We start from the raw sequence: 72089 nt of genomic DNA, 5'->3' as shown, positions 1-72089 counted from the left end.
GGCAGTTCTCCTCCTAATATAGCACCATACCATGTGAGCCGTCCTCAACAAGAAGAAATCAGAAAGCAAGTCGAAGACCTACTCAACCGTGGGCTAATTAGGCCAAGTAGCTCACCATTTTGTTCACCGGTTCTTCTTGTTCAAAAGAAAGATGGCACATTCAGGATGTGCATTGATTATCGAGCCCTCAACAAAATCACTGTGAAGAATCGGTTTCCTATTCCCAGAATTGATGACATTTTGGATCGTCTAGGAGGCTCAAAGGTTTTCAGCCGCATTGATCTAAAGAGTGGTTATCATCAGATTAGGGTAATACCACAAGATGTACACAAAACTGCTTTCCACACTTCATACGGTCTTTATGAATTCTTGGTGGTTCCTTTCGGATTAACCAATGCACCAGCCACCTTTAATCGAATGATGGAGTGCATCTTTAGAGAGCATCGACAATATGTCGGTACTTTCTTTGATGATATTCTTGTCTTTAGTAAGAATGACGAGGAGCATCATCAACACTTGGAAATTGTTCTACAATTACTACAACAAAATCAACTCTTGGTAAATGGTAAAAAGAGTGAATTTTTCATGCATAAAATAAATTACCTTGGGCATGTCATCTCTTCTGAAGGGATTCAGATGGATCCTGAAAAGATCAGGATAATCCAAGAATGGCCTCATCTTCGTGATGTACATGAGGTGCGATCGTTTCTTGGCTTATGTTCTTATTACCGCCGCTTCATCAAGCATTTTGCACATATGGCTTCTCCACTTCATGACTTTACAAAGAAGAAGATCTCTTTCCAATGGAAGGAAAAAGAGAAGGCAGCCTTCACAAGGCTGAAAACAGCTCTTACTTCTGGATCTGTTCTTATCATTCCAGATATGGTAAAACCATTTGTGGTGGAAGCAGATGCTTGCGGTGATTGTATTGGTGCAGTGCTAAATCAAGAAGGCCATGCCATAGCTTTTGAAAGCTGCCGTCTAAATGATGTGGAGAAAAGGTATGACATTTATGAAAAGGAGCTCTTAGCAGTGGTTCATGCTTTAAAGATATGGAAACATTATCTTTTAGGCAATGAATTCCTTATTAAAACCGATCATCAAAGCTTGAAGTATTTCAAGACTCAAAAGCATTTGCAGGAGAAACATGCAAGATGGGAAAATTTCTTGTCTATGTTTCATTTTCAAATTATGTACACTCCAGGGAAACAAAATGTAGTTGCTGATGCACTTTCTAGAGTGCCTCGCATTGCAACTATTACAGTGGCTCATCATGAAGATTTTCAAACGATGAAGAATACTTATGATGAAGATACTGATTTTGCAGCAATTTGGTCAAATTTACAGCAAGGAGGTTCTCATCCACATTATTCCATCAAAGACGGTTACCTTCTCATGAACAATCGCCTTTGTGTCACTCTTCCTGTTTGACAAAAGGTGCTTAAAGAAAGTCATGAACCCCCTTATGCAGGGCATAGAGGGAGGGCAGCCACTCTAAGTGCAATTGAGCGGTACTTTTATTGGCCAACATTACGAAAAGATACACATAACTTCATTGAGGCTTGTCTGGTATGCCAAAAATCCAAATATGATAGGCAGAAGATTCCAGGATTGTTGCAACCTCTTCCAGTGCCCAAAGATCTATGGGAATCTATCACAATGGATTTCATCTTAGGTATTCCAAGAACACCTCAAGGTCATGATATGATTTGGGTTATAATTGATAGATTCAGCAAACAATCACATTTTATTCCATGTCATAAAACATTGAAATCCGCACAAGCTGCAAGACTTTTCATTCAACATATCTTCAGATTACATGGTATGCCTTCTGAGATCATTTCAGATAGAGACTCCAAATTCACAAGTAACTTTTGGCGTGCTTTATTTGAGAATTTGGGAACCACTTTAAAGTTCTCCTCAGCTTTTCATCCTCAAACTGACGGCCAAACAGAGGTGATGAATCTCACTCTTTTGGATATGTTGAAAGCTTATGTTAGTGAACATAAGTCACAATGGGAGAAATATCTTCCATTATTGGAGTTTGCTTACAACAATACAGTGCACTCATCCACAGGGAAAGCTCCAAATGAAATAGTACAGGGTAAAGTGATTCCTCCTCCAATTATTCGCACTAAAGATAAGATTTTTGCTGCTGATGAGTTTGCTTCAGATTTAAAAACCACAATGGATCAAGTTCGAGCCACTATCAAAGTTTCCCAAGAGCGACAAAAGAAGCAAGCAGATAAACGAAGAAGACCTTTGGCTTTTGAAAAAGGTCAATATGTCTTGCTAAAGTTTGATAAAAGCAGGCTCAAACAAGGTTCTGGTCAAAATTCATCTTTTCCAAAGCTCTCCAGTAGATACTTTGGACCCTTCAAAGTGATTGAGAAAATAAATGAAGTTTCTTATCGACTTGAGCTTCCTGCTCATTGGAAAATACACAATGCTTTTCATGTAAGTTTGCTAAAACCTTACATAGGACCAGAACCAAAGGAACCCATTACTGAAGATCCCCTAGAAGTTGAAGAAACAAAGCAACTCTTGGAACCTGAAAAGATTTTATTTCTCAAGGATCGAACCACGAGAAGTGGCCTTGTGACACGAAAATTCTTACTAAAATTCAAAAATCTACCCACAACAGATGCACAGTGGGTAGATGAAAAATTCATGAAGGATTACCCAAATATTTTACAGCAATATCAAGAAGCTTTTCAGCTGAGGACAGCTGAATAAAAGCCAGAGGGCTGTCACAACTCTATAGAAACAGAATTTGTATCATTTTTCATTAATTTGTCTATATAATGATTTATTAAATTTATTTCCTTTGCACTAATTAGATATAAAGAAAAGTGCATTGGAGCTGACCACTGATGAGTGGTCACATGCTATGGTGGACCCACGCGGTGGGTTAGAGAAAAGATAGTTCACACTTCCACCTATATGACCCGATTGGGCGCCTGTGACTAGAACTCATGCATATCAGGGTTAGACTCGCACACAGAAAGGATTGATGCCTTGAAGTGTGGGCTAGATCCACCAGAACAGACAGTTACAATCAACAAGATGGCATGATCATGAAATGCTTGTATAATGTGCATGTGTGCGCTGAAAGCTTGAAATGCACATTTCTTTGCATAGGAAAGTCACATGAAGATTCGGATACCATTTTTGCGATATATACGAAAAAAGCTTTCATATGATACCCATATTGGGGGGTCCCTAAATTTTAGGAGATCCCTAAATTTTAGGAGCCTCGAATTAGCCTAAAAATGCTAGTCCTAAAAAATAGGGATGTCATTCTAAAAATAGTAAGTTCTGTACTCTGACTGTGCTTACTAAATTTGGTTGTTTCTATTCTTGACAGTATTCAACCCAAAAAGGAAGGCCATAGAGAAGAGACAAGTGTCAAGACACTTGTCACACAAGTTTCCAAGTGTCCCACCACTTGTCACATCTCATGACATGTGGCTGGACACTTGTCTTGTGCTACTCCACTTTTCCCTTTTGTACTAGCTCTCCCCTCTCCTATAAATAAGAGCTCGTTTTTCTTCATTGATCATCATTTTTCTTTGCTGTAAACTCATGTACAGCACCCACAGATAGCCAGAAACTGGCCCCATCCATCCCCATCATCATCCTCCACTTCTCCATTATCAAATTCCTCCATATTCCCTCTTCTATCACTGCTGTTTTACAAGATAGCAAGCCTATAAATTCATTACAGCATCTCCTTCTCGAGCTCTTTCTTCCATTTTAGCTACAAGAAAAAGCCCTATCCATGTACTGCTGATCAACGATGGAGAAAGGCTGATTTCCCCTTTTTTTTCTCTCATATTGTAAAGAAATCAATTCTTATCATTGCATAATAGATAATGCATGTGTGTTTGTACATCTTTGCATGATCTTGTGAGAGTGAGAATTACCTTTTTCTCACTCTCAGGTTGATTGTAACTGAGCTCTTCCCTAAGGGACTTGGGTTGAGTAGAAATACATTCCTTCGGGGAGGGGTTGCCCATCTTCAACCCTCAATCTTGTCTCCATTACTTTTACATTTTCATGGCTATAATTTTGTGAGTAATTTTTATTTTTAGCTTTAAGTATTCATTCTCTTTTATATTAAATCTTGAAAACAAGTGAATATCATAATTGTTAAGCATACTACGTTGTTCGGGGCGTTTACAAAAATTATTAAAAATCAACAAGTGTCGCTCGGGTGCCTTTAAAGCACTTTGGCGCTTAAATTCGTCCTAGATCGAGCTGCCGCCTTTGACAGTGAATATTTTTCCCTTGATATTCATAATTTTTTGCTATTTTTAAGCACTTCCCGTCACCTAAATTCCGCTCTCAACAAGGCAATCTCAGAACACAGTCAGTAGATTCTGCCTGAGCAAAAGTAGTTGTAAATTTTGCTATCCAATGCATAAGGTTTAAAAATGGCAACTAAGCCAATCTTGAAGATATACAAGGTTGCAGCTCACTCAGGGTGAGTTACAACTAGAAAAGCAGTCCATCTGATTGCTAGTCATTTCCTCTCATGGTGGGTTGAATAGGATTGCTAGCTTACATACAATTCTAAATGAAATAAATAGCAATGTCCATACATTGCAATATCACTTTATAGACAGGTTTTTGTTCTGACGGTGCACTCCAAGTGCACAGAAATAGTTCGGAGTCAAGTTGTCAGCCTTTGAATGATGTTGTCATGAAAGTCGTCAATTCCCAATTAGCGATCAGCACTCCTACTAATAAGATCATAGCCTCCTTCGAAAGGCATAGATAGTGTTCCACTCGAAAGCAATCACAGCTTTGATAGCAGCCGCCTTGACAATTGTAGGAATTCCGCTTTCAATACATGCTTTAGTCTTCTAGTAATTGTATATCTAGAATACATGTCTTGCAGTCATAGGGGCGTCCCGATCCAAGCACATTGATATGTACACGAGAGACCTGGTTCTTCACAGCTTCTTCGATAAGGCACTCCATGTCAATGAAGACCACATACAAAGGGGTAGTGCGGTTGCCTTGGTTGTTGGCGATCATCTCCACCCGAACATGCTGACAGATGCCGACGCAGGAGTAGGTAGTCTCGAGGTCAATCTCGATGGCACTGATCCCTCTAGGACAACTTCTGTGTCCTATGTGCGAACTCCTCATTCACCAGTTTTCTGTCAGCTTCTAGTCCATCCTAGCAGACCACTACATATGGAACACTCGAATTTAGTCACGTCTGTTCGTCATTGCAGTCCTCTTCTCCTTGTGTTGACTCAAGATGCAGCGCCTTCTTCTCGTTGTGCTCACTCAATCGCAGAATGAGTCGTGATTCAGTATCGCTTCTACTGCCTTCAGAGCGGCTTCCTCAGTTTGTTGTTGCTGCAAAGCATAGCATATGTAATCCTTGCAACTTCTCTATCTCTTTTTCAACATTGGTGGTGGCCTATAACAAAGCCATCCCATGCAAATACTGCCATCTATGCTGATCGCCCCCTACTTCCTCCAAAGCTTGTTCTCCTCTTTCCCGTTGCTTTTTCTTCTCCCCAGCCCGATAAAGCTCTTCTCTCTAACCAGAAAAGCCGCTTCTCCCACGCTAATGTTTCAGTAATATTTTTTAATGCATATTCACGAGCTATCGTTTTTGTGAGCCCAATGACACCGACTTTTTCAGCACTATAGTTCGCTTGACCTACATTGCCAATCAAACCAACAACTGATGATATATTTATGATTCTTCCCTTTCTCTTCTTCATCATTATCTTCGCAGCTGCATGAGAGCACATAAAAACACCAGTCAAATTCAAGTCAATAACTTCCTGCCATTGGGATTTCTTCATTCTCATCATTAAAGTATCCCTTGTGATGCCTGCATTGTTTACCAGAACATCAATAGTGCTCCATTTCTCAACTGTAGTTTTCATGATGGTATCAACATTCTCCTCCTTTGAAACATCTCCACCACAAATGAGGGCTGAGCCACCCATCTCTTCAATTCGACTAGCGACATCCTCAGCTTCTTTTGATGACCGCGCATAATTGACAAGAACCTTGCAGCCCCCACAGTTCCCAAAGCAAGAGCAATTGCTTTCCCAATGCCTCTAGAAGCACGTGCTACAATTGCAACAAGAGCCTCAACTAACTTTGCAACTACCACAGTGGCCTCTTCTGTCGTAGTAACCATAGATCTGGCAGTTGTTATAGCGGCTGGCCGTATGGTGAGGGGAAACAAGTCCTTTGATACACAAAGATTGGGCACAAATGCTCGCATACATGTAAACCAGAGCATTACAGATAAGTTCCTCTTGCTCCAAACCCCTCTCCACTATACTGCCCATGCAGAACAAGTGGCATCCTCCTTGGGATAATCTTCCCACTGGACGAGGCATTCTCTCAAGGTTCTGGATCTCAGTTGTCTCTCCCCAACATCTAAGATCCTGTTAGGCCGTAGCTCAAGGACTCCTTGGCTAGGCATTACAACTTGTTGGTCATCAAGTACATGGCTAGGATTAGGTACATACTTGTTCAATAGGCTGATATGGAATACATTATGACCCTTTAGGTTCTCAGGGAGTTTCAGTCTATAAGCATTGGGTCCTAGGTATTTGAGGATCTTGTATGGTCCACAATACCTTGGATTTAGCTTCTTGCAATCCCCTAAGGATAGGGAACTCTTCTTTGGGCATACGTGAATGAAGACCATGTCTCCTTCCTCAAATATTCTATCTTGACACTTCAAATCCGTGTATGCCTTCTGTCTATCCTTCGCAGCTCTGATGTCCCGAGAAAGTGAAATCATGAGCTTCGCACAATCTCTTCTGTTTAAGTAACTGGCTTGCCGGTATACATGCTCTCATTCTATAGTAGACATGTCCATTATTGACAGAGAATTCATGACCTTTGGCCTATAGCTTTTGTTCCTGGTCCTTGATAGAGACTTCCCTTAGCACCTTTTGATAGGCTAGATCATGGCATGCTTCCTCTCTAGCTAGTTCGAAAATAGGGTTGCTTGGCATAGATACCTTTGTAGCTAGAGATCTAGCTATTGATGGATTCTGCAAGATTAGGGAATTTAGGAATGCCTTGCGACTGAGTGCATCAGCAACTACATACTGCTTTCCAGTTCAGTACTTGATCTTAAGGTCACACCCCTCCAGTACTTCAATCAACTGGCATTGCCTCATGTTGAGCTTGTTCTAGGTAAAGTTCCACTTGAGACTTTTTTTATGATCAGTCACTAGTGTAAACTTGTTACCCCGCAGGTAGTGTCTCCAAAGCTTGACAACTAAAGGTTCAAGATCATGGGTAGCATAATTCTTTTCATGGGTCTTCAGTTTCTTGAAGATTAGGCTATAGGATGACTTTTCTACATAAGCATGCTAGTATCAGTTACTACCTCTACTCCTTACTGTGGTCTAGAAGTTTTAGGATCGGTACTAATACCAAACTTTGCTTCAACCTATCAAAGCTAGTTTGTTCGGCAGTTGACCATGCAATGGACGTTTGCTTCTTCAATAATTTTGTCAACGGTGCTGCAATCAAAGCATAGTTTTTGATGAAGACCCCATACCATCTTGTCAATCCAGGAAAGTTGAGTATTTCTTTGACAGTTGTTGGTATTTGGCCATCCTAGAACATTTCTAACTTAGGCTGGCTCCACTGAGATTCCTTCTACCGATATGATGAATCCCGGATAACCAATTTGATGTTTGGGGAATGCACATTTCGTCATCTTAGCATACAGCTTGTATGACCTCCTTGTCTCAAGGAAAATCCGAAGTTGGGGTTCATGATCTCCTTCCTGTTTGGAATAGTCTAGAGTGTCATCAAAGAAGACGAGCACAAAGTTTATCAAGATATGGTCTAAAGATATCCTTCATTAACCTATTGAATGTGGCAGGCACATTCGTAAGCCCTAATGACATAGCTAGAACTCAAAGTGTCCATATCTAGTGTTGAAGGTCGTCTTTGGGATATCTTCTTCCTTGATTCCTATCTAATAGTAACCAGACCTAAAATAATCTTGGAGAAGATCTTGGCATCCTGAAGACTATCAAGAAGCTCATCTATTCTAAGAATATGATATTTGTTCTTGACTATTGATTGATTCAACCCACGGTAATCAATACATAGTCGAAGTGTCCCATCTTTCTTTTTCTGGAATAGTATTGGAGCTCCCCATGGTGAGTTGCTAGGCCGGATGTAACCCTGATCTAACAGTTGCTTGAGTTGTTCCTTCAACTCAATAGCTTCTGGTATGGACATTCTATAAGGTCTCTTTGCAATTGGCGCAGCTCCAGGCATTAGCCTTATTTCATGATCAACTTCTCTTGGAGGTGGAAGTTCAGTTAATTCCTCAGGGAATACGTCAGCATATTCCTTTAGCCAAGAGGGTCCCTCATGAAACTCTTGCCCTTGATCTAATTTGTTGAGTTTGATCAGGTAAACAGGTAATCCTTTTCTAACCCCTTTTATGATCCGCGATACTTTGGCTAACTGGATTCTTGGCACTCCTGCCTCACCTTGAGTTGTAACAAACTCTCTTTCAGAGTTTCGAAAGGAAACTTGACCCTTTCCACAGTGGATGTGAGCGTCATTAGGCTTAAGCCAATCCATCCCGAGTAGACACTCATGGATACCTAAATTCATGACTCTGAATTTGACTGAGGTTTTCTTTCCTCCCAGATAGAACTCCTCCTTAGCAGTTTGCCTGGTACAAGTTACCTCACGACCGTTTGCCAATTCCACAAGTAGGGTAGGAGCTTCTACTGTGGCTATTCCTAATCTTTTAGCACACACTGGTGAGATAAAGGAATGTGTACTGCCACAATCAATCAAGGTTTTGAAACCTTTACCTTGATAGTCCGACGGTGTTTGAATCACCGAGAACTGGCGATTCGGCCCCTTCTTGTGTAAAGCGGCATGGACTGTCGCTCTTTCGAATTCCGCTTCCATAGTCGGATCTTCCTCTTCTTCTGCCTCACATCTTTGCCTATTGGTAATGCAGGCAGTTCTCCCTCTTCCACGGGTGGCGGCTCCTTGACCGCGGCCCGCATCTTGACGGTGACCCTCGCTGAGCTTGGGACATTGCCTTTTGAAGTGACCGAGTTCGTTGTAGTGGAAACATCGGAGGTTTCGGCCATTACAGTGAGTAGGAACAAAGTTGTTGACGTTATTTGTCCTTGCTTTCTTCCTTTGTCCCTGATTGTGGCCTTGAACTCTCTTAACTTGGGGTCTGAATGCTCCTCTGTTCGGGTCGCTATAAGACCAATTCTTGATACCCCTTGATCTAGCTTGCACTTCCTGAATTATAGGTGCTGCTCGAATGAGTGCATCCTGAAGATCTGATGGTCGCATAGATTCGAGACGGGTATTTACAGGTGGATTTAAGCCTGCACAAAATTTGGACACCTGCTTCGTCGTGTCCATTTGTGGCGCATACTTTAAGAGTGAGACAAATTTAGAGTAGTATGTGTCAAGGGTGAGTCCTAACTGTTTTAGCTCATAGAACTCATTCATTTTCTGTGTACGATATGCAGGTGGCAAATATCTCCCCTGCACGGCTTGCTTTAACTTCTCCCAGGTAACGGACCCCTCTGAAGTCCCTTGATCCCTGCACCATTGTTTCCACCATAATCTAGCTTCACCGGTGAGTTTTAATTTGGCGAGCATGGCCTGATTGGTGGGAGCAGTACCAGCTGCTTCGAAGTAATCCTCCATAGATTCAATCCAAATTTCAGCATCAGACTGGACGAATCTGCCTTTCCCGTCAAACTCGGGTGGCTTTATCTGCTTGAGGAGGAACTTCTTCTCCTGGATCACAGCAGTACTTGATGTAGGGGGCGAATTTGGAACCTGTACCTGGGGTTGTGCCTGAGTAAAAGTTTTCTTAACATTATTGTATGATAATTGACATTAGCTTATCTTTAGTTCAGCTATCTCGTAAATCATGAAGCTACTTAACTTTTCGTAACAACCCTGATGCACAATCGGATATTGATAAAGGAAGTCCTTATTTATATTTACATGGGCGTAGCCTTATACAACATCTCATGTGATGATAATCCAATCATTACATTTAGTTTGGGGAGAACAACATTGTATTGGATTTGTCTACAGAAACTGTGTAATAGTAGGGTTTTGGGTCATGGATCTTTAGGAATCGATAATTCATCGGAAGTTCAGGATATCCTTTCCGCTAGAATCCATACTTCCCATGGCGGCCCAACACCTTAATCCTGTCAGCTGAGATTACACGGGTTACTTCCTCATATACATATGAGTTCAATTCAACCCTCCGACCTTGAATATGCAAAGTCGAATTTACGTGAGCTTCCACAAAAATGAACAGCTTCACGACTTTCAAATCTTCCAACCACTTGATCCTCTTTAGGTTGGTTTGTAGATAAGCGAACCGGTGGGCAGCTATGTAGTAGATTCCTGAAGACCCAGTCCATCTTCGTTCTATATATAAAGGTGATGGATTATAGAGCTGCTCCAGGATGTTCATCATTTCAACTCTCTGCCTATAATGCGGAGAATGCATTGCAGTCATAAACATGATCCGGAACACCAAAAACTTGTTCCACGCTTCATAGTTCTGCAAGACAGTATTGAAGATGAGGAAATGTTTGGACAGCAACAATTTCTTTACTTCATTTTATTGAGATCTCATGAAAACAATTCCGTTGTTGGTCAGCTCTGATACCAACTGTAACGTGTCCACTAGGATCATCCAGGACACGTCTTAGCAGTCCATCGGAAAGGATGTCTAGAAAACTCCGCCCGGCACTCCCATGGAATGTTACGGGTTTTGCAATCTAGGTCTTCCCGTGTCTGCCCCGTAGCGGAAGTATCCTGGCCATTCCCACTTAGGATCGACCTGAATTTGGGTTTTCTTATTTGGTCATTAGCTAGCAGCAACTAGCGTCAAACCCGATCGAACTACTTTACGCAGAAACGCCCGGTCTGAAGCGGATTCATGCCGCACTTGGTTCAAGGAGAATGGGAAACGAGAGGGATGCAAGGCTTGACCTCTCTGCCATAAGGCATAGTCCCATTCCATTCCCCTAAAACAGCGTGAATCGGGTAATAGGTAATTCTAAGTCATCGTTCTCGTTATTTGTTTTGGTGATGCTGATCATCCCTCTGTTCGTCGAGGACTTTGAGAAAAGTTCCCGGCTAACCGGGACCACCCATCCGTAGGACGGACCCATGGTCCATCCTCCGCACTTTCCTCGGTTTGTTTTAGTTATGTAATTACCTAACACATTAGTTTGACATATAACAAACAGCTCCCTTGATTAATCCCGTTAAGCACTGGTTCCTTCACGTAATCTTATCACGTGACATAGAAAAACAGTATCAAACAACTTCTTTATTATCATATCATCATTTATCTTTGAAATACAAGGAGTTCCGCCCGTAGGCTTGTTCATAATCCGCCCGAAGGCTATCCAGTAATCCACCAGGGATTACTATTCCAAGTTTCCGCCCGTAGACTAGTATGCGGGCCTCGAGATCTAATCTCGAGTCACGTTAGCCTCTTGTGCAGGACCCGGAAGGCGAGGGATTTACGGCCAGAGCCCCCCTGGCACCCAAGCGTCCTCTTGCTCCAAGTAGAGCTCAACGGAAAGACCTCTCGCGGCGGGTTCGGTCCACGTTCCCGGCGCGGTCAACAACCCCCTTGGTTAGGGTCAGGCAGGCAGTCGGGGGTAACTGAAGCTGCCTCTCCCTTCAGGCCTTCAACCTGAAGCATTTAGATATCTTTTCATCCTTTAGTTCCTTGAGCAAACAATGCAAACAGTGCTTTCTAAACTATTACAAGCACAATCAATTCCAGTGGTCGTTTTATTTGGCCAACTGTTAAAAAGTGAATCATTCTCTCCGAATGCATCCAGCATTCGATCTGGGATCAAATTGCGACTTGGCAAGATCCCGAAGGGTTTGTTTGTTCACCCTTTTGTCCTTGGGTTAGGGCCATACCCTGATAACCCAACTTAATCAATACCTTAGGTTTTATTAATAGTAAATCCTGGCGACCATGTCGCTTCAATTTATTGATTGGTCATTTGCTTCCAGGCAAATACCTAACTCTCCTTTTTCTTGGCAATTATTCCCCAAGAAAGGTGATGTGACAGGATGATTACTCATCCTCTTGTAAGTTAAATTTGCGCAAGAACCTGCCAACCTCATTCCAAGGATTGGCAAAACTTTCTTGTGATCAAACCACAAGGCTATGCGACGTTGCAACTTGTTGCACAAGTGTCGCCTCCATTCCAAGAGGTGTTTTCTGGCCAAGAATTATGATTAGACTCGAAGTAGGGTTTAGGGTGTCTTCTTACCCAGCCCATTCCTAATTGCACTAGACCGACAACGTTCGGTCCTAGGGATTCCAACTCAAACCAAGTTCTAGCACTAGGTCGAATGATCCTTAGGGTAGCAACCTTAGATCGTTTTATGCATGAACATCCAATTTACTCAACATTTCGTGAATGTGGGTATGATCTTTGGGTTTGAGGGTTTTGACTTGGCAACAAGTGTAAAACTAGGTCGACTCCTTATCGTGCTACCCTAGTTAGCACTTGGGTTATTTGCCATATCGACTGAACCATGCCCATATGAATCCCTTGTGGGTTAGGTGATTTAGGCAACTCAATATACTTGTCTTGCGAAAAGGATGAACCTTTTCTAGAGATAATAAACTAGATCTAAAGGAGGAAAAATAGTTACAACTACACCAATACATGTAAACATGCGATTCATTGCTTCTACGCATCACATGGTTCACAATAACCCTATCTTTCCTTGGTAAAGTAAAAATGCCTGATAATCCGGACACTAACTTTCCTAGGTCCTACTAGGGCTTACATCAAATAATCATGCCTACAACCTTGTTGTCTACACTTTAGAATCTTATGCTTTGATAAACCATGCAACCTTTCCTAAATGCGGCTCCTGATGAATGACATTTTTGCATGACGACTATGCAATACGCAACTTTCTCCTAGCCCAATGTAGTCAATGAAGCTCGTACAAAACTAAAACTAGTGTTAACTTATTCCATTTTACATGCCACTTGCAAGTCCATAGATCATTTTCGTGCTCTTCTATTTCTTTTCGAATAACATCTTATGGGTGTTAACTTTTCCTCATGAATCATTACAAGGAAGATTTATCTAAAAATGTGACATGCCATTAATCTTTCCATGCCTAGTAAAAAGGTGTACCTCAATAATTTCAACCTTGCAATGAGGTAATAGTTGTCCTAGGCTCGTCACTTTTGAATGCACAAAAGGAAAACTTACTAATAAGGTCCTACAAATGCATAGACACCTTATGCTCTTTTCATTCATTCCATTGAACGTACCAATGACCAATTTTCATATCTTAAGCTATTTCTAATAAATGTTCAAATAGCCAATTCATTTTCCAATTGCATTTAACTTGACTAGTTGAATTTGAACATGCATGAGTGCTTCCTAATCCATGAAGTTATTGTGATTAATTCAATACTTTTGTGTGGAATCCAAATAGATAAAACCTGGACTTGTGGACTCCGGGAAATATCCACGTAAATACTAGGAGAAGATCCTTCCGCAGGAGCGTCTTGTGACTTTTTAGGGCCCATTGTAGGCGTGATTTTGGCTTCCGGATTGCCTTCGCGGCCTATAAATTTACTCACCTTGGTATGCAGCCTCAAGATCTTGCCCTTCTCCCTCATACGTACAAGATCCCCTTTTGAAGTACGGATCCTTGAAAAAGAAATACCGGTTTGTGGGATTTGGCTTATGGAAGGCCTTAGGGATTGGAACTTGGGCCTTTTGCAGAAGAGCTGTGGAAAATGAAACTTAATAAGTGCTTGCGGGAATTGGGGCTTTCTCGAGCAAGCTTGTGGGAATTGAAGCTTGTTATGGGAAGGAGCTCTTGCGAATGGGCCTTGCAAGAATGGGGCTTTAGAGTTCTTCTTCTCCTTCCCCAAAAATCCTAGGGCTAGCCTTGTGGGTGATAGGTGGGAAGGCTCGTAGGCTTCCCCTTCTTCTCTTTAAAGTCCGGGCTAGGGGCTTGTGGGTGTTGCAAAGGGAAAGGGGTTTAAAAGGAACCCATGGGGGTAATATGGACTTGTGTGGGGAAATCCATGGGAAAAAGCCTTAAAAATCGGGGCTAATATGGATTTGCGGTGGTTCCAATAGGAAGGGGGCTTAGAGAAGCCCCCTTAGAAGCTTCCTAGAGAAGCTTCTAAGAAGCTTCAGGAAACTACGTGGCGTGGAGATAAGGATTTGGGAGGCGTTCTGGTCCTACACCACGGCAGGGCCCTCCTCCACGGACGGCATTGGGGCTCTCCCCTCCTTCACAGCCACCTTTCTTCATGGCGCCCCCCCCTCCTTCACGGTCGCCCTCTCCTTCACGGCCCCTTCCTTCATGGCGGCCCCCCTCCTTCACGGTCACCCTCTTCACGGCAGCCTCCGTTACGACAGCCTCTTCACGGGCCCCCCCCCTTCACGGCAGCCTGGCGACCATCCCCCCTTCACGGCAGCCTGTCGCAGCCTCTTTTTTTTTCCCCCCCTCCACAAAGGGGGTTCTTATAGTCCAAGGGGGGGGAGAGGGGACCTCCCCACGTGGCCCGTTGCATGGCTCTCTCCCCCCACCTCCTCATGCAGCCCTTACTAGCCCATCCCTTGCCCCCAGCCACACATCGGCTGGGGAGGATAAATTCAAATTTTTTTTTGCAATAATTCCACCTTTATCCCCTTAACCTCCTCCCAAGAGGGAGTTTTCCCGCGGCTATGCAGGTTTGAATCCCCGGCCTTATTTTCCTAAGGTGGAGTGTCTCCATTTCTTGCGTGTGGTTATAGATTAGCTGCTGGCACTGGTGATAATCTTTGCACGAGTTTACGATGAGAGCGGGAGGTCGGTTTAGTAATATTCTCAAATGGGAATATTACAAGCACGAGGTAGTTGCAAGCGGCCATCAGCATTAGACTGTGGCGAAAGTGCCTCCATCTTGCCTACCTTCTTCAAATCGATTTGTGCCCCTGCTGTGTTTCTCTTTACTGTGATGTGGTCCCATAGTAAGCTACCCACATTCTTGAAAATATGCATGGGATCCAACAAGTGTTTGATTTGTAAGTGGATCCAATACACAAACTTGTAGAAAATTGAGAACCGTCGCACTCCATTTGGATGCGACTCTGTCTGGACCATTTTCAACTCATATTAGCTTTGGGCATTCATTTGTGTTGGAGGTCATCCAAGAAAACCTCCCCTTACTTAGTTCATGACCCTCCTGCAAGAAAGTAGCATTCCCTTGATATACCATCTTCTTGATGGTTTGTGACCTTTGGGAGTCTATTTGTGACCCACACAATGGACATGAATGATAACCCAAGGTAACCCAACATGTCCCAACACTGCTTTCCTATGAATACAAAATTGAACGAGCTATGATAGATATGACCAACAAGAATGGAAGCCTACATACTTGAGCACTCCCTAAATCCCAGAAAGTCATGCATGGTCCATACGAGAATGGCTCGTATATTGGTAGACCGGTGACCATCGCGCTTACTCATATCTTCCATGGAAACCCCCTCCTCCCACAAAATCTTAAGCTCATCGACTAATGGACGGAGATAGATGTCCGTATTCTTGACTTTGTAGCGGCCTAGAATGAGTGAGATAAGGATCATGTGTTCTTTCTTCATAGAAAGCTATGGTGGGATGTTGTAGTTAACAAGGACTATAGGCTACACATTATAAGAAGTTAAGTGGAGACCAAGTGGGTTCATGCCATCCATAGCAAGACTAAGCCAAAAAGTTCCTTGTCTCTCATGCAAAGCCTGAAAATGTATAGTCAATGTAGCTTTATGCACATGAATCTACTGATATTCATCAGACTCCAGCTCTAGATCTAGTCTATACATGCCATGTTGTCAAGTTGGCCATACCTAACGTACGAAACATGTGATGTATACGGGGGATAAGTGAAAAGTGTTAAAGAACTTTTTGAGGGATGGTTTTCCCTTGCAAGTCATGTCGATACCTATGAGCACCACACTTTGGACATGTCTCCATAGTCTAGTAATCTCCTTGAAATAGCACGTAATCGTTGACACATGCATGGATGTTGTTGTAGTCCATGCCAGTATTTCATTAAACATGTCACGCATCATCACACAACTCAAGCATGTATTTCCAAGTGGTAATATATAATATTTTAGCAACTTGAAAACAAATCATAAAATACCTTGAAAAAGCACAATTATTTTTTATAATGGTACCAAAGAGAAATCAGTGAAGCGTACGTAGAAGATACCTAAACAAATTGGTCACACTCGCATCAGTCCACCCGTATTTTGATTGCACACTTAGGAGTGCAAGTAGTGCCTTTAGGCAAGATACTCAGCATCCATCATATAATGGTATGGATGCTTCCTTTCTAAGTGGATCAGATGCCTTGGCATCTATGGGTATCAATGCATCGATCATTGCCTCCATATGAGGCTCTAAGATTGTAGGAAATTTTGAAAGGCTACCTGTCTCCTCTGGTATTGATGGTATCGACTAGGTAGTGCCTTCCAAGTGGTGGATTAGCTTAGGCACTCCATCCATGGCACACCCATGGAATCTTCTGACTAGCCACAATAGGTGCACTCCTTAGGACGAGACATCACCTATGTATATAAATTTTACGGCCACATCTAATGTTTTTGTATATGATATTCAATTAGTTTGCTAAACTAATGCATGATTGATATACATTTTCTTACCGTTTTCTCAAAGTATGAGATCATCTCATCAATGATTTCCAATTGAAACTTGCTGAAGCAACGTACATGTTCTATAGACAAGCAACGCTCTCGTCTAATTTCCAACTTGCATTGAGAGTAAGGACACAGGACATGCTAATTCAGATTCGCCTCATGATCTTGAACATCACGACCTTCATCATTTTCCATTTTGTCTACGTTACAATAAACAATTTATTTTTGTTCTCATTCTCTTTTTCTTTCTTTCTTTATTTGAGAAGGTATTTCTTCTCTTGTAACTCAATAAAATTGATATTAACTAAAGTCTTGTTTTTCTCCCCCTTTCAATGTTTCTTCCCATTTCTTTGCACCTTTCTTTGCGCTCTTCATTTTATGTTCTCTCCCCTTTCTCTCTCTCTCTTTCCTTGTCCTTGTTTCCCCTCTCTTTGTTTCTCTCCACCCCCTTATGTTTTCTCAGTCATTCTCCTCTCTCCCTCCCTCTCTCTCTCCCTCTTTCCCAATTTCTTTGTTGTCTTTCATATTTATTCTCTCTCTCTCGTTCTCTCTTCCTTTTCCTTTTTTCTTCTCCCTCTCTCATTTCCTATTTTTAAAGTCACACGTAGCTTTTAAGCTATGTGTGAAGGAGATCAATAGAGTACGAGAGTATGAGAGGGTTTCTTGAAGTTCTACACCTAATGTGAGCTTATGGGGTGAATTTTATATTCATACATAGATTTTAAGCTCTGTATGAAGGAAATCGAGAGAGTACAAGAGTATGAGACGGCTTCTTGAAGCTCAAAAATTGAGAGAGTACGAGAGGATGGTTGAAGAAAATCAAGAGTATAGGAGAGCATGAGAGGGTTTCTTGAAGTTCTCGCCTAGAGTGATCTCACACATGGCTTCTTAGTGAGTTTATGGAGTAATTTTAATATTCACACATAGCTCTTAAGCATACTCTCAATCTTTTATGGAAAAGAAAATCCTTTCCTGCATGCTAATGAAATTTAGGAGCACATGGAGTTAGAGGCCTTATTTGTCAAATTTTGGCTCCATACCAAGGGGTAGGGAAAGCAACCAATCTCTCCCCTTCACTTTCTCACATGGTAGGGAATATATCAAAGCATCTTGTTTACCTAGCCTCTCCTTTAATTATTGTGGGGAGGAGGCTATGTCAAATCCAACAACTATGGTAACATGTTTCACACTATACATGTGTGACAATTACATCAATCTAGTTATGGAAAAGTAGTCCAAGTAATTTACTACTCGTATTTTTAGTGATACTTTTGATTAAGACTATGCTAGTGATGTGGTTGGTCTTGTGCCTCTACTTCCCATTTTCATTTATTATGGTAGTTATGCTGACTAGTCAGTGTAGTTACTCATGTGTGTAACCCATCATCTTCTCCCCATACAAGCACCATACTTTGGCATTTTTCTAGCCAAAATTATAATATTAACAAACATCTTATTTCATCAATAAGTACAATAAAGTGTGGATTCACTAAGGTCCTTTTACAATTTAGTTTTTAACACCAATGTCCATACTAGTGCCAACTCTCTTAAGCAAAAAATATGGCAGCCACAATATTGCAGCAAATGAAAACAACAACAAATGGCTGTGTGAGGCATAGAAAGGCATCAAACGTAAGAAATTTTACTAGAGAGAGTTGTTGCTTTTGGACCAGATGTTCATTCCAAATGTGGAGTGCCATAATAATATCAATACCATGAAAATCTTTGACACCTAGAGATTATTGAAAATCAACCACATTGTAGCAAAGGAAGGCAATAGTAGATGGTTGCAATTGAAGTGACGCCTCACTAGCAAACCAATAGAGATGCATGCATGGCAAGAAGGTGATGAATTCATCATTCCAATAACAACCCATACCTCTACTTTAAGGTTATGGAATGCTCAATATGAAAAAATGTCTCGGCTCCGATCCTCAACCCCTAAAGTAAACAAAATAGATTTCACCAGTTGATGAAAAAGTATTCAATATTCAATCCCCATATATTTTCACTAGTTAATGTAGAATCTATTCTATTAAACTTGACTCAACAAATATTTTGTGATTTTCTTATTCTCACCTTCACTTGATCCTATATTCTACTTCTCACCCAACCATTTGTCTGTTGATCCCTTGTGCACCCTTCCTTGAGCTCTCCCCCAAAAGGAGTGTCTATGTAACCCCTTTGAAACTAGGAGTCTACTTCAAAAGAAGAAATTCTACAACCACAATGCCCATCCCATCATGACTTTTTTTCTAGTACTGTTATGTTTTGTTTCTAGAAAATCCTTAACCAATGCATTTAGCTTGAGATCTTTCCCTTGGTGATGGTTCCTTCATGGTAGCCCATTGCCATGGAGCACCAACCTTTATCGCTTGTTTTTGATGACCCATCTCTATCCATAGGATCTTTTAGAGTCACCACAAAGCAGTTCATGGCAATCCATTGCCATGGAGTAGCCTCTTTCACTTTGTGGAGACCCTCATGGCACCAATGGGATATTTAAGTGTTATGATTTAAAGATATCCTTCTTGCTTGTCTCCAATATTCTTATCTTCTATGGTCAGTACCAAATAGTTTGTGGCAATCCATTTCCATAGGGTAGTCTCTATCCCTTGGTGGTGACCCTTGTTTAGTATTCTTGTCTTTGAGGGTGAGTATCAATCCATTGCCATGGGGTAGTCTCTATCACTTGTTGGTGGTTACCTTTGTCTAATATTCTTGTCTTTCACGGTCACCATCAAGAAGTTCATGGCAACCATTGCCATGACAAGAGGCTATCTCTTAGATGTAACCCTCTTCTAGTGTTCTTGTATTTGAGGGCCACCACCAAGTAGTTAATGCCAATTCATTGCCACATGCAACCTCCATCACTTTGTGGTGACCCTCCTCTAGTGTTTTTTTCCTTCAAGGGTCATCACTAGATAGTTTGTGGTAACCCATTACTACTTGACAGCCTTTATCACTTGACAATGACCCTTTGCAATGTCCTTATCTTCTAGGATCACTAGCAAGTGTTTCATGGCAACCCATTGTCATGGGATAACCTCTATCACTTGATGGTGACCCTTCTCTAGTTTTTTTGTTTGGAGGCTAACCACAAAGTGGTTTGTGGCAACCCATTACCATGGGGGAGAACCTATCACTTGGTGGTTACCCATGTCTAGTGTTATTTCTTATCCTTAAGGGTCACCACAAAAAGAGTTGTAGTTCGTAAGTGTAGCCCAATAACTTCTATCACTAATTATTGACTCTCTTTAGTCCATTTCTCAAGGGCCATGGCAAGGGGTCTCGTTTATAGAAAATATAGAAGATATGAGGTGCATCATCTAGTGCTTATGAGCTATGTAGGATATAAATTCATATGCAACCCACAATACCCTACACATCCTTCCAAATATAGGTTTGTCAAATCTATGAGAACTCAACCATAAAATTGCAATGGCCCATCTCAACAATTCTCACAATTTAGGAGATTTCCAAAGACTTGTTGAAATTTTTGAAGATACATATTTCCTTGCAGCCCATGCCCATAGGGTAGCAGTCATGCCTAGAGGTTCCCATAGCTTCCACCAATTGCAATACCAATATGATAAGCTTCTAAATCTTATGGAGATCTTATAATATCACACCTTAGAAATTATTGTCATCCCCCCTATTTTCCAATCACAAGCTAGATCAAGATCCCTTGTCACCAATTAATGGCCTAGCACATGAGCCCCAAACTGAGCCACATCCACACAAGTCTTAGATTGAGCCTTAGACCAAACCAAAATTGAGCCCTAAACCAAGCCCCTAGCTAGATACACTCTGAACCCCATCAATGCCCTAGACTAAGTATGGGTTGGAGACTATATCCGAGCCCCACCAGCCCCAACAAATTGATTCTAAGCCCCACTTGGCTCCACCAGCAATCCCCTGTATGGTTGTAGACTAACCCCACCAAACTAATTCGTCCCATTGGCCCCAAACTGAGCTCCACCAACCACAAAGCAAGCCCCAATGTGCATTATTGCTTGTCTCTTCCTCACTTTCTTTCTCCACTTGAGCATCCCATCTTCTTTATCTCATCCAAAACATCAATAACCATCAATTTTTGATGAAGAAGGAGTGTGTTCTTGATAGCAATCTCACCAATATCCTCAACTAGTGGTAGCCAAGCTACAATAGGTAGTGCCCTTCACAGAGTCTATTTTAGCCTTGAGAGGGAAATGGAAAGTTCGTAAACTTTAACAATATTAACATTGGGGTGCTTTCTCACCTTGACCAAAAGGGATTGACCGACTACATTGTTCTTGCCCTCCAATCATAAGTTTTTACTATTTGTTGTGTGGACATCTTAATCCTTATTCTTATTAGGTATGTTGCCAAAATGATCCTTATTTATCCCCCTTGTTTTTTGTAGCTATGGAATATCATTCTTGCCATCGTAGCTTTAGAGAACCATATAATCTCTTGATGTGCTATATAGTCAGCTCATCTATAAGATGATCAAATTGTAATTTTGCCTACTTTGGAGTTGAATCCTTATATGTGTCTTGATAATTTGCAATTTTTTTTCATGGCCTACCATCAAGGAGTAAGTCATTGATCAAGAGTATTACTTATTTATTTATAGTATCTTCTTCTATCCTTGTTTTGGTTCTATTTCTTTGAAGTTTTAATCTAGCTTGATGATTGAATAGGGATCATTGGAGTTTCATAATGTACAATAGGATTGTAAAGACATGCTATTTTACAATGTTTCTAGCATGGGCTACTATGTAAGAACTTGACACTAAGTATCTACATCTCTCATTTGAGGTTACTTTGTACTATTTGAAGGTATCATAAAGAGAGTTAACTTGACATGTGTCTCTACAGGTGCACACAAATTTTAATGCTACATGGAGCATCTTCTATTTGAGGGCAACCTTGTAGATAAATTGTGTGAGTTCCACAATAGCTTAATAAATATGTCAATTGTGGGTGGAGAACATGCCTTAACACATTTCTTCTCCTAAATTCTATATTTGAACATCCAAATGTGAGTAGCCTTTAATAATTCAAGCAAATTGTTTTGTCAATTAAACACTATAAGGGAATGGGGCAATAGCGACGGCCATTTGTGACGCAAAAAAGTGGTGTCACTAAAAGCGTCGCTATTTGCATCGCTAATAGAATTAGTGACTCTAATAGCGATAGTGACGCTAATAGCGACACATATAGTGACACATATAGCGACATATATAGCGACGCTAATAGCGATGCCGGTTTGAGAAAAAAGTTTCAAAAACTCGAGCATGACCTTTTTTGAGAAAAAAATTGCGAGAAAGAATGAAAAAGAGAGCGAGAGAGCTTAAAGCTTTGAGAGGGAGAGAGAGAGAGAGGAAGAGGGAGAGAGAGAGAGAGAGGGAGCTCATCACCATTGCCACCGTTGTCACTGCTATACACAAAGAAGAAAGAGAAGTGTGCAAGAGAGAAGGGAGGGAAGGTGCGAAGAGAAGGTACAAAGGGTTTCATCTTCAGGCCTTTGAGGTAGGTACATTGCCTTTTCTTGCTTTATTTTTGTGTTCACTTGTTTTCTTTGTTTGTTTTTCTTTGCAAAGAGATACATGGAAAGAGAGGGAGGGAGGAAGGGAGGGAGAAGAATGAAGGGAGAGGAAGAGAGAAATGAGAGATGAAGGGAGGGAGAGAGGAGGATGAGTGAGAGAAACAACGAGAGAGAGGGGGGCAGAAACAAAGAGAGAGGAAACAAAGAAAGGGAAATAGAGAGAGAAAAAGAGGGGGAGAGAAATAGAGAGAGAGAGAGAGAGGGAAGGAAGAGAGGAGAAGGAGGTAGAAAAGAAGGGTGAGGGAAAGAGAGGAAGGAGAGTGAAAAGAAGAGAGAGAGAGAGGGGGAGAAAGAGAGATAGAGAGAAAAAATAGAGAGCGAGAGAGAGGGAGAGAGAAATAGGAAAACAATGAGAGAATGAGAGAGAAGGTTAAGAAAGAAAAGTAAAGGGAGAGGGGGACAGAGAGATAAAGAGAGGTGGGATGACATTTCTTTCAATATCTTTGTTTTTTAAGGTTTTTATTTTCTATCTTTCATTGTCTTTGCAATGAGATGAGTTAAGTGAGAGTGGGGAGGGAAGGAGGGAGAGAAATAGAGAGAAGAAGGGAGGGGAAGGAAGAGAGAGACCAAGAGAAATAGAAAAACGGGAGAGAGAGGGGCTTCATAAAAAAGTGTCAAAACCCGAGCATGGTATTTTACAGGTTTGTAAACAAGTGAGAGAGAGAGAGAGAGAGAGAGAGAGAGAGAGAGGCTGCCGCCACTGCCGCCATCCACGAAGAGAGAGGAGACAAGTGTAAAGGAGAAGGAAGGAACTCGCGAAGGAGACAAAAAAGGAGAGAAATATGAAGGGATTCTTCTTCAAGCTTTGATGTAAGTGCATTATCTCTTCTCTCTTTGTTTTTCTCTTTTCTTTACTTCTCTCTTTCTTTTTGTTGATGAAGAGTGTATAGAGAGAAGAAGTGAGACAGATCAACATGCTCAAGGGAAATTGAGAGAGAGAGAGAGAGAGAGAGAGAGGCTTTTGCCACTGCCAATCCACCACAAAAAGAGAAGGGACAACTGCAAAGAAGGAGGGAACCCGTGAAGGATAAGAAGAAGAAGGAGAGAAGTACGAAAGGATTCTTCTTCAAGCTTTGAGGTAAGTGCCATGCAAGCTTTGAGGAGGGCCACTATCATTGCCATCGCATCCACCAAAAGAGAGGAGACAACTACAAATTAGAAGGAGGGAACCCGTGAAAGAGAAGGAGGAGAGAAGCATGAAAGGATTCTTTAGATGCCAAAATTTGAACCAAGGGTCTATACGCCCTTTTTTTCCCCAAAAATAAAATTGGGCTCTTGGCCACCTAATGAGTGTGCGTGTGAAGTTTCGTTGCATTATGATAAAAGGTTATGGATTTACGATCACACGAAGGACAGTGCGTATGAAGCTGCATTAACCTAGTTTTGGAGTTTAAAGTTCATTCTTCTTTTCGATTTCACATCTTACTTTCTTTACTTCCTTCATTCTCACATCCCCAACCTATGTCTCTTCTCCATCTTGCCCTCCTCGAGCTTGCATGGCAGGCACCAAACAAGCATGTCCCCATTTCTCGGCCATGGGAAGGCCTCATGCCAAAGCCCGCCACCTGGAGCACAAGGTGGAGCCCCCTCTAGTGTAGCAATAGGTGCTCCCCATGGAGCACAACGACCACCAGAGAAGAAGAGGAGATGGAAACCGGGCACTATTGCCCTTTAGGAGATAAGGAGAATCCAGCGTGGATACGAGCTTCTCATCCCGAAAAGATCTTTTCATAAGGTTGTTCAGGAAGTCATGCAAGACTTGGAGCTGAAAGGGATGAAAGATTTTGGGCACGAGTGCGGGATGGCCCACTAGTAGGAAGGTGGACTGCTACAACTATGATGGTAGAAAGAAGAGCCTACATGATGTACTACATGTACCTTCTATTACCAAGAATCTATTATCGGTTTGGACAGATGGTAGAACAAAATTTGCAAGAATCTATTGTCGCTTGGATAAATGATTTCAACTGATACACATGGCTGTAAATTTGAAAGTACAAGGATGAGATACTCGATGTCTTTAAGAAAATGGGTTTATAAAGAGAAATGCAAGTCAGATGGTTCGTTGGAAAAGTATAAATCCTGGCTTGTTGCAAAGGTATATGCATAGCAATACGGCCTAGATTATGAGGAGACTTTCAACTCGATTGCCAAGATGGAAATGGTCAGAATAGTCATTGCATTAGTGGCTTCTAAGGGTTGAAAATTATGGCAGATGGATGTCAAAAATGCATTCCTGAATGGTGACTTGCTTGAAGAGTTATATATGGAGCAACGTGAGGGTTATGTACACAACTTAAGGTATATATGGATGTTGGCTAGCAACCCCGTCTATCATGCTAGATACAAACACATAGAGGTTCATTACAATTTCATGAGAGAAATGGTACTTGTAGGATAGATTGATCTACTTCATGTGAAGACAAAAGATCGAGTAGCAGATATCTTTACCAAATCACTTGGTAAAGAGAAATTTGTTCGTTTCAGGGATCTACTTGGAGTACAGCAACTAGTCTAAGCTCAAGAAATGGAGTTTGAGAAGGGGGAGGATGAGCTTGATTCTTTTGATCTTAAAACACCCCCATCAATTGAGATTGAGGGTGAAGACAAGAAAGAAGAGATAGAAGATGACTTAGACGTAGGTATAAACAAGAAGGTAGAAGTAGAGCTTAGAGACACTACTACTCCCTATATAAGTGTTTTTGGCTCCAACACCATGGTATAACTCTTAAAAATGTCCAAATGCTCTCCCAAAAAGGCTTGAACAAATTTGGAATAAGCTGGAGTGAGCAGAAAATTAATGGGACTTATTCATACCTCAAGGTCTTGACTATAATGAAAGCTTCAAGTGAAGCTCTTAAAAAATCTCATTGAGTAATACTTTTTTGAATTGATTATATCTAGCTTTTGCAATCACAAGCTCTTTTTCTTATTGGGCCTAAGCAAGTGATGAAAAAGCTCCTTGCAAAATACATTTTCGAATTGATTATATCTAGGTGCTTTTGCAATCAAAGGATTCAGAATTTTTTTGAAAATTTGATACACAATTTTTAGACATTAGGTATAGGTGACATTGGAAAATGAATGATGCAAGAATATTTAGTGCATATAGCTAGAAGGATGGCAGGGCTGCATGCCTTGCCACCTAATTTTTTTCCCCTCTGTAATCATCGCTATTTGCATCGGAAATTTACTCTGCAACCATCGCTATTTGTGTTGCTAACCTAATTAGTGACGAAAATAATGACGCTAATAGAGATGCAAACAGTGACGCTAATAGTGACAAAACGATCGCGTCGCTAATAGCGATGTGAATAGAAATGATGGGGGTAATTTTTTCCATGAATAATTCTGTCGCTTTAAACATCGCTATTGGGTCTATATGTTGTAGTGAAAGCTCACGTTTTGTAACTTTTTTTTTTCACAAGTTCTTAATATATAAATATACTTTTATTTTTATGTTGAAAATTCAGAGTCATTTCCCTTCTACATTCTGTATCTATGATTGCCAAACACCGCAAGGAGGAGATGATGTACAGAGATGAACGAGAGAGAGAGAGAGAGAGAGAGAGAGAGAGAGAGAGAGAGAGAGAGAGAGAGAGAGAGAGAGAGAGAGAGAGAGAGAGAGAGAGAGAGAGAGCAGATAGCAAAGGAGGCATGAGCCTAAAGAAGTCCATGTAAGGGCTATGTAAGCACATGAAGAGGCAATAAACCAATTTGACATTGATATGGTAGACATAGAGGAATGATGGAAATTGAGGATAGCTTTTCAAACAAGGTCAAAAGAAAATGAGAGGGGGTTACAGAGTAGTGGAAAGTGGGTCACAAGGGGTGGAGAGGGGATCGTAGAGATTGGAATGACTATGGCATGATATGGATGAGGGGGTATATCACTCCTCCCAATCCTAAACACAACCTCGCTACCCATGCAACCACCCTACCCCCAAGGAAAAATCCTATTTAACAAGAATCATAAATTATTTAAAGCCATGTGAGAAACCACATGATAAATCATTTAATTTGTCGAAAGAAAAACTATTTCAAATCACACATATGCTTGTGTTTACAAGAGAATAATTTTTAAATTCCATCTTGCAGAGTTTAATGAGATTTCCACGTAAATTTTGATGTGATAATACATTCGATCACGCTACCAAATATTTTCTTTAATTCTATTATGGTGGAAGGTGAGACTTCACAAATTTTCAATAGAGGGATACATATGGCCCATTATACAAAATGATAATAATTAATGTTGGTCTTGCCATGAGTGTCAACAAATAAGTAAGAGGGTATCAAAACTAGAGTTGAGACAAAAAAGTATTGCTTATGATATTGTTGAAAAATAGGAAGCACATACTATCAAGCTATTACCATACACTTTGAGAGGAAATATTCATGTCTCGACCACACTTAATTACCTTTCTTATTGACCAAATCCAAAGCTTTTAAAAATATCAAAGCAATTGATATGGAGAAATTCATCTATGAAAAAACAATTGTAAATTTAGACAACACATTAGATTTTATCCAATAAGGACCCAAGTTTTCAAGGTGAGTCGATTGACTATTTTTGTGGAAAATTTAAAATGAAAAATATTTTTTTTCTTGATATTACCAACAATAAATGGACTTGGGTAGCTTGCTGCAAAGACTTGTACCACAATTCAAGGGGCTATACCTGTATATCCATCCAAGGGAAAAATTATAGGTAAAGGTTTAATGAAGAACTCATAAGAATGCTTTCAGAAAATACAAAAAATCATCCATAAATATGGGACTTGGAGCTTCAAAGTGTGTTATGGGCCTATCATATATCTAAAAGAGAAAGCATATGATCTTCACCTTTTCATTTGTTCTATGGAAAGAAATCCTTTTACCAATAAAAGTCGAGATACCAATCTTTCAAATGCCAAGGAAGTTGAGTGATGAAGTTGAGATACCAGCCTTAGATATGGTAGATGAGGATACACACTATTGGGAGAAGAGACTACTAGAATGACAAGAAGCCCAATTGGATATGCAATAAGCATTTAGGTTTTATGAAAGAACCGAAGAGAGGGACCTTTGGAAATGTAACCAAAAAAATCAAAGACAAAAACATAAGTAAAGGGGACTTGATTCCAAGATACAAGAGCAAATTGAACAACACATTTCAAAAGAAATTTCAAATAATAGGGAAAGGGCTATTTAAAGTAAAGGAACCATTCCAAAATGGAGAATGTGCATTCAAAAACTTCAATGGACAAGTCAGACAAGTACTTAAAAAAAGGGTCAATGGTGGATACCACTTAAAGAAATATATTTCAAGACTAATCATGACTCTTGGGTTAGAAAGGGAAGAAGGATTTTATGTAGGGGAATTCAAAGAATGACAAGGAATGATTGAAAGATGTAGCCACACTTTACAAAGGTTGCAACACATGAATTCTTGCATGCTTGGGGAATGGCTAAATTTGGCACATGTGAATGAGAAACATAAGAAAGAACCTCTAACTACATAAGGAGTAGGTAAGCTTTTCTTTATTCTTTGCATGTACTATAGGATGCAATGATTTTTGCAAGTTTAGATTTTTTTTTCAATATGCTAGATTAAGTTTTCTTTACATATCTTGAATAAGTTTTTTCTTGGCTAAGAATGCAATGATTTGACACATCTTACTTGGAAGTCCATGATTGAAAGAGCAAGAGTTGGTAATTAAGTATGTATCTCCCAAGCACAATTCATGGGATATGAAGCACACACATCCTTATGAGTAATCTTTTCTCTTCACTACACTTGGAAATCATATATTTTATTTCTACAAATAATTTGACATCCATGCCAAAGGGAGGGTAGGGTCTACATACTTTTGCACCATCATTGATTATTGCACGACATGAGGCCTACTACAATTATATGAAACACAATTATTTGAATCACAAAAGTGGAGAGAACTTTCAAAGTGAACTTGCATTCTTAGACATGCACGTGGGAATATTTGAGAGTTAAAGAGGAAATTAGGGTAGAATGGATAAAGAGCAAGGTGAAAAAGAGGGACATGGAGGTCTCTAGTGATTGCAGGCAACGGTTCTTTTCATGGACTACATCCTAAGACCAATTTTTCTTGAGAGAAGTGTGAGCTAGGGATGGATCCAGAGAAGCAACAAACTTATTTTTAATTGAGGGGTAAGGATGAGCACAAATGGATCATTTTTAATTAAAATTCGGATTGCATATTGCTTAGAAGACATGCACTTACATAGCTTGTCATCACAACCTTTAAATGCATTCATGAGTCCATACATGAATTGATTGTCTCACATACATAGCATCATTTTCAAATTTTCATTTTCCCACAAAATCATATGATTTATGATATTAAATTATCTTCAAACGAAGAAACTTCAATGGCAAATTGAACACTTTCTACTTCCTCACATGAGAGTGTATGCTTCCATGGAAAATCAAAAGGGAATGGATTTATTCAAGCATCCAATATTTGTATCACTTCTTTAAAAACTACATTAAAAAGTCAATATAGGAGTAAGAGGCTCCAAAATGTATAGGGAGGGAAGAGGAAAGCCAATATGGCTAATAATGAGTGGAAGAAGATGAAGAAATAACCCAAGAGGGATTTGATGAATGGAAGTGATAGAATGATGCATACCATGAGTCTAGTTGCAAAGTGGGATCATTGCCACAACTTAGTACTATCGTGGGTGGCCGATATAATTGTAGTTTCTTAAATTAGTTTTTAATTATGTTATCACTATATCATTGTCTAGTTTCAATGCACATGCAATAATTGAAACCCAAAATTTTTGTGCCCTTGTAAGAGATTGACATCTAGTACTAGTAGATCAGCTATGATCTAACGATAGCACTATATGAGGAACTTGTGTACATAATATGTTCTCTAAAATCATACACAACAACATTCGGATTGTAAGGATAGAGCTCTATATAACTTTCACTCTACCATATTTAAATAACTAGTCATATATGTGGTTATCCACTACCTCATTTCTCCTTGTGGCTTATTTCTTTTCTGCCAAGCATAAACTTTCAACTTGGGAAAAAGCAATGGATTCGACAAAAAATGATTCATGCACTACAAGAGGAAGGCCCTATAGACGCACACTTTACATGCAAAATAGCGGGCGTGTATCAGTGCGTCTATTCATGCTAGTATACAGAATGCGTCTATATACCCGCATTTATCAATGCGCCTATAGATGCGAAAATAAACGCACATATTTTTCATTTCTCATAAAGTCCCTATATATGACCAAACAACTTAACAACTAGTATTTTTTTGAATACATTACCAACTTTACTTCTTTCTGAGTATTACAAATATACATCCAATCATTCAAAGCTAATTATATATGCTACAATGAATGATCAATCTCATCTTCAATGAGATCGGCCCTTGCTAGACTATCTACCTCTAGGTCTATGTTACCAATAGGCAATGAAAAAAATCTATCCCACTATCAGATGTATTGCTATGCTCAATTTCTTCATCATCATCTACAACCATATTTTTATCCTCTTTTGCGCTTCCTTGAACATCCTCGCAAGGATCATCTTGCATTACATCATGTATATCATCCATCATGGCATCATCATGTGCATCATCATTGATTGTATCATCATTGATTGTTGGATTGTCATCAACTATCTCTATGTTGGTAGCATTGCCATATATTGGTTTTGAATGATTAGATATGGGGATGACGTGCTACCATCGATTATTTTTTACCATTGGGTGATACACAAACGTGCATTTAAAAAATAAAAAGTAAGAAACTTAGATATTTATTGTATTTTGAGAATGTATCAAGAAGTAATATATATAAAAATAAATAGCTTCTAATATACCTGCTCGCATTGTTGAGGTAATACGAATGTGTCATTCTTGCCTTGGTGAAATTTTGTAGAGTCAATCACTACAAAAGCACTTGAATGACGTCTAATTGTGCAATGCTCACCCGTGGTTACTACTTCTTTAAACCACTTCACATCTAGTACATATATAAAAAATCGTCTAAAGTCAAGCTTCAAAATATCTTGGATCAAGCCACAATAACCTTCCATGGTGCCATTGGTATCCTGGAAGTTTGCAAGGATACCACAATCCTAGGTATTTCTCTTATTATCTATACGTTGAATTCGAAAATGTTTGCCTTCACACCAAATAGCATTGAACAATGTGCACTAGTAGTAGATTGTTGAGATCATATTAAAGATTTAGTTAAAGATAAAACATGTGAAATTATTATATCATATATAACTAAAGATAATTTAATTATAAGTATGTCTCACCTTTGATAAGCAACCTCGTGCGTATTCCCACTCCTCTTGCGATATATCCATCGCCTCCTCTTTTTCATATTCTCCATTTCTTCATGTAGCCAATCTATATCAATATAACGTGGAAGCGTACTTAAATGTTCTGGATATGGGACATTACATACATATCTAGCACGAAATGCTTGCCTTTCGCTTACTCTTCTTGCCCTTGCTTCTTTATATAGTGTCACCCATTTGCTCATTACTTCGCTATTAAGCACACAAAATGCATTTAACTTACGAAGTTCCTCTTTCATTAGCATTTTTCTCCTTCCTTTTCCTTGAGGTATTATAGAGGTCATCCTCAAATCTTCATCATCACAGATACATTTGATTTTATGTCGTAGCCAAGCGTCTCGATTGTGAAGACGCAATGTCTCATCCTCACTAGAGGATGTACTATTTGTTGACTTAGCATGTCCCATACTAGTAGAAGATGACGACATAATTACACTTGAATCATAAGGACATATATGATTTCATTTGGTATATATATCATATTCCCTAAATGCATTGATACTTACAACATGGAGGCAAACATTTTGATATTGGAAGACTAGGAAAGTCATGTCATGTTGATCCAAAAACAACCAAAAGCTAGCATCTAATTAGTTTAATTGTAACTGCGCGTCTATCAGCGCGTGTAATATGTCTTATCCGTGCATATACATGTGCAATTACACATGCTTACAAACGCGCCACAGAAACATGAAAAAAAATTTAAAAATGTTGTGGCTTTCTTTTCAAACCAATGCTTTTCTGCGTTTTTTGCGCGTTTTTTGCAGTTCGAGCTCGACATCACTAATCATATCTATCTATCACTTCATGAAGACAATGAGGGAAGGAAATAAGAGTAAAAAGATGACAGGAGGAAGGAAGAGCCAAAGAGTAAAGAACAAGAGCCAAACAGCAAGGAAGATAAGAAGATTCAAGCAACTTACCAAGGGAAGGGAGAAGGAGGACAAGGAGCTTGCAATCTAGCCGCCACCCGTCAAAACAAGCAAAGAAGGTGAGTTCTTCTTCTCTCTCTCAATCTTGTTTGCTTTCTCTGTCTGTTTGTCTCTCTCTCTCTCTTTTTATATGCTATAGACTGTCATCTATGGAGGTTTTTTTGCACATCTTTTAACCAAGTTTGAAAAAAATGATCCGACTGTGCACGTCGGTCAGTGCGTTTAGATGACAGTGTAGACGCAAGTGTAGACACGTAAATAGATGCACTGACAGATGCATACAGAGACGCAGATATAGACGCAACATGTAATATGTTTTATTTGTACAGGGTATTATGATTTTTCTTGTTTAGATGTGGAATCCTGGATCTTACAGTACTGATCCTGAGTTGGAACGCATAAACAATACCTTAGCGGAGTTTTCTAGAGGTGTTAGTAGCTTCTTTGAAGATTTTTCAAACAAGGAGCAATTCATGGGGGAGATGACCCATTATCTTGGTCGCCCTCCCACTGCAAAGGAGGTTTTCAGTGTCATGTCTGGGCCACCTATCACATCTTTTCCTAGCACTGCCGCAGAAATACCAAACCTTGGCACACCTCTACTAAGAGATACTTCATGCACTATACATACACACAGATTAGCTAATGCACAGGGATCAACTGAAGTACATGGATCGGCCGAAGCACGTACATCTGTAGAAGCATGTGCATCGAGTGAGGTAGAGGGTAGTGCCCGTCGAGGGAGGAGGGAGAATCGTGCGGGAGGATGAGGAGGTCGAGGGCTTTGTGGGGGTTGCCTAGGAGGTGGCTCTCGATCACCCTCACTGGGAAATGAGAGAGGTGAGCCTCCACAAATGTACTACTCTGTCACTGATGTTGGTGGTATCTTGCATGACTCTTAGGGGACGGAAGTGATAGCCTACTTGAGGAATGTCATGCATGCCACATACAAAGATTGCATGATTCCTTTTAAGCACCAAAAAAATGGTTTGTGGCAAGAGGTGCTGCGGGCAGTACATAGACGGTACCTTAATCCTGAGAATTCACAATTCTCAGATGATTAGGGATGGTCAAAGATGAGAGACATGCTTCATAACAAGAGGTCTCACCTTATGTCGCGCACCAAGGAGTCACTGTGGAGATAAGAGCAGGGGCGTCGTGGATATGGCCAACCCCCCAATTGCCACCACAGGGAGTGGAAAGAGGCCAAGAAGAGAGCAGTAGAGAAAATGACAAGTCGCCAGCATGCAGAGGCGCGATGTATCCAGATGGCAACCATGGGATCGTCGCATTATGGATCAGGTGGCAGGGAGTCATATGAGGAGTTTTTAAGTATTATTTTATTTCTTTTTTTAAATTAAAATTTGTAATTTGTTTCACTTCATTATGTAGTGTGTTCTAATACGTTGTATGTTCAAATTGTTTTATAGTATCATATCGTTGGTAGGATGCCTACTCCTAGAGAGGTAGGCTACCATCCAGGTCATAATCGAGTGTCCACTTGGCAGCATTTCTACAAGGAGGGACTCATCATGGAGGAGAAATATAATTGTGCCATGAGGATTCCACAACCAGAAGAGGTATGTTTTATTTTTTACATGAAAAGTATAGGTAACTCTAATTTATTGTTTGTAATGGTATTTATATACCTTAATCCTTTGTGTAGGCGAACCCTGATGCAGTTGAGGATAGAGAAGGGGGGACTAACAGTAGCGGTGGTGGCCGCGGCAGCGGCACAGGCAGTGGTAGTGGTAGCGATGATGATACCTCTTCTGAGGAGATGTAGAGGAGCCCCATGAATGCATGCCTCCCCTTGGCTTGTAGTTTTCATTTTTGATATGTATTACTTTCTAGTGCTTGCGACCATGACCATGCTTGAGGTCACAAGCACTAGAACTCATCATGTAAAAATGTTTCATCTATATATATGAAATTTTGTATTCTACATACATTATTTTGTTTTCAGTACAAAAATCTTCGAAATAATCTTTCTCTTTTTTCCCTAAGCATACAATTTGATGTTGATGGAGGGAAAAAAACCAGGGAGCATGTGGCTTGCAAAGCCACATGCTCTCTGGTTTTTTTTCACACCTCTGTTTTGCGCGTCTAAATTGCAGGATAAATGCGCGTCTATTCTCGTCAAAAACTTGCAGAGTAAACATTTTTTTAGACGCGTAGATACACGCGTGTATAGATGCACAATATGAATATATCCACTTTTTTATAAATATGATTATATATTTACATAGCGCGTTAATACACGCGTCTACATGCGCATCTATATGGATGTGTAACTTTGACTATAAGCACGCTTTTAGACGTGAAATTTTAGACGCAGTAGTAGACGTGGTAATAAACAGGTCCGACATTTTTTAACACAGTTCAAATATTGCGTCTACAAGCGCGTCTATGGAGCCTTTTTGTTGTAGTGATGTAGGTCATGTTTGAGCTACGTCCATGTTTTGCTTGCATGCATAATGCTAGTATTGTAACTCCATATTTTTTTTTGTATTTTAGTAACATTGTCCAAATCTGCAAGTAGTTGTCGAAGCCAAACTAGCTCGCGAGCTGCTAATGATGCAGCAACATATTCGGCCTCAGTTGTAGAAACCGCAACACATCGTTGTTTCTTGCTGGACCAAGAAACCAAACATCCATTTACAAAGAAACAATTCCCACTTGTAGATCGCATGGATAAGTGTGAACTTGCCCAATCAGCATCTGTATATCCAATAAGGTCAAGAGAAGTCGAAGAAGATAAAGAAGAATCCTCTTGACGGCGATAAATAAGACCAAATTCCTTAGTACCCTTGAGGTACTTAAGAATACGTTTTGCAGCACTCCAATGAATAGTGGAAGGGGAAGAAAGATACTGTCCCAAAAAATTAGCTGCAAATAAAATATTTGGTCTTGTGTTTAAACCAATAAATTGAAGACAACCAACAAGATTAGCAAAAGGTTGATGAATGGCTGATTCTTCATTGCGTGTTGTAGATGTACCCTTGGTAGAGCTTGAAAGAATGGGAGTGTTGGCAGAGTGCGCATTTGTCAACCCAAACTTCTTAACAATATCATTAATAAACTTTGTCTGGTGAAGAAGAAGAATGCCTTGTTGTCGGTGTCGTTGAACTTGAATACCCAAACAAGAATGTATCTCACCAAGATCCACCATTTCAAATGCAGTCAATAAAAGCTTCTTCATAGCATCCAAGAAAGCAATATTATTTGACACAAGAATAGTATCATCAATATATAGAGCAAGAATAATAAAATATTTATCATCCCTTTTGATGTAAAGATTTGGGTCAGCAAAACATGCAACAAAACCTTTAGATGTGAGGAACTGATCAATCTTAATATACCAAGCACGAGAGGCTTGCTTCAATCCATATAATGCACGATGAAGCTGGCATACAAGATGCTCCTTTCCTGCAATCATAAAACCTTTAGGTTGCTCCATATAGATTTCTTCTTCAAGATCTCCATTGAGAAAATCCATTTTTACATCCATTTGGTGAATTTCTAGATCAAATAGTGTTGCAAAAGCCAAAATCATACAAATAGTTGTGGAGTGCACAACGGGAGAAAATGTTTCTTGATAATCTACTCCTGCAATCTGTGACTAACCTTTTGCAACAAGTTGTGCTTTGAACTTATCAAACAAGCCATCAGCTTTGGTCTTGGTTTTATAAACCCATTTACATTTGATAGGAACACGATTTGGGGGGAGTTCAGTAAGAATCCATGTACCTTTGGAGATTAAAGAATCGTACTCAGCTTGCATAGCTTCTTGCCATTGATCCCTTTGAGACGAATTGATAGCTTCCATATACGATATTGGATCCTCTTGGACAGACATAGCATCATCAAAGACATCATATTCAATAGAATAGAATCCATGCTCTATCTCAATAGGAAGATCGACATAGATCTCCAAATTTTCATCAATCTTCTTTGGAGGTGAAGGAGGTTTATGATCATGAGAATTAGTAGAATCACAAAGCAAGTAAGGAAATGCACTAAGCAAAGACTGTGTATCATCTGAAACATCTGACGACCATGTGCCACCCATAGTCTTCTCATCAAATATAGCATCACGACTAATGATAACCTTTTGAGTAGAAGGATCATAAAATTTGTAACCTTTGGAATTATCTGAATAACCAAGAAAAATAACCTTCAAACCTAGAGGATCCAACTTATGTCGAGTGTCCTTGGGCACATGAATATAAGCAATGCACCCAAATGTGCGAAAGTGAGATACTGAAGGTGTCTTCCTTGTCCAGATTGTTATAGGAATTTTACCAACAGGTGCAGTAGTTGGAAGATGATTTTGAATAAAAACAGCTATTAGAAGTGCTTCAGTCCAAAACTTTCAAGACAACCAGAGTGTATAAGCATGCAACATATAGCATTAAGAATAGTGCGATTTTTGTGCTCAACAACACCATTTTGCTTAGGAGAATAAGGAACTGTAAACTCATGATGAATACCTTGATCCTTACAAAAGTCATCAAATAGATTGGATACATATTCACCGCCATTGTCACTACGAAGCATCTTTATAGAAAATCCAGTTTGAAGCTCCACACTTATCTTGTATTGTTTAAATATAGATAAAGCCCTGACTTATGTCGAAGAAGATAAACATGTGTGTACTGTGAGAAATCATCAATGAAAGTTATAAAATATCGATATTGAGACTTTGAGATAGGAAAAGGACCGCAAATATCGGTATGAACCAAATCCAAGAGAGCACAGGAATGTGATGAAATAGAAGTGTGGAAAGGCGAACGATGGTGTTTTCCAAGTGCACAGTACTCACATATTCCCATACGTGGATGAGATTTAAGATCCATACCTTGCACAAGACCATGACGATGAAGATCAAGAATTTCGGCAAAATCGGAGTGTGCAAATCGTTGATGCCATAATTTGCAATCTGCATCTCCAAGGGTAGTAACAACATTTGCAACTGTATCGTTCAATGATAGCTCAAATAGATTACCATGTTGAGAAGCCACTGCTATAGTATGCCCGTCTTTCTCTATACGACATTGATTATGATCAAAGCCAACAAACAAACCAAGATCAACTAGACGAGCAACAAAAAGAAGATTTCTTTGCAAATCTGGAACATGAAGAACTCCTCTCAATATTCTGGTGGATGAAACAGTCCCCAGATATAAATCACCCACTCCTTTGACTTAACAAGTCGTATCATCCGCAAGATAAACAAACTTCTTGATAGGAAGAGAATGCTGGAAGGATAAGAGGAAGATAAGCCCATACTACCTTCAACACATGTTTATGGCCTCTCCACATGTTTGTCTTGACTTCAGGAAATTAGTCTCTCCCTTTATAGTGTAATTTGGCCCATCACAACATCTCTGAGGCTTATATCAATGGAAAGTCTTGAAAACTTGATAATTTGAAAACTATATAAACACTAAAATTTTGTTTTTGTGCAATAGTATTTCATGCAATCAAAGTTAGGGGGTTTCGTAAATCTAAACCTTACTATTAGACATATTCAAGGCCTCACTTAAAAACCCCTTATTTGTCAATTTATCATAGATGAAACACACTCTTTTGCTATTCATGTGAATATCCCTATCAAATGTTGTCGTTCTATATATAAGAGATATCTAAAAAATGGATCTCAAAAGCTTTCTTAGTTGAACTCACATGCTTCACTTATATGTTTATGAGTGCCTTTGCCCCAAGCAACCAAAGATGACAATTAACAATGTGATATGGGTCTCCGTGGATGCTTTTTTGGTACCACATTACTACTATAAGTCAATCAAACAAATATGAATAGCAATGGGATGACTATCTTTAATGGATGTATGGACCTTACAGATTAGGGTTTGTTAGGACCTTGACCGATGTGTATGCATATGAATGCATTATAAATTATCATGGACTTAGGCTTCATTAACCTCCGTCCAGAGAATTTTGCGCTAAAGGGTCATGGTGCTGAGGGTCTCTAATGGATCATTACAAACCTTAGAAGATAGGGCTTGTTAGGGTATTAGCTCACGTGTACACGAAAGAATGCATTACAAATTACCGTGGAGTTAGACCGGATTCACATTCATCCGAACCGTTTTGCACTACATGGCCATGGTGCTGATGTACTGTCGTGCAGTGAAGGGAGGAAAGAATGTCCATGTGAAGGTGTTATCTTCCATGAACCCTGTGCACATGATGGAGAAGCTCCTACTTTCGCATGGAGCATATAACTCCACATGGTGCACTGAAGGGAGGAAAGAATGTCCGTGTGAAGGTGTTGTCTTCCAAGCTAGCGTTCAAGGCTTTGGTTTGCCAAGGTCACTGCCCTTATCTATACTGGTGGGGAACTTTGAGGGCATTGGCTCATAGGGCCCAGGGGAGTGTAAAAGAAACCTAACGTTGACGTGCAGTGGTGGAAGAATTTCTATTATGAAAGGTGGCGCCGTGTAATAATGATACGATGATTATCGGCAGTGGGCTGTGGCATTTTGTGCGGATGACGGCGATGTAAAGCAAAAGACGAGAGGAATCCGGTTCTTCACGCCTTGAACTATTAAGGCCAGGCGCAGTACTCCTATAAAGGCTGACGCTAGCAACCACATTTGCTCCAGCGCAAGGGAATATCGATACGCATACATTTCTCATCCCCTCTCAGACATACAGATATCAGCCAGCCAGCGCAGGCATGTCTTACCCACACCACCACGAGGGCGAGTATTATAATGGGCAGGCACCATCCGCCGCCTTCAGCTATGAACGAGAAGAAGGCTATGGATATGGCCGCCCTTCTAACGACTACAACTATGAGCGTGTGAGGGAAGAGAAGGAATACCAGCGCAATGAGCGCCTCGGCGAGGTTGGCGCAGTTGCTGCGGGTGCCTTCGCCTTGGTAAGATATATACACAAAGTCGCCGCTCTTTTCACAAAGACACATGTAGCATGTATGGGTAATGTCCAAAGTTCACTCACATACCGTAGGTATGCGTGATTGTATACGTGCAAGTAAGTATATGCGTAATGTGTAATGCGTACACATGTACGCATATGTACTTCCATACTTACATATCCTATATACGTCCATGTGTATGTGCCTTATATACATATGTGCTCTATGATGAGTGTATCTGTGTATGTATATGTGTTGTGTACCTCATGTGTGTGTTATGCATATGTATGTACGTAATGTTTAGAGACATCACATTCCACCTTAATACTCCTCTATCTTGTTCCTTTGTAGTATGAAGGTAATAAGGCAACAACAGATCTCCAACATGCCTCGAAATATAAGCATGAGGCTGAACTAGCTGGCGTTGCATCCCTCGGATCTGCAGGCTATGCAGGATATGAGCATTATGAGAAGGAAAAGTACAAGGGGGGCTGGTAAAAACAAGCCTTTGACTAGTGGAGGCTACAATGGGCCATGATATTTTCATGAGAATATATTAACTACAATCACAATGTAACTATCCATTGTAGCATTTTATTATATAGTATCCTCTATTTTCTTGGTACTCTCATAACATAACAAATTACATGCAACAAGATCACCATCACATGTTGCTTTGGATAGGGTGGAACAATCACTTATGTTCACTCTTCTATGAAGACAAAGGTTAATATTCTACTTAAAAAATGATGATCCATTGACAATACTCTATATTTGGTCCCACATCTCTAACTCATTGGTGGATGCTTGTGCATTGGCTGGGTTCTTGATTTCATATTTATTAATAAATTTGAATCATTAGTGTTATGAATCTTCTAATTTTTAACAAATGTTGGCTTGTTGCAAATACACAAAGAGCTGTTAAAACAATTAGTGAAGATTCACTGAATGAATGTTTTGAAGGAACCTATAAAATTTAAAATAAATTTGTCCTTGCATGGTAGGAGATGCTTTCCCCTTACATGGTAGATGATTCACTGAATGAATGTTTTGAAGGAACCTATGAAATTTTAAATAATTTTGTCCTTGGATGGTAGGAGATGCTTCCCTTGTCAATACAAGTTTTTGTTCAACCTAAAAAGTTTGAAAAACATGCACATTGTTATCCTTACATTGATTTTCCTTTTACATGAGAGAGAGAATCTTGTGCCATAAACAAATTGCATCTTTGTATCTCTTAAATCTTTCTCTATTCTCTCTTTTCGTAATCCATGATAAACTTGAAAGGTTAATATGATTTTTAGGAAAAATGAAAAAAAGATCATCGAATATCAAAAGAAAAATAGTAAAAATAGTGTCCTACAATTATTATTGTTCACTATACACCTCTATTTAAAAACCACACTAGTAGAAGTCTCTAGTTACAACCTTTTACGATATGAACTCCCATACCTAGGAGCTGCAACTCTAAAAATACAAATGTATCACGTATGATGAATAGAATGATATTTTATTTCACAAAATACATATAAATATATAGCACATTACATTTTCAAAAGGAGCTTTCTAATTGCATAGTGAAGTCAAACCCATAAGCTTCTTAAGGAAGAGCAGTCATTTAATTCCACTGTGATGTGTAAGTAAATGTATTTTTTCAGAATTAAAGAATTAAAATCCCCCTACCCCATTGAACTTTTCAGATCATACTTTAAGGGTAGAAGCTTCTAAGGAAATGCTCGAGGAAATCAATGTGCAAATTAAGGCCAATCAGACAAGACATTAGAGCCGCCAAGGATAGGCAGAAAGCCTATGCAGATCTAAATAGACAAGAGCAACTCTTCAATGAGGGAGACGGTTTTAATCATGTATGATCCAAGAAGATTTCATTATCATTGGGAGAATTTAAAAAATTGAGTCCAAGGTATTGCGAACCCTCCTACAAGATCCTCAAGTGACTAGGGTCCAATGCCTACAAACTCCAACTCCCTGAGAACGCAAAGGTTCACAATGTATTTCATGTTAGCCTATTAAAGAAATATGTATCCCGTCCTAGCCATGTACTCAATGATCAACAAGTTATAATGCCAAGCCAAGGAGTCCTTAGGCTTTGGTTAGATAGAATCCTAGACATTCGAGATAAGAGATTGAGAAGTAGAATCCTCAAGGAGTACCTCATCAAGTGGAAGGACTTTCCAGAAGAAGATACCACATGGATTGATGAGAGTACTCTCAACCAACAATACCCCCAATTCCTTTTGAGATGAGGACATCTCAATTCCTTAAGGGGGGAAGGATGTAATATTTACCTCCCTCTTGTCATATGACCCTCCCCTTAATTAAGGATTTTTAAAAAAAAGGAGGAATTAATGCCCCCCTTACGTTACTAGTTGACGGACGGAGGGGGGCTGCTATGGTTGATAGGGACAACATGGTAGAAGCAAGGGGAGCTGCAAGGAGGGCTGACGGTGGTACGGAGGATTGGTTATCATGGAGATAATAACCACTCCCTCTTCCCCTCCACCATACGTAGCATGGCTGCTATCAACCTGGCTGCCCAGATGAGGATAAGGAGGGGGCAGCCTCCATACCATGCTATTTTCCGCCCCCAACACACTATAAAACCCCTTATGCATAAGGAGGGGATTATGATCGTTACTCTTCCTTGTTGTTAGACTAGAGAGAGAGAGGGAGAGAGTAAGAGAGAGAGAGAGAGAGAGAGAGAGAGAGAGAGAGAGAGAGAGAGAGTAAGAGAAAAGAGAATGAGAGAGTAAGAGAAAAGAGAGAGAGAGAGAGAGAGAGAGAGAGGAGAGAGAGAGAGGAAATTTTCCCCCTTGGAGACTTTCGAGATTTCCCTTTCTTTTTCCCCCTCTTTGAGAGGGTTCTCATGGTTGATTTCCTTCCACAAGGAATCAACTCTCCTGTAGCCTAGGTGTGTAGTTGCAAAGAAAAAGCCAAATTATACATGCCTCCCAAGCAAAGAAAGGTCCAATCAAGCGTGAATCCCACTTCAACCAATAGAACTACAGGTCAAGGAATCGCGACACTTGGTAATCAAGTGCGCCCCATAAATCCTACTTTGATGGAAACTCTTAAAAACATAGATCGACTTCATTGGGAAGGGAGAAGTATTCTGGTAAAAATCTATGATAACTAACCACCAATTAGGTTGCATTATTCAATCATGTTGGAAATTGTGTTTTATTTTACTTTGGCACGTTTAGAATGAATAACTTGCACAAAATATTTCGCATTTGTGCACATTGAAATCAAGGACTTTATTGATTGCATTCGTAGCGCATTAGATTTATGCACTAGCATTGGCATGCTTGAGAGGTAAACGAAACTGAAAAATGGGTTATCGGGATGATAAAGCATATTCATCATTAAGTTGAAATCATACTTTTTGCATCGCAAAACTTGTGAAATTGGAAAGGTAGGAGTAAAGGATTGAATCAAGCCCATGAGAACCATGGGTTGCTATGATAATGGCTAAGTATGTTTAGGTCATTTTGTAATGCTAAGCCGGGTATTAGGCCCTTATAAACCTTTAGAGAGAAGTAGCTCGCACTTGCATTAGGCCTAATGACTTCCTGTTCCTTACACAAAAGAAAAATACAAGCCTGTATTTATGATTTGCATAAGAGCATTGAATACGAATTCCCGACAGCAGAACTCCGCATTGCATCATGGTCTTAAGAAGGACTCGCATCTAGATTGTGTGATATCATGGACAGTTTTAGTTGCACTGCTAGGGATTCATCTTAAAGACTGTTATAAGACACACATATGAAGTGCTAAACTTAATTGCTCAGGGCAGCTCAATAAGATGAATCCTATATACACAAGGATAGGGCTTAACTCCACTTATATGGGGTTTAAACGTAAATGAGCCAAATTATTGTTACATTTGTAAGAGGACCTGGAGACATGTAAAACACTCATTGGTCTCTATGCTACATCTGGCCTCGATAAAGCTGAAACAACCTTGAAGATATCACCTTTAACCATGACACAACTCGATGAACTCGAATGTCATTTTTCCAAGACAAAAAACCTAGACCAAAGGCTAGCAAGCTAGGAAAGCTACCATTCGGGAACTATCGTATATAGATCTGATTGCATAATTGCTCGCTCCTATCACATAGGAGTGGGGTTGAAAAGAAGGTATTCCCTATCCCTCAGTGCATATTGGAAATTACCGCAAATGCAAGAAGGAAAAACACTAAGCGTCAAAGATAGGGACTCCACCTTAGAAGATGTCCCAAGCACTCGCTTGCACCATTGTTTGTGCGTAAAAAGATTGTATGATTCATAACTCATAAAGGAAATGGGAATAATTAATTAGATTGAACTTTTGGAGGGCACGGAAAACCACCCTCAGCTGGCCACCAACCCTAGCCAAGGGGATTCTAAATAGCCGTGATGGGAATTACATGGACTGAAACCACCACGAGAGGTCTCTCCATGGGTTGGTTTGAATGTAGGAGGACACTTGAATGCCAAGGGGGGCTCTGGTTGTAAATTCCCTACCTTCAGGTCCTAATGAAATGATCCACCTCACTCGAGATAGATTCTCAAGACCCCTGTTACTAGTGCAAGGGAAAAATCTTGGAGGAAATAAGGTGCATCCTCACGGATTGCAAAATTTGACTCTTTTGAACAAGACTTGTATCTTAGCTAAATTTTTTATATTAAGTTTACTTCTAAGGAACTTGTCTTAAATTCTTTTGGTGTCAATGCCATAAGATTAGGTGAACGAATCCTCTTCCGTAAGAGGCTTAATTAAGAAAGCCCCTTTTAAATGTCACACATAAAGGTGATAGGGACTAATTAGGTAACTAAATTAAACCTATATTAGGAAGCGGATGGGCGGAATCCTGACGGATCCGCCCTATGGCTGGATGGTCCTAGGGAACTAGGAGGCTTCTCACAAGATTTTAGTGTGATTTGACCTTTAGGCAGTGCAGGATAGAACTTGATTCATGCCATTTTAGGGAACCGGAATGGGATTATGCCCTACGGGAAAAGAGTTGGAGCAATGCATCTCTCTGGTTTCTCATTCTCCTTGAACCATGTGAGGTATGGACCTACTTGAGATTGGGTAACTCCATTTTAAATATAATTTCGAGGAGACCCTGACCACTAGGGACTCAAGTTTCAGGTTGATCCTAGTCGGTTCAGGCCACAAACATTCAGCTGCAAGGCAAACTTAGGAGACCCTGGGCGACAAACCCCGTGACATTCCATGGGAGTGCTGGGTAGTGACGCTTAGATTTGTTTCTTGATGGACTGCCAATATGTGCTTGGACAGCACGTCATAGAAAGTACCTATTAAAGTCAAATACTTCTAGTAGCCAAAGAAAAAAACCCATGTGAGAAGACTAAAGATCATTGAGGAAAGTGACAACAAAGCTACATTGCCGAAGAATGATTAGAAGATGCTAGAGATAGGAGGAATAGAGAAGCAAATAGAAACCTATAAGGATGTCTTATTATTTTGCATCCTTTTACATTGACACTTACATTTTGTAACTCATGATGTAATGAAAAACTTTCTATCCTATTTCAAAATAAATAAAATCATTTTTATAGTTTCAAAAGGTAACTTGCTTCACAATGGCTTATATGTTTGTATTGAATAATACATTTTTAACAATGTCACTGAACAAGATGGGATGTTGTAAATGTTTAGATTTATGGCTCAAAAGTTACAACTAGGGAAGGCAAAAAACTCATACAAAAGAAAGAGCATTTGGCTCTTTTCCAAATATGTTGTACCCTTGAATTTGAACTTATATCTAGGGGATGCATTGTCTAGTAACTCCAAAGGATTCCTTACATCCTTTAGGCTCCAATTGAAAGTAATATTTACCTCCTTTGCTTCTTTATGTGCTATAGCTTAAACCCTAACTTTAAAAATATAGAGCTCAAACCTATCAACCATCCTTGAGCTTATGTCATGTACATGATAAGGGATCCCAACCTCACTCTCAATGTCATTCTCATTCATAATCACAATCGCAATCACAGTCACAACTACAATCTTGAATTTCTAGATTAATATGAAAAAGAAGAATTTCTTGGATTAGCTAACTTCTATATGAATCCATCAATTTCTTGAGAACCATAGTATGATCAATCACGCAGCTCTTCTTAAATTATGTATACCAAATTAGATGTGTATGTATCACTCTTAATCCTACTTTCAATCTCAATTGTCATATTTAAACTTAATAACATAAGAGGAATAATCACATATAACTCAAAAAGAAAACAAGTAAGGAATAAAAACTCCCTATATCTATGTAGTTAGTCTTAAAGTAGTCTACAATTTATTTTGGCTCTAAATTTCTCTTGTAAACTCATAATATGGTTGTTTGGGTATTCAATTCAATTAAAAGAGACCTGATTAACAAGATAGCATGGATAAATTTTTTATTAGGATTTTTGTAAGAGAAAATAAAAATTTTAGGTTAAGTGTCATAAAAACTATACTTTTCATTTTCCACAACTCTTTTATGCTATTTTTTAGCATTCTTATGTATTTTATTTCAAAAAATTATAATAATACCTTTTTAGAATATCAAAAATACCATTTGCAATCAATATGACAATTTTAATTTCTAGAAACTCTATAAGTTAAGCAGTTAACAAGTATATGAACATGTATTTTGATGAAAGCAATCTTTATTTACCATATTATAATCAATTATACAATATTATACACATAAGGTTTCACATGGATGGCTCTCTAAATTCATATATTAAATACTTATAAGAAAAATATCGTTACAAGGATGATCATAAATGGAGCAATTTGAATTAAAATCTTGATTGTACTACATATAGATAGCTAGTTAGAACCTTTAAACACATTTATACGTTGTCGTACTACTGCGCATTCGAGGTGTGGAATCCACCAAAAAGTTATGTGTGTGACATTTGTTACTTTGTACATACTTAGTTGTTGTGTTTGCATTTTTGTTTTGCATGGGCAGTATAGTGGAGAGGGGTTTGGAGCAAGAGGAACTTATCTGTAATGCTCCGGTTGACATGTATGCATGCATCTGTGCCCAATCTTTGTGTATCAAAGGACTTATTTCCCCTCACCATACGGCCAGCGCTGTAACAACTGTCAGATCTATGGTTACTACGACAAAAGAGGCCACTGTGGAAGCTACAAAGTTAGTTGAGGCTCCTGTTGCAATTGTAGCAGGTGCTTCTAGAGACATTGGGAAGGCAATTGCTCTTGCTTTGGGAAGTGTGGGGTGCAAGGTTCTTGTCAATTATGCGCAGTCATCAAAAGAGGATGAGGATGTCACTAGTCGAATTGAAGAGATGGGTGGCTCAACCCTCATTTGTGGTGGGGATGTTTCAAAGGAGGAGAATATTGATACCATCATGAAAACTACAATTGAGAAATGGGGTACTATTGATGTTCTGGTAAACAATCCAGGCATCACAAGGGATACTTTAATGATGAGAATGAAGAAATCCCAATGGCACGAAGTTATTGACTTGAATTTGATTGGTGTTTTTATGTGCTCTCAGGCAGCTGCGAAGATAATGATGAAGAAGAGAAAGGGAAGAATCATAAATATATCATCAATTTTTGGTTTGACTAGCAATGTAGGTCAAGCGAACTACAGTGCTGAAAAAGCCGGTGTCATTGGGCTCACAAAAACGATAGCTTGTGAATATGCATTTAAAAATATTACTGAAACATTAGCGTGGGAGAAGCGGCTTTTCTGGTTAGAGAAAAGATCTTTATCGGGATGGGGAGAAGAAAAAGCAACGGGAAAGAGGAGGAAAACAAGCTTTGGAGGAAGTAGGGGGCGATCAGCATAGATGGCAGTATTTGCATGGGATGGCTTTGTTATAGGCCACCGCCAATGTTGAAAAAGAGATAGAGAAGTTGCAAGGATTACATATGCTATGCTTTGCAGCAACAACAAACTGAGGAAGCCGCTCTGAAGGCAGTAGAAGAGATACTGAATCACGACTCATTCTGCGATTGAGTGAGCACAATGAGAAGAAGGTGCTGCATCCCGAGTCAACACAAGGAGAAGAGGACTGCAGTGATGAACAGATAGCATGACTAAATTCGAGTGTTCCATACGTAGTGGTCTGCTAGGATGGACTAGAAGCTGACAAAAAGCTGGTGAATGAGGAGTTCGCACATAGGACACATAAGTTGTCCTAGAGGGATCAATGCCATCGAGATTGACCTCAGGACTACCTACTCCTGCGTCGGCATCTGTCAGCATGTTCGGGTGGAGATGATCGCCAACAACCAAGGCAACCGCACTACCCCTTTGTATGTGGTCTTCATTGACACGGAGTGCCTTATCGAAGAAGCTGTGAAGAACCAGGTCTCTCGTGTACATATCGACGTGCTTGGATCGGGACACCCCTATGACTGCAAGACATGTATTCTAGATATACAATTACTAGAAGACTAAAGCATGTATTGAAAGAGGAATTCCTACAATTGTCAAGACGGCTGCTATCAAAGCTGTGATTGCTTTCGAGTGGAACACTATCTATGCCTTTCGAAGGAGGCTATGATCTTATCAGTAAGCGTGCTGATCGCTAATTGGCAATTGACGACTATCATGACAACATCATTCAAAGGCTGACAACTTGACTCCGAACTATTTCTGTGTACTTGGAGTGCACCGTCAAAACATAAATCTGTCTATAAAGTGATATTGCAATGTATGGACATCGATGTTGCTGAAGAGTGGAAGCTATTTATTTCATTCAAAATTGTATGTAAGCTAGTGATCCTATTCAAGCCACCATGAGAGGAAATGACTAGCAATTAGATGGACTGCTTTTCTGGTTGTAACTCACCCTGAGTGAGCTCCAACCTTGTATATCTTCAAGATTGGCTTAGTTGCCATTTTTAAACCTTACGCACTGGATAGAAAAATTTACAACTGCTTTTGCTCAGGTAAACTTTATTGACTGTGTTCTGAGATTGCCTTATGGCTGCCAAAATTATTTGATTCAGAGTTTGTCTTTAATGAGGACTTGTATTGCATACATTCAAGTTTGACTGCCACATTTCAAGAAGTTGGATGCCTGAACCAGTTGATGATGAGACCAATCTCTGACACTGGATTATTCACATGATTGATCTTCTATCCTGAATTTAGTCAAGGTCCTCTGTGGTCGTGACTTTGCTTTTGAAACCATTCGACATCTTTGGTGAACCCGACGTGAAAGCGTCGCATTTAAATTTTAGGATGGGAGATACTTCAGCATCAATTTCAGCCTCTTCAGCGATTCCTGCTTTGTCCTCTACTTCAGCTTCATCATCGACTTTTGCTTCAAGTACTTCGATGGATGATTTAAAGCAGATTTTGTAGAATATGTCTATGTATATGCAGCTTCAAAATCAGCAGACACAATTGTATATGCAGTAGCAGCAACAGTTACATCAACAACAGTTGTCTCAGCAAAGGCAACTATATTCGGAGCAAGAGAATGCAATCAATGCGACTAAGGCGATTGAAGTAGTTGAAAATGGAAAGAAGCTATTTGATGGCCGTAATGTATCAGCTTATTTGAAGACGTATGAGATCAAGATGGGATTTTTTGGAGTACCAACAAGACTTATGAGTTAATATTTCCTTCGCCTTGTCACACCTGCCTTGAGGGTAAAAGTGACTGATCTTTTCCTTCAAAATTCGCATTGGCAAGATTTTAAGCAGGCCCTGAAAAAAGGAGTATTTCCTTGAGGACTTTGGGATGGCTACACGGCGGTCATTCCGAGAGTGGGTCTACATGCCAAACAAAGGTCTTAGCTATTAGCTATATATAGATAGACTATATATACATTAGCTGCTTCAGAATTGATATGAGAATTTCAAGAGAAGTATAGTCAGCTTGATGCCATTGAACAAAGAGCATTGGATGTTGAGAAAATTGAGCTTTTCTTGCAAGCTGCAGATCTTGCTCTTCAGGAAGAATTAGGAGAGCTTCTTGAGGATCGCACGAAGTCTATGGGTCTTAAAACAGATTGGTAAGATGCCCAAGATGCAGTCTCAACTTTGACCAAGAGGTAGATATGGAAGACCTACTTACAGAATGGATCCATGACACCGATGCCGTCTTTTGCTCCTATGTCTACTTCTACCCCTATCATTTCCTCTCTTCCTCAGCCAGTTTCTTGGCCTATGCCAGTGCCTACTGTTTCTAATCCTCCTGTTCCGAGAGACCGATGCCGACTCCTTCTGCTCCAAAATCATCCGCTCCATCGGTTCCTTCCTCTCTTGATGACATAATCAAAGGCATAATGGATTTGAAATTGGAGTCAGTTAAAGCAGAATTGGTGGGGAAATTGAAAGAGCAATTTTCTTCGACCGTGCCTACTATTCCTTCTAGTGCTCCTACTGCACCTAGGAGTGCTCCTAGTGCACCTAGGAGAGATCGAAGATGTATTTGGTGTGATAGTACAGACCATCAGCATTATAGGGATTGTGAATCTTTTCAAGATGCAAGGAGAAAGAATCTGGTATTTTGGGGACAAGATGGCAAGATCTGGTTGACTGAAACAAGAGCTCCGCTTGCTACCAATTTTGGAAAAGGCTGAATGAAGAAATTAGTGGATGACATGGCTACGGGTACTTCTTATGTGGCAGCTAGAGGAGATGCCTCTTCATATGGAGTCTAGATTGAGAAAGGTTCAGAGACTCAGTGAGCATTATGGACATATGCTTTGGAGACGGCAAACAAGGGGAAAATGCAGCAGACTGTTTTGACTAGTGCAGGTTCTAGCATCACATCTGAGACAGGTTGGGATTCGCCTATTGATAGGTACACTATTTATGCCTACTTGGCTAAGTCTCAAGGAGCAGATATACTTATTGAGGAGAAGCTTAAGAGGGATTAAGTGAATCCAAATGCAGCTAAAAAGAGTAGAGGGGGTGAGTTTGTTACTCCACCTACTGCAGGGCCGTCTTTGAGACCAAGGCCAGAACGACAGATGGAAGATGCTCAAAAGAAAGAAAAGAGGCAAGAGCCTAGAGAGAGAAAGCAACCAGGATTTAGATTGATGTCCAATATTGAGACATCTATGGACATGAAGAAAATCTTTATTAATGATAAGATACTTGGCAGTGAGATGACTTTTACTATTTCTGAGGTTTTGGGCATCTCGAAAAGAGAGTTTCAAGATCAGTTCCAGGAAGTCCTGAAGAGAAAAAGAAATGCATTGCCTACTACTGATACACAGGGAGTTTTGATTGGGGAGTTGGATGAGGATGAGGATGAGGTTATGGTTGAGAATTCTTCTATTTTTCCGCAGACAGAGAAGAGGGTTCAACCTATGCATTATGCTGAAACTTATGAGTCTATCTTGGTACCGCATAGTTATTTTTTGCGGAGTCATTGGGCTAGGGAAACTACAGAAACAATGTTAAAATTTGGAGAGAAATAGGTGCCTTATGTTGCTTTGGTGGATCATGGTTCAGAGATTAATCTCATAGTTCATGGAGTTTATGAAAGTAATAGATGGCCTATGGATGCAGAGCATGGATGGTGTATGAGAGCCGCCAACAATACTGCAGGTGATTTGTATACTACCTGTCCCAGTGTCAGGATTTCTATTGGAGATGTAGAGGAGGATTTCCATTTCTTTGTGCAGGATTCATGCTCTTGCACATGGAGACGAAAGTAATGGATGATGGATCTGCTTATGCATGGATTCACAGTAAAGATGGTATGAGAGCAGTCAAGTTTATGACTGTGTGTGTAAATCATACTAGAAATAGGGATACTCTTCGAGATGCACCTTTGTCCACTGTGAGGGATTCGGGTTTTCATTAGGTACCGCTGTCCTGTGAGATGACAGTGGTACAGAGCAAAGGAGATTGGAGTTCTCGCCTCCTGGCAGTAATGTTTTCTCCTCCAGTTTTGTTGGAATTTCAGCAAACAATTCGATGAGTTATCAGAAGATTTCTAAGTTGCCTAGAGCTGCCAGGCAGTACATATGTAGAAAGGAGAAAGATTTGAAAAATGCAGGTCTTTTAGAGGATGATGAGCATATAGATGAGATGTGTGATAGTATGGTTTGTGCAGATACGATGACAGAGATGGAAAATATGCTAAAAACTAATATGTAGAGTTGTCACAGTAATGTATCAGTGCAGTCCCCGGACATGTTTCATGAAATTTCAGATTTTGTGTCACAGATAGTGTCAGAGGCTGAGGTGACTCAGCAAAAAGTGTTGAGTGTTGAAGAAATTCAGCTAACAGAGTTTTCGGCTGATTATGATCAGCCTACAGAGACACATAGGGCTGAAAACTTTCAGCCAAAAGAGTTTAGTGCTGAAATATTTTAGCATCCAGAGTTTAGGGCTATTCCTATGCAGTCCATAGAGCAGAGGGCTAAGGATATTCAGCCACCAAAGTGCAAAATTTCTGATTTATAGCAAGATTTGAGTAATGCAGAGGATCATGATGAAGCCAGGGTTGACACAAAATACAAGACTGTGGATAAGAAGGTGAAGCCGGTAGCTGGACCGCTTCCACCTAACAGTGATCAGCAAATAGAGAGGGCTGCCAAGTAGCTAATTTTGAGAAATCTAGAGCATATAGGCCATAAATTTTTAGCAGAGACTCTTGCTGAATTAAAAATTGAAAATTGTGATTTCTTGCTATCCATAGAGAAGCAATGCTTTCAAGATATGCTTGAGTGACATGGAAGGGGGTTTGCTTTTTTCTCACATGAGATTGGATGTGTGAATCCAGATATTGTTGCCCTATGGTGATCTTTACTATTCCTCATATTCCATGGAACCTCCAACCTATTCGAGTGCCTAGGGCACATTTTCCAAAGCTATTTGACTTGTTGAATGAGAAAATCAAGATCGGAATCCTAGAGCCATCATCTGCACCATACTCAAATAGGTGGTTTACGGTTTTAAAGAAGAATGGAACTCTCCGATTTATACAAGACATGCAGCCAGTAAACAAAGTTACTATCAGGAATGTTGGTATAGGTCCAGTTGTGGATGAGTTTGCAGAAGCATTTGCTAGACGTGCCATCTATTCTTCAGGTGACTTATATTTGGGATATGATCAGTTTCAACTGGCTTTGGAAAGCAGGGACATTACCACTATGAGAACTCCTATTGGGCTTGTCAGGATGTGTACCTTGCCTCAAGGTGCCACTAATGCTGTTGCGCATATGATGAATGCCATGCATAAGGTCGTTCGTGAGTATATACCTCAGCTTACCATGCCTTTCTTGGATGATGTGCCCATTAAGGGGTGTGTAGAAGAAGAGAAGGATGAGAGTCTAAATGAGCAGGGATGCAGATACTTTGTGGCTTATCATATTTCAGCTTGTGAAAAGATTTTGGCTAGGAAACCTTCACCTAAGAAGGTGGATGCTATAGACAAGATTACAGAGTATTGTTCTATCACTTCAGAGGTATGGAGATTCATTGGAGCCTGTGTGTTTTACATGATTTGGATACCCCATTTTGTACACATAGCAGATTGTTCTATCACTTCAGAGGTATGGAGATTCATTGGAGCCTGTGTGTTTTACATGATTTGGATACCCCATTTTGTACACATAGCAGATTGTTCTATCACTTCAGAGGTATGGAGATTCATTGGAGCCTGTGTGTTTTACATGATTTGGATACCCCATTTTGTACACATAGCAGATTGTTTATATTAGCTGCTTCGAAAGGAGCAATTTTTTTTTTGGGATGAGAGCCATACTAGAGCCATGCAAAAACTGAAGAAGTTATTGCAGATTCTTCTGAAGATGGTGAAAAGATGGTTTGGGCCATACATAGACATGGCTTTGACAATGCAACGTATGAGCTGACAGAATTGGATGGGACAGTGCTTAGAGTGCCCATTGCAAGAAAAAGAATCAAGATTTTCAAGAAAATACATGATGAGGATTATGCATTGGAAGAATTTGCAAGAGAAGAGCAACAAGAAGAGACTCTAGTAGAGGAGACAGATGATATGACAGATAATCTTGCTGATATACCGGAAATGCACAATGAAGAGATTAATCTATTTGTGGATCTTGACGACAAAGATCATGGGTAGTTGGCCCATCCGGAGGATGCGCATGATGAGAGGGGGTGGATGTCGTACTGCTGCACATCCGAGGTGTGGAATCCACCAAAAAGTTATGTGTGTGACATTTGTTACTTTGTACATACTTAGTTGTTGTGTTGGCATTTTTGGATGGATGAAAGCACTCTCAACCAACAATATCCCCAGTTCATCTCGAGATGAGGACATCTCGATTCCTCCAAGGGGGAGAGAATATAATATTCCCATTTGAGAATATTACTAAACCGACCTCCCGCTCTCATCGTAAACTCGTGCAAAGATTATCACCAGTGCCAGCAGCTAATCTATAACCACACGCGAGAAATGGAGACACTCCACCTTAGGAAAATAAGGCCGGGGATTCAAACCTGCATAGCCGCGGGAAAACTCCCTCTTGGGAGGAGGTTAAGGGGATAAAGGTGGAATTATTGCAAAAAAAAATTTGAATTTATCCTCCCCAGCCGATGTGTGGCTGGGGGAAAGGGATGGGCTAGTAAGGGCAGCATGAGGAGGTGGGGGGAGAGAGCCATGCAACGGGCCACGTGGGGAGGTCCCCTCTCCCCCCCCTTGGACTATAAGAACCCCCTTTGTGGAGGGGGGGAAAAAAAAAGGAGGCTGCGACAGGCTGCCATGAAGGGGGGATGGTCGCCAGGCTGCCGTGAAGGGGGGGGGCCTGTGAAGAGGCTGCCGCGAAGAGGGCGACCGTGAAGGAGGGGGGCCACCATGAAGGAAGGGGCCGTGAAGGAGAGGGCGACCGTGAAGGAGGGGGGGGCGCCATGAAGAAAGGCGGCTGTGAAGGAGGGGAGAGCCCCAATGCCGTCCGTGGAGGAGGGCCCTGCCGTGGTGTAGGACCAGAACGCCTCCCAAATCCTTATCTCCACGCCACGTAGTTTCCTGAAGCTTCTTAGAAGCTTCTCTAGGAAGCTTCTAAGGGGGCTTCTCTAAGCCCCCTTCCTATTGGAACCACCGCAAATCCATATTAGCCCCGATTTTTAAGGCTTTTTCCCATGGATTTCCCCACACAAGTCCATATTACCCCCATGGGTTCCTTTTAAACCCCTTTCCCTTTGCAACACCCACAAGCCCCTAGCCCGGACTTTGAAGAGAAGAAGGGGAAGCCTACGAGCCTTCCCACCTATCACCCACAAGGCTGGCCCTAGGATTTTTGGGGAAGGAGAAGAAGAACTCTAAAGCCCCATTCTTGCAAGGCCCATTCGCAAGAGCTCCTTCCCATAACAAGCTTCAATTCCCACAAGCTTGCTCGAGAAAGCCCCAATTCCCGCAAGCACTTATTAAGTTTCATTTTCCACAGCTCTTCTGCAAAAGGCCCAAGTTCCAATCCCTAAGGCCTTCCATAAGCCAAATCCCACAAACCGGTATTTCTTTTTCAAGGATCCGTACTTCAAAAGGGGATCTTGTACGTATGAGGGAGAAGGGCAAGATCTTGAGGCTGCATACCAAGGTAAGTAAATTTATAGGCCGCGAAGGCAATCCGGAAGCCAAAATCACGCCTACAATGGGCCCTAAAAAGTCACAAGACGCGCCTGCGGAAGGATCTTCTCCTAGTATTTACGTGGATATTTCCCGGAGTCCACAAGTCCAGGTTTTATCTATTTGGATTCCACACAAAAGTATTGAATTAATCACGATAACTTCATGGATTAGGAAGCACTCATGCATGTTCAAATTCAACTAGTCAAGTTAAATGCAATTGGAAAATGAATTGGCTATTTGAACATTTATTAGAAATAGCTTAAGATATGAAAATTGGTCATTCGTACGTTCAATGGAATGAATGAAAAGAGCATAAGGTGTCTATGCATTTGTAGGACCTTATTAGTAAGTTTCCTTTTGTGCATTCAAAAGTGACGAGCCTAGGACAACTGTTACCTCATTGCAAGGTTGAAATTATTGAGGTACACCTTTTTACTAGTCATGGAAAGATTAATGGCATGTCACATTTTTAGATAAATCTTCCTTGTAATAATTCATGAGGAAAAGTTAACACCCATAAGATGTTATTCGAAAAGAAATAGAAGAGCACGAAAATGATCTATGGACTTGCAAGTGGCATGTAAAATGGAATAAGTTAACACTAGTTTTAGTTTTGTACGAGCTTCATTGACTACATTGGGCTAGGAGAAAGTTACGTATTGCATAGTCGTCATGCAAAAATGTCATTCATCAGGAGCCGCATTTAGGAAAGGTTGCATGGTTTATCAAAGCATAAGATTCTAAAGTGTAGACAACAAGGTTGTAGGCATGATTATTTGATGTAAGCCCTAGTAGGACCTAGGAAAGTTAGTGTCTGGATTATCAGGCATTTTTACTTTACCAAGGAAAGATAGGGTTATTGTGAACCATGTGATGCGTAGAAGCAATGAATCGCATGTTTACATGTATTGGTGTAGTTGTAACTATTTTTCCTCCTTTAGATCTAGTTTATTATCTCTAGAAAAGGTTCATCCTTGTCGCAAGACAAGTATATTGAGTTGCCTAAATCACCTAACCCACAAGGGATTCATATGGGCATGGTTCAGTCGATATGGCAAATAACCCAAGTGCTAACTAGGGTAGCACGATAAGGAGTCGACCTAGTTTTACACTTGTTGCCAAGTCAAAACCCTCAAACCCAAAGATCATACCCACATTCACGAAATGTTGAGTAAATTGGATGTTCATGCATAAAACGATCTAAGGTTGCTACCCTAAGGATCATTCGACCTAGTGCTAGAACTTGGTTTGAGTTGGAATCCCTAGGACCGAACGTTGTCGGTCTAGTGCAATTAGGAATGGGCTGGGTAAGAAGACACCCTAAACCCTACTTCGAGTCTAATCATAATTCTTGACCAGAAAACACCTCTTGGAATGGAGGCGACACTTGTGCAACAAGTTGCAACGTCGCATAGCCTTGTGGTTTGATCACAAGAAAGTTTTGCCAATCCTTGGAATGAGGTTGGCAGGTTCTTGCGCAAATTTAACTTACAAGAGGATGAGTAATCATCCTGTTACATCACCTTTCTTGGGGAATAATTGCCAAGAAAAAGGAGAGTTAGGTATTTGCCTGGAAGCAAATGACCAATCAATAAATTGAAGTGACATGGTCGCCAGGATTTACTATTAATAAAACCTAAGGTATTGATTAAGTTGGGTTATCAGGGTATGGCTCTAACCCAAGGACAAAAGGGTGAAGAAACAAACCCTTCGGGATCTTGCCAAGTCGCAATTTGATCCCAGATCGAATGCTAGATGCATTCGGAGAGAATGGTTCACTTTTTAACAGTTGGCCAAATAAAACGACCACTGGAATTGATTGTGCTTGTAATAGTTTAGAAAGCACTGTTTGCATTGTTTGCTCAAGGAACTAAAGGATGAAAAGATATCTAAATGCTTCAGGTTGAAGGCCTGAAGAGAGAGGCAGCTTCAGTTACCCCCGACTGCCTGCCTGACCCTAACCAAGGGGGTTGTTGACCGCGCCGGGAACGTGGACCGAACCCGCCGCGAGAGGTCTTTCCGTTGAGCTCTACTTGGAGCAGGAGGACGCTTGGGTGCCAGGGGGGGCTCTGGCCGTAAATCCCTCGCCTTCCGGGTCCTGCACAAGAGGCTAACGTGACTCGAGATTGGATCTCGAGGCCCGCATACTAGTCTATGGGCGGAAACTTGGAATAGTAATCCCTGGTGGATTACTGGATAGCCTTCGCGCGGATTATGAACAAGCCTACGGGCGGAACTCCTTGTATTTCAAAGATAAATGATGATATGATAATAAAGAAGTTGTTTGATACTGTTTTTCTATGTCACGTGATAAGATTACGTGAAGGAACCAGTGCTTAACGGGATTAATCAAGGGAGCTGTTTGTTATATGTCAAACTAATGTGTTAGGTAATTACATAACTAAAACAAACCGAGGAAAGTGCGGAGGATGGACCATGGGTCCGTCCTACGGATGGGTGGTCCCGGTTAGCCGGGAACTTTTCTCAAAGTCCTCGACGAACAGAGGGATGATCAGCATCACCAAAACAAATAACGAGAACGATGACTTAGAATTACCTATTACCCGATTCACGCTGTTTTAGGGGAACGGAATGGGACTATGCCTTATGACAGAGAGGTCGAGCCTTGCATCCCTCTCGTTTCCCATTCTCCTTGAACCAAGTGCGGCATGAATCCGCTTCAGACCGGGCGTTTCTGCGTAAAGTAGTTCAATCGGGTCTGACGCTAGTTGCTGCTAGCTAATGACCAAATAAGAAAACCCAAATTCAGGTCGATCCTAAGTGGGAACGGCCAGGATACTTCCGCTACGGGGCAAACACAGGAAGACCTAGATTGCAAAACCCGTAACATTCCATGGGAGTGCCGGGCGGAGTTTTCTAGACATCCTTTCCGATGGACTGCTAAGACGTGTCCTGGATGATCCTAGTTTACAGTGCTCCTTGGGTTTTGTCCACTAAAGAAAAGCGCATTGTGAAGTAAATTATCATGTCTATCCATAATCTGATAGGTAAGATGTATTCTCACTCAGATCTACATTTTCTAAAGACGACCAACTATCAGGGCTAAAATCCCATGATTGGCATAAGATATGTCAAATTTGTACTATGAATGGATTGTAAGTGGCTTGTGTATTTAGCTATTTGGAGTATAGTTGTTGTTCATAATGCTTCTTCATTTGTGGTAGTTTGTACTATCGATCACGATCGCAGGATGCATTACTCTAGAAATATGTGGGGCGATTTAGAAGTTGTTAAATTGAATGTAATGGATCTCATAGAAAGAGATCAAGACATCCTTTATGGAATCCGCAAGGTGGGGAGCAATGGAGATGGTGTGTCTCTTTGAGAATTATCTACCCACCAGCATGCTCACGATACAAACCCACCTCCTGGTGCATCTTATAGACGAAGTAGAGATTGTTGGACCTATCCATACATGATGGATGTTCTTCTTGGAGTGCCTTATGAAAACCTTGAAAGACCTTTTGTGACAAAGAGCTTGACCAAAAGGTAGCATGGTTGAATGTTGGTTGGTCTTTGAGGCATTAGTGCATATTTTAGAGTGGCTACCAATGGTGGATTCACACAACAGTATCCTATGGTTGCTGAAAAATGACAATAGACTGACCGGAGATATGGTGATTGGAAATGGGATATAAAAAAATATGGATGTTGCAATGGAGGAGAATGTGAATCGTTTTTGTATGTTGCACCATGCCTCCATGGAGACGTGGCTCCCTAGGTACGAGCAAGCCAGGAAAGAACAAGAAGAAGCACGATCTGAATTTCGACGTAGTATGTGCCATTGACTGATTCAATATCCCAAGGGCATGGAGGAGATAGTACGGTTTATGTCTATGCAGTTATTACATGGAGCTTTGATCGTAGCCTCTCGTGAAGGGGTGGAGGTCTCTATACTGATGAGGAGTGGGAATTCTGAAGCGGATGTAGTCCAAAGCTGACCACATGTTTTATAAGTTGTCATATTTGGATTTTGTATGTGACAACTATCTAATCGTTTCAATGTACATTACAAAATATAGAGTGCGGCATGGTTGCACAAATGATATTTTCTCATGGAGCATATCGACAAAATGCGCTTCATAACAGATTGTGGTGTAATGGCAAAGTTTGAGCAAGAGAGCCGACGTCGAGCCACAAATCCAAACATTGTTATAGATGAGATAGAGTATTTTGAAAACTTGCAAAGTATTATCACGATGGATTATTGTAGCTTCTCCATGATCCTATTTGATGTGCAATGATTCAAAGTAGTACTGCAAGGAGTTGGGGCAACTGTTCGAGAAGATCCATCTAGATTTCTCGAAATAGATTTGGAGAAAAGATGGATGGATTCACACAACACGTTTGTCTTGCCAGCCCATTGTGAACAGATACATAAACTCATATTTTCTAAAATTTTACTACGACATGGTATATGTCACAAATTTCAAATCTCTCTTGTATGTGATTTTGAACATGTAATTTTGTATCCAAACCCCCAACAATCTTGATGGTGATATGTTGTGCCTTCAACTAGTGCAAGAGTATATGATGAAAGCAATGTTCCCAACGTAGATGAGGACAATATGCAAATAGAGGGGTTGATATTGCAAGGAGTGGAGGTCGCCCAAAGCTTGGAGCATGAAGAGGAGGCAGAATCGGATAACAATGATAGAAAGATAGGAGGCCAAGAATTCTTTGAGAACGAGGTGGACTCATCCTTTTATGGTGACCTTTCTATCAACCTTTCAATGTATGCGGAGTTGTGTTAGGAGATTGACATGGGACCATAGGCTACATCATACTCGCAGCATCCACCTACTCAATTTGTTAATGAATTGTTTATAAGGGTACTCTAGAATATACATTTTAAGTAATATCATTTTTTTCAGAGTTATATTATCATGCTTTTCTTCAATATTTATATTGATTATGCTAATATCAATTTTTGTCTATGCAGGTGACCTTTGTGGATATTTGGACAACACGATGAGTCGAGGAATGAGCGACAAGTGTTGAGATTCAGCAATCATACTCACTAACAGCCTCTTTGTATGGAGCTTCAGGGCCAAGGACATGTAGGCTTACTTATCCCATATGCACAGTGGTGCCTACTGCAGTTTCCTACTTTCCTATAAAGCATTGTACTTGATTCCTTTTCTTAATGCAATGATAGTACTCTTTTCTTTTCAATAAAGTGTCAGTGTCATTGTCCATATACACAAGATTGTGTTTATGAGTCCAAGTCTCAATCTTGGAACCTAATTCACTTGTGTAACAAACACCATAACTCACTGCCATGTCCTAGATCCCGCATCTTTCACATGGTATCAGAGCCCAAAAGGGCATGGCACTACTCCTTTAGCTCCATTTCACTTTCATCTAGCTCAGCTTGAGCTCAGTCCAGCTCAAGACTTCATCTTCTACTCTTTTTTCCTCACTGCCCTGTTTGGCAGCCATAGCCAAACCTGCACCCTACCTGCTTCAAGCTCTTATATCTCACTCCACATGTCAAATCTCCTGGAGCTTCCTTCTGTGAAAGTGTTCCCCTACTTCCAGAGCTTCTTCTTGACACATCAATCATTGACTTTGGGCAAGCATAGCTCCAGCATTGTGAAAATTCTCAATCTTTGCCCTGTGTCTGCCATAGCCAGACATGACCTACCTCACTTGGAGCTTCCATAACTCCTCAACCAGGCCGCTTCAGCTCCTGATTTCTTCTAGAGTATTGTTCTCCTACTTCCTCTGCTTCTCCTTGGCACATCACAGAGGTACATTGGCAATTGATAGCCCTAGCATTGCAAAAATTTGTTATCGCTGTCTAGAACTGTGCCGTTGCTGATCATACTGTCTGCGGCGCCAGCACACGATGAATTCCAGGCTGCAACCATGCCGATTTCAAAGGCTATGACATAAGCTTCCTATACATGCAAAAAATTTGGAAAATGATCAACTACAACTCCTGCAATCTGCAAAAAACTAGGCCCTTGTCTCAGAAACCCTAATTCCACCATAGCCAAAATCTCCCAAGCTCATTTTTTCTCTCATTTTCTCACTCCTCACACTAAACCAAGATAAATCCCACTCTGATCCACTGTCCCAGCACCAAATCAAGAAGGGGAAGGACCTGAGAAGACTGAAGAAGGATCAACGACCCCGAGCAAGGAAGATTCAAGCTCAAAATCGAGTCTCTACATAGTGTGTTTTCACACTACCATTACTTGTGTCTCTTGACACATTGTAATTTGCTCCTTCACCTGTAACATCTGAGAATCTTGGTACTGATTTGCTGCTGCTATCCAACATGGGAAAAGACTCTCCAAATGCTCGGTTCAAGGGAGTCGGGTTTCAAACCTGGCAAACCCGCATCAAGCTCATTTTGATGAAGAAGGATCTTTGGGCCATCACAAATCGCAAAGAGAAGAAACCTCCTGATGCGGACCTTGCAGTTACTTGGCAGAAGAATGATGACAAGGCACAAGCCATCATTAAACTGGAATTGGACGATAGCTACATCCATCATGTGGATGCTTGTGGCACGTCCCATGACACTTGGGACAAATTGGATACCTTATTTGGTGCACAGTCAAAGTCGTCTAAGTATGGTCTATTAATTGAATTTTTTCGACTTGATATGAAGCCTCATATATCCCTGGCATCCCATCTGAACTACATGGAAAGCCTGCTTACTCAACTTGCACGGATAAAGCTAAAAATGGATGAAGATGTTTGTATTGGTGTCTTGTTAAAAAGTTTGCCTCCTGCTTATGATAATGTATCAACCACTCTAACCAATATGCCTGATCCTCAACTTGTTGACATTAAAGCCTCTCTTCTAGAGGAAGAAAAGAAACTTAAAAGCAAAGAAGAGCCTAGCACTTCAAAGGATGAACAAATGTTATATGTAAACAACAGATACAAAGGTAAAAAGGAACCGCTCTTCTGTGACTTCTGCAAAAGCACCGGACACACTGAGAAGTTCTGTCATGCTAGAAAGAGGTCCAAGAAGGCCTATCTTGCAACTGTGAAAGAAGAAGAAGACCATGGAACAAAAGATGAAGATGAAGATGAAGATGAAGACCACCAAGATCGGAAGGACAAGTCTCATCAGTCCTTCTACTCTCATTACTCTGATAGACTGTTTTAAAAGCCTTGTATTTCCTTGCCCTAATGCTTCCTGCCATAAGCTTTGTAAACTCCTTATGTAACTTGACATTACAGTCCATGTACACTTTGTGAGGCCCTTGTTACAGCCTCTCCATGTCCATCATGTTTTGGTGCCCACACTTTGCAAGTGGTTCTTATTATAGCCTCTACACACTTTGTGCCTTTCTAGTTGTGATTGAGGAGGGGTGTTGAGATTCAGCAATCACACTCACTAACAGCCTCTTTGTATGGAGCTTCAGGGCCAAGGACATGAAGGCTTACTTATCCCATATGCATAGTGGTGCCTACTGCAGTTTCCTACTTTCCTATAAAGCATTGTACTTGCTTCCTTTTCTTAATGCAATGATAGTACTCTTTTCTTTTCAATAAACTCTCAGTGTCGTTGTCCACATACACAAGATTGTGTTTATGAGTCCAAGTCTCAATCTTGGAACCTAATTCACTTGTGTAACAAAGAGTGTCTTTGTCTTCTCCATCATGAGTCCACTCTTCTCCTTCCATCCACAATAACTCACTGCCATGTCCTAGATCCCGCATCTTTCACATGGTATCACAGCCCAGATGGGCATGGCACTACTCCTTCAGCTCCATTTCACTTTCACCTAGCTAAGCTTGAGCTCAGTCCAGCTCAAGACTTCATCTTCTACTCTTTTTTCCTCACTGCCCTGTTTGGCAGCCATAGCCAAACCTACACCCTACCTGCTTCAAGCTCTTATATCTCACTCCACAGGTCAAAGCTCTTGGAGCTTCCTTCTGGGAAATGTTCCCCTGCTTCAAGAGCTTCTTCTTGACACATCAATCACTCACTTTGGGCAAGTATAGCTCCAACATTTTTAAAATTCTCAATCTCTGCCCTGTGTCTGCCATAGCCAGACATGACCTACCTCACTTGGAGCTTCCATAACTCCTCAACCAGGCCGCTTCAGCTCCTAATTCCTTCTAGAGTATTGTTCTCCTACTCCCTGCGCTTATCCTGGCACATCACAGAGGCACATTGGCAATTGACAGCCCTAGCATTGCAAAAATTCATCGTCGCTGTCTAGAACTGCACCGTTGCTGATCATACTCTTCGCGCCGCCACCACGCGACGAATTCCAGGCTACAACCCTAGGGATTTGAAAGGCTATGACATAAGCTTCCTATACATGTAAACAGTTTGGAAAATGATCAACTACAACTCCTGCAATCTACAAAAAACCAGGCCCCTGTCTCAGAAACCCTAATTCCACCATAGCCAAAATCTCCCAAGCTCATTTTTTCTCTCATTTTCTCACTCCTAACACTAAACCAAGCTAAAGCCCACTCTGATCCACTGTCCCAGCACCAAATCAAGGAGAGGAAGGACCTGAGAAGACTGAAGAAGGAGCAATGACCCCGAGCAAGGAAGATTCAAGCTCAAAATCGAGTCTCTACATAGTGTGTTTTCACACTACCATTACTTGTGTCTCTTGACACATTGTAATATGCTCCTTCACCTGTAACATCTGAGAATCTTGGTACTGATTTGCTGCTGCTATCCAACATGGGAAAAGACTCTCCAAATGCTTGGTTCAAGGGAGTCGGGTTTCAAACCTGGCAAACCCGCATCAAGCTCATTCTGATGAAGAAGGATCTTTGGGCCTTCAGAAATCGCAAAGAGAAGAAACCTCCCGATGCGGACCTTGCAGTTACTTGGCAGAAGAATGATGACAAGGCACAAGCCATCATTAAACCGGAATTGGACGATAGCTACATCCATCATGTGGATGCCTGTGGCACGTCCCATGACACTTGGGACAAATTGGATACCTTATTTGGTGCATAGTCAAAGTCGTCTAAGTATGGTCTATTAATTGAATTTTTTCGACTTGATATGAAGCCTCATATATCCCTGGCGTCCCATCTGAACTACATGGAAAGCCTGCTTACTCAACTTGCACGGATAAAGCTAAAAATGGATGAAGATGTTTGTATTGGTGTCTTGTTAAAAAGTTTGCCTCCTGCTTATGATAATGTATCAACCACTCTAACCAATATGCCTGATCCTCAATTTGTTGACATTAAAGCCTCTCTTCTAGAGGAAGAAAAGAAACTTAAAAGCAAAGAAGAGCCTAGCACTTCAAAGGATGAACAAATGTTATATGTAAACAACAGATACAAAGGTAAAAAGGAACCGCTCTTCTGTGACTTCTGCAAAAGGACCGGACACATTGAGAAGTTCTGTCATGCTAGAAAGAGGTCCCAAAAGGCCTATCTTGCAGCTGTGAAAGAAGAAGAAGACCATGGAACAAAAGATGAAGATGAAGACGAAGATGAAGAACACCAGGATCGGAAGGACAAGTCTCATCAGTCCTTCTACTCTCATTACTCTGATAGATTGTTTTAAAAGCCTTGTATTTCCTTGCCCTAATGCTTCCTACCATAAGCTTTGTAAACTCATTATGTAACTTGGCATTACAGTCCCTGTACACTTTGTGAGGCCCCTGTTACAGCCTTTCCATGTCCATCATGTTTTGGTGCCCACACTTAGCCTTTTCTGTGACAGCCTTTGGTGTCTACCATGTTTGTGGTGTGCCCACACTTTGCAAGTGGTTCTCATTACAGCCTCTACACACTTTGTGCCTTTCTAGTTGTGATTGAGGAGGGGTGTTGAGATTCAGCAATCACACTCACTAACAGCCTCTTTGTATGGAGCTTCAGGGCCAAGGACATGCAGGCTTACTTATCCCATATGCACAGTGGCACCTACTGCACTTTCCTACTTTCCTATAAAGCATTGTACTTGCTTCCTTTTCTTAATGCAATGATAGTATGAGCTCAAGCTGAGCTAGGTGAAAGTGAAATGGATCTGAAGGAGTAGTGCCATGCCCGTCTGGGCCGTGATACCATGTGAAAGATGCAGGATCTAGGACATGGCAGTGAGTTATTGTGGATGGAAGGAGAAGAGTGGACTCATGATGGAGAAGACAAAGACACTGTTTGTTACACAAGTGAATTAGGTTCCAAGATTGAGACTTGGACTCATAAACACAATCTTGTGTATGTGGACAATGACACTGACACTTTATTGAAAAGAAAAGAGTACTATCATTGCATTAAGAAAAGGAAGCAAAAACAATGCTTTATAGGAAAGTAGGAAACTGCAGTAGACACCACTGTGTATATGGGATAAGTAAGCCTGCATGTCCTTGGCCCTGAAGCTCCATACAAAGAGGCTGTTAGTGAGTGTGATTCCTGAATCTCAACACCCCTCCTCAATCACAACTAGAAAGGCACAAAGTGTGTAGAGGCTGTAATAAGAACCACTTGCAAAGTTTGGGCACACCACAAACATGGTAGACAACAAAGGCTATCTCACAGAAAAGGCTAAGTGTGGGCACCAAAACATGATGGACATAGAGAGGCCGTAACAGGGTCCTCACAAAGTGTACAGGGACTGTAATGCCAAGTTACATAAGGAGTTTACAAAGCTTATGGCACGAAGCATTAGGGCAAGGAAATACAAGGCTTTTAAAACAATTTATCAGAGTAATGAGAGTAGAAGGACTGATGAGACTTGTCCTTCCGATCCTGGTGGTCTTCATCTTCATCTTAATCTTCATCTTTTGTTCCATGGTCTTCTTCTTCTTTCACAGCTGCAAGATAGGCCTTTCGGGACCTCTTTCTAGCATGACAGAACTTCTCAGTGTGTCCGGTCCTTTTGCAGAAGTTAGAGAAGAGTAGTTCCTTTTTACCTTTGTATCTGTTGTTTACATATAACATTTGTTCATCCTTTGAAGTGCTAGGCTCTTCTTTGCTTTTAAGTTTCTTTTCTTCCTCTAGCAGAGAGGCTTTAATGTCAAGAAGTTGAGGATCAGGCATATTGGTTAGAGTGGTTGATACATTATCATAAGCAGGAGGCAAACTTTTTAACAAGACACCAATACAAACATCTTCATCCATTTTTAGCTTTATCCCTACAAGTTGAGTAAGCAGGCTTTCCATGTAGTTCAGATGGGATGCCAGGGATGTATGAGGCTTCATATCAAGGCGAAAAAATTCAATTAATAGACCATACTTTGACGACTTTGACTGTGCACCAAATAAGGTATCCAATTTGTCCCAAGTGTCATGGGACGTGCCACAGGCATCCACATGATGGATGTGGCTATCGTCCAATTCTAGTTTAATGATGGCTTGTGCCTTGTCATCATTCTTCTGCCAAGTAACGGCAAGGTCCGCATCCCGAGGTTTCTTCTCTTTGCCATTTGTGATGGCCCAAAGATCCTTCTTCATCAGAATGAGCTTGATGCGGGTTTGCTAGGTGTGAAACCCGACTCCCTTAAACCGAGCATTTGGAGAGTCTTTTCCCATGTTGGATAGCAGCAGCAAATCAGTACCAAGATTCTCAGATGTTACAGGTGAAGGAGCAGATTACAATGTGTCAAGAGACACAAGTAATGGTAGTGTGAAAACACACTATGTAGAGACTCGATTTTGAGCTTGAATCTTCCTTGCTCGGGGTCGTTGATCCTTCTTCAGTCTTCTCAGGTCCTTCCTCTCCTTGATTTGGTGCTGGGACAGTGGATCAGAGTGGGCTTTAGCTTGGTTTAGTGTCAGGAGTGAGAAAATGAGAGAAAAAATGAGCTTGGGAGATTTCGGCTATGGTGGAATTAGGGTTTCTGAGACAGGGGCCTGGTTTTTTGAAGATTGCAGGAGTTGTAGTTGATCATTTTCCAAACTTTTTACATGTATAGGAAGCTTATGTCATAGCCTTTCAAATACCCATGGTTATAGCCTGGAATTCATCGCGTGGTGGCGGCGTAGAGAGTACAATCAGCAATGGCGTAGTTCTAGACAGCAACGACCAATTTTTGCGATGCTAGGGCTGTCAATTGCCAATGTGCCTCTGTGATGTGCCAAGAGAAGCGCAGGGAGTAGGAGAACAATCCCCTAGAAGGAATCAGGAGCTGAAGCGGCCTGTTTGAGGAGTTATGGAAGCTCCAAGTGAGGTAGGTCATGTCTTGCTATGGCAGACACAGGGCAGAGATTGAGAATTTTCACAATGGTGGAGCTATGCTTGCCCAAAGTTAGTGATTGATGTGTCAAGAAGAAGCTCTGGAAGCAGAGAAACATTTCCGAGAAGGAAGCTCCAAGAGGTTTGACCTGTGGAGTGAGATATAAGAGCTTGAAGCAGGTAGGGTGCAGGTTTGGCTATGGCTGCCAAACAGGGCAGTGAGGAAAAAAGAGTAGAAAATGAAGTCTTGAGCTGGACTAAGCTCAAGCTGAGCTTGGTGAAAGTGAAATGGAGCTGAAGGAGTAGTGCCATGCCCGTCTGGGCTGTGATACCATGTGAAAGATGCGAGATCTAGGACATGGCAGTGAGTTATTGTGGATGGAAGGAGAAGAGTGGACTCATGATGGAGAAGACAAAGACATTGTTTGTTACACAAGTGAATTAGGTTCCAAGATTGAGACTTGGACTCATAAACACAATCTTGTGTATGTGGACAATGACACTGACACTTTATTGAAAAGATAAGACCATCTCAAGACTTCATCTTCTACTCTTTTTTCCTCTTTGCCCTGTTTGGCAGCCATAGCCAAACCTGCACCCTACCTGCTTCAAGCTCTTATATCTCACTCCACAGGTCAAACCTCTTGGAGCTTCCTTCTGGGAAATGTTCCACTGCTTCCAGAGCTTCTTCTTGACACATCAATCACTAACTTTGGGCAAGCATAGCTCCAGCATTGTGAAAATTCTCAATCTCTGCCCTGTGTCTGCCATAGCCAGACATGACCTACCTCACTTAGAGCTTCCATAACTCCTCAATCAGGCCGCTTCAGCTCCTGATTCCTTCTAGGGGATTCTTCTCCTCCCTGCGCTTCTCCGTGGCACATCACAGAGGCACATTGGCAATTGACAGCCCTAGCATTGCAAAAATTCATCGTCGCTATCTAGAATTGCGCCGTTGCTGATCGTACTCTCCACGCCGCCACCACGCAACGAATTCCAGGCTACAACCATGGGGATTTGAAAGGCTATGACATAAGCTTCCTATACATGTAAAAATTTTGGAAAATGATCAACTACAACTCCTGCAATCTACAAAAAACTAGGTCCCTGTCTCAGAAACCCTAATTCCACCATAGCCAAAATCTCCCAAGCTCATTTTTAATCTCATTTTCTCACTCCTCACACTAAACCAAGCTAAAGCCCACTCTGATCAACTGTCCCAGTACCAAATCAAGGAGGGGAAGGACCTGAGAAGACTGAATAAGGATCAACGACCCCGAGCAAGGAAGATTCAAGCTCAAAATCGAGTCTCTACATAGTGTGTTTTCACACTACCATTACTTGTGTCTCTTGACACATTGTAATCTGCTCCTTCACCTGTAACATCTGAGAATCTTGGTACTGATTTGCTGCTGCTATCCAACATGGGAAAAGACTCTCCAAATTCTCAATTCAAGGGAGTCGGGTTTCACAGCTGGCAAACCTGCATCAAGCTCATTCTGATGAAGAAGGATCTTTGGGCCATCACAAATGGCAAAGAGAAGAAACCTCGGGATGCGGACCTTGTAGTTACTTGGCAGAAGAATGATGACAAGGCACAAGCCATCATTAAACTGGAATTGGACGATAGCTACATCCATCATGTGGATGCCTGTGACACGTCCCATGACACTTGGGACAAATTGGATACCTTATTTGGTGCACAGTCAAAGTCGTCAAAGTATGGTCTATTAATTGAATTTTTTCGACTTGATATGAAGCCCCATACATCCCTGGCATTCCATCTGAACTACATGGAAAGCGTGCTTAGTCAACTTGCAAGGATAAAGCTAAAAATGGATGAAGATGTTTGTATTGGTGTCTTGTTAAAAAGTTTGCCTCCTGCTTATGATAATGTATCAACCACTCTAACCAATATGCCTGATCCTCAACTTGTTGACATTAAAGCTTCTCTGCTAGAGGAAGAAAAGAAACTTAAAAGCAAAGAAGAGCCTAGAAATTCAAAGGATGAACAAATGTTATATGTAAACAACAGATACAAAGGTAAAAAGGAACTGCTCTTCTGTGACTTCTGCAAAAGGACCGGACACACTGAGAAGTTTTGTCGTGCTAGAAAGAGGTCCCAAAAGGCCTATCTTGCAGCTGTGAAAGAAGAAGAAGACCATGGAATAAAATATGAAGATGAAGATGAAGATGAAGACCACCAGGATCGAAAGGACAAGTCTCATTAGTCCTTCTACTCTCATTACTCTGATAGACTGTTTTAAAAGCCTTGCATTTCCTTGCCCTAATGCTTCCTGCCATAAGCTTTGTAAACTCCTTATGTAACTTGGCATTACAATCCCTGTACACTTTGTGAGGCCCTTGTTATAGCCTCTGGATGTCCATCATGTTTTGGTCCCCACACTTAGCCTTTTCTACCACAGCCTCTGGTGTCTACCATGTTTGTGGTGTGCCCACACCTTACAAGTGGTTCTCATTACAACCTCTACACACTTTGTGCCTTTCTAGTTGTGATTGAGGAGGGATGTTGAGATTCAGCAATCACACTCACTAACAGTCTCTTTGTATGGAGCTTCAGGGCCAAGGACATGCAGGCTTACTTATCCCATATGCATAGTTGTGCCTACTGCAGTTTCCTACTTTCCTATAAAGCATTGTTTTTGCTTCCTTTTCTTAATGCAATGATAGTACTCTTTTCTTTTCAATAAAGTGTTAGTGTCATTGTCCACATACACAAGATTGTGTTTATGAGTCCAAGTCTCAATCTTGGAACCTAATTCACTTGTGTAACAAACAGTGTCTTTGTCTTCTCCATCATGAGTCCACTCTTCTTCTTCCATCCACCATAACTCACTGCCATGTCCTAGATCCCGCATCTTTCACATGGTATCAGAGCCAAGACGGGCATGGCACTACTCCTTCAGCTCCATTTCACTTTCACCTAGCTCAACTTGAGCTCAGTCTATCTCAAGACTTCATCTTCTACTCTTTTTTCCTCACTGCCCTATTTGGCAGCCATAGCCAAACATGCACCCTGCCTGCTTCAAGCTCTTATATCTCACTCCACGGGTCAAACCTCTTGGAGCTTCCTTCTCGGAAAGTGTTTCCCTGCTTCCAAAACTTCTTTTTGACCATCAATCACTGACTTTGGGCAAGCATAGCTCCAGCATTGTGAAAATTCTCAATCTCTGCCCTCTGTCTGCCATAGCTAGACATGACCTACCTCAGTTGGAGCTTCCATAACTCCTCAACCAGGCCACTTCAGCTCCTGATTCCTTCTAGGGGATTGTTCTCGTACTCCCTACGCTTCTTCCTGCGCTTCTCCCTTGCACATCATAGAGGCACATTGGCAATTGATAGCCCTAGCATTGCAAAACTTTGTCTTCGCTGTCTAGAACTGTGCCGTTGCTGATCGTACTGTCTGCGCTGCCAGCACGCGACAAATTCCAGGCTGCAACCATGGGGATTTGAAAGGCTATGACATAAGCTTCGTATACATGTAAAAAGTTTGAAAAATGATCAACTACAACTCCTGCAATCTGCAAAAAACCAGGCCCCTGTCTCAAAAACCCTAATTCCACCATAGCCAAAATCTCCCAAGCTCATTTTTTCTCTCATTTTCTCACTCCTAACACTAAACCAAGCTAAATCCTACTCTGATCCACTATCCGAGCACCAAATCAAGGAGGGGAAGGACCTGAGAGGACTGAAGAAGGATCAATGACCCCGAGCAAGGAAGATTCAAGCTCAAAATCGAGTCTCTACATAGTGTGTTTTCACACTATCATTATTTGTGTCTTCTCACACATTGTAATCTACTCCTTCACCTGTAACATCTGAGAATCTTGGTATTGATTTGCTGCTGCTATCCAACATGGGAAAAGACTCTCCAAATGCTCCGTTCAAGGGGGTCAGGTTTCACACCTGGCAAACCCGCATCAAGCTCATTCTGATGAAGAAGGATCTTTGGGCCATCGCAAATGGCAAAGAGAAGAAACCTCCCGATGCGGACCTTGTAGTTACTTGGCAGAAGAATGATGACAAGGCACAAGCCATCATTAAACTGGAATTGGACGACAGCTACATATATCATGTGGATGCTTGTGACATGTCCCATGACACTTGGGACAAATTGGATACCTTATTTGGTGCACAGTCAAAGTCATCTAAGTATGGTCTATTAACTGAATTTTTTCGACTTGATATGAAGCCTCATATATCCCTGGCATCCCATCTAAACTACATGGAAAGCCTGCTTACTCAACTTGCACGGATAAAGCTAAAAATAGATGAAGATGTTTGTATTGGTGTCTTGTTAAAAAGTTTGCCTCCTGCTTATGATAATGTATCAACCACTCTAACCAATATGCCTGATCCTCAACTTGTTGACATTAATCCTCTCTGCTAGAGGAAGAAAAGAAAACTAAAAGAAAAGAAGAGCCTAGCACTTCAAAGGATGAACAAATGTTATATGTAAACAACAAATACAAAGGTAAAAAGGAACCGCTCTTCTGTGACTTCTGCAAAAGGACCAGACACACTGAGAAGTTCTGTCATGCTAGAAAGAGGTCCCAAAAGGCCTATCTTGTAGCTGTGAAAGAAGAAGAAGACCATGGAACAAAAGATGAAGATGAAGATGAAGATGAAGACCACCAGGATCGAAAGGACAAGTCTCATCAGTCCTTCTACTCTCATTACTTTGATAGACTGTTTTAAAAGCCTTGTATTTCCTTGCCCTAATGCTTCCTGCCATAAGCTTTGTAAACTCATTATGTAACTTGGCATTACAGTCCCTGTACACTTTGTGAGGCCCCTGTTACAGCCTCTGGATGTCCATCATGTTTTGGTGCTCACACTTAGCCTTTTCTGCGACAGCCTTTGGTGTCTACCATGTTTGTGGTGTGCCCACACTTTGCAAGTGGTTCTCATTACAGCCTCTACACACTTTGTGCCTTTCTAGTTGTGATTGAGGAGGGGTGTTGAGATTCAGCAATCACACTCAGTAACAGCCTCTTTGTATGGAGCTTCAGGGCCAAGGACATGCAGGCTTACTTATCCCATATACACAGTGGTGCCTACTGCAGTTTCCTACTTTCCTATAAAGCAGTGTTTTTGCTTCCTTTTCTTAATGCAATGATAGTACTCTTTTCTTTTCAATAAAGTGTCACTGTCATTGTCCACATAGACAAGATTGTGTTTATGAGTCCAAGTCTCAATCTTGGAACCTAATTCACTTGTGTAACAAACAGTGTCTTTGTCTTCTCCATCATGAGTCCACTCTTCTCCTTCCATCCACCATAACTCACTGCCATGTCCTAGATCCTGCATCTTTCACAACAAGGAGCTACGTGAGGTCTTCACAGGTATGTCTCTAGATCAAACGGCTCAATTTAGAGATATGGATGTCTCAGATACTATCAGGCCATTTTGTTAGATCTACTTTGGCATGCTTTGATGCTTTGGTTTCCAGTAGATGAGGTCCTTGGGGCGTCGGATAGAGGGAGTGGTTTTGGGGGATGCTGCGAAGATGTGGATAGGGAACGTCTACTCTAGTGACTCCAGCTTCAGCCATCCGCAAGTGGCACCCCTATGGGTGCTATATGAGAGACATCATCCCCGTGGGCACACTAGATTTACAGGGTCTCTTGGTGGACATGCCCAGGAGTGCGGTCACATGTGGGAGAGGACACATCTTAGATATACACTAGAGGGGAATGGATACCTTGTAGATGATATGACAAGAGCCATCATCATGAATGATGAGGGGAGGAGGATGATAGCTCGCATCAGAGAGTTGTGCCAACAAGTTTTTCA

General features: G+C 40.9%; 1 protein-coding gene and 2 pseudogenes across 1 annotated transcript; 2 read left to right on the top strand and 1 right to left on the bottom strand.

Moving 5' to 3' along the window:
- Positions 1–5471: 5471 nt before the first annotated feature.
- Positions 5472–6262, bottom strand: LOC148029891 (3-oxoacyl-[acyl-carrier-protein] reductase, chloroplastic pseudogene; annotated as a pseudogene).
- A 31985-nt stretch (positions 6263–38247) lies between these two features.
- On the top strand, positions 38248–39310 carry LOC148029890 (uncharacterized). Its single transcript, XM_087686198.1, has 2 exons — positions 38248–38542; positions 38891–39310. Exons 1-2 carry the CDS (start codon positions 38339–38341, stop codon positions 39035–39037), a joined length of 351 nt encoding a protein of 116 aa, XP_087542324.1. The 5' UTR covers positions 38248–38338; the 3' UTR covers positions 39038–39310.
- A 6282-nt stretch (positions 39311–45592) lies between these two features.
- Positions 45593–46387, top strand: LOC148029889 (3-oxoacyl-[acyl-carrier-protein] reductase, chloroplastic pseudogene; annotated as a pseudogene).
- Positions 46388–72089: the final 25702 nt, after the last annotated feature.

This window comes from Lygodium microphyllum, chromosome 10, assembly GCF_053477565.2.
Source record: "Lygodium microphyllum isolate KBCC chromosome 10, Lygodium_microphyllum_v1.1.10, whole genome shotgun sequence".
NCBI lineage: Eukaryota > Viridiplantae > Streptophyta > Polypodiopsida > Schizaeales > Lygodiaceae > Lygodium > Lygodium microphyllum.
Note: the sequence above shows the minus strand (reverse complement) of the source record. Positions and strands in the feature narration are given on the sequence as shown.

What these genes read in the sequence shown, in the direction of transcription:
- LOC148029890 (XM_087686198.1), top strand. Translation starts at nt 38,339, where the DNA reads ATGTCTTACCCACACCACCACGAGGGCGAGTATTATAATGGGCAGGCA. An exon ending in CTGCGGGTGCCTTCGCCTTG is followed by an intron (nt 38,543 to 38,890) that starts GTAAGATATATA and finishes GTTCCTTTGTAG; the next exon opens with TATGAAGGTAATAAGGCAAC.